Source organism: Sceloporus occidentalis, unplaced genomic scaffold (genome assembly GCF_023333645.1).
Source record: "Sceloporus occidentalis isolate IW3139 unplaced genomic scaffold, rSceOcc1.0.p SCAF_265, whole genome shotgun sequence".
NCBI classification, from domain to species: Eukaryota; Metazoa; Chordata; class Lepidosauria; order Squamata; family Phrynosomatidae; genus Sceloporus; species Sceloporus occidentalis.
Genome location: NW_028317245.1, coordinates 133,902 through 198,221, shown reverse-complemented (window position 1 = coordinate 198,221; position 64,320 = coordinate 133,902). Strand labels below are relative to the sequence as shown.

General features: G+C 57.3%; 7 protein-coding genes across 12 annotated transcripts; 3 read left to right on the top strand and 4 right to left on the bottom strand.

The window, feature by feature from the left end:
• Window positions 1-6,763: 6,763 nt before the first annotated feature.
• On the top strand, window positions 6,764-14,185 carry GAL3ST4 (galactose-3-O-sulfotransferase 4). 2 transcript variants are annotated; one of them, XM_089504309.1, is made up of 4 exons: window positions 6,764-6,958; window positions 9,289-9,420; window positions 9,643-9,913; window positions 12,244-14,185. In XM_089504309.1, exons 2-4 carry the CDS (start codon window positions 9,296-9,298, stop codon window positions 13,063-13,065), a joined length of 1,218 nt encoding a protein of 405 aa, XP_089360435.1. In that variant the 5' UTR covers window positions 6,764-6,958; window positions 9,289-9,295; the 3' UTR covers window positions 13,066-14,185. The 2 variants fall into 2 exon arrangements, with proteins under 2 accessions (XP_089360435.1, XP_089360434.1); XM_089504308.1 differs by lacking the exon at window positions 6,764-6,958 and having other exon boundaries at window positions 8,439-9,420.
• Window positions 14,186-18,202: 4,017 nt separating this feature from the next.
• Window positions 18,203-25,383, top strand: TRAPPC14 (trafficking protein particle complex subunit 14). 2 transcript variants are annotated; one of them, XM_089504273.1, is made up of 11 exons: window positions 18,204-19,103; window positions 19,201-19,296; window positions 19,385-19,514; window positions 19,614-19,700; window positions 19,893-20,013; window positions 20,772-20,922; window positions 21,089-21,171; window positions 21,915-22,078; window positions 23,317-23,471; window positions 24,149-24,342; window positions 24,511-25,383. In XM_089504273.1, exons 1-11 carry the CDS (start codon window positions 18,588-18,590, stop codon window positions 24,662-24,664), a joined length of 1,851 nt encoding a protein of 616 aa, XP_089360399.1. In that variant the 5' UTR covers window positions 18,204-18,587; the 3' UTR covers window positions 24,665-25,383. The 2 variants fall into 2 exon arrangements, with proteins under 2 accessions (XP_089360400.1, XP_089360399.1); XM_089504274.1 differs by lacking the exon at window positions 19,614-19,700 and having other exon boundaries at window positions 18,203-19,103.
• Window positions 25,384-26,592: 1,209 nt separating this feature from the next.
• LAMTOR4 (late endosomal/lysosomal adaptor, MAPK and MTOR activator 4) lies at window positions 26,593-28,971 on the bottom strand. Its single transcript, XM_089504321.1, has 4 exons — window positions 28,884-28,971; window positions 28,682-28,780; window positions 27,655-27,772; window positions 26,593-26,954 (listed from the first exon to the last, which is right to left on the bottom strand). Exons 1-4 carry the CDS (start codon window positions 28,884-28,886, stop codon window positions 26,857-26,859), a joined length of 318 nt encoding a protein of 105 aa, XP_089360447.1. The 5' UTR covers window positions 28,887-28,971; the 3' UTR covers window positions 26,593-26,856.
• Window positions 28,972-32,569: 3,598 nt separating this feature from the next.
• On the bottom strand, window positions 32,570-39,069 carry LOC149275784 (transmembrane protein 272-like). The gene is made up of 5 exons (XM_089504318.1): window positions 38,768-39,069; window positions 36,642-36,902; window positions 36,502-36,552; window positions 35,714-35,905; window positions 32,570-32,856 (listed from the first exon to the last, which is right to left on the bottom strand). Exons 2-5 carry the CDS (start codon window positions 36,802-36,804, stop codon window positions 32,648-32,650), a joined length of 615 nt encoding a protein of 204 aa, XP_089360444.1. The 5' UTR covers window positions 36,805-36,902; window positions 38,768-39,069; the 3' UTR covers window positions 32,570-32,647.
• LOC149275783 (transmembrane 4 L6 family member 5-like) lies at window positions 39,065-44,476 on the bottom strand. 2 transcript variants are annotated; one of them, XM_089504320.1, is made up of 5 exons: window positions 44,405-44,476; window positions 43,039-43,104; window positions 42,608-42,771; window positions 39,598-39,790; window positions 39,065-39,162 (listed from the first exon to the last, which is right to left on the bottom strand). In XM_089504320.1, exons 1-5 carry the CDS (start codon window positions 44,441-44,443, stop codon window positions 39,148-39,150), a joined length of 477 nt encoding a protein of 158 aa, XP_089360446.1. In that variant the 5' UTR covers window positions 44,444-44,476; the 3' UTR covers window positions 39,065-39,147. The 2 variants fall into 2 exon arrangements, with proteins under 2 accessions (XP_089360446.1, XP_089360445.1); XM_089504319.1 differs by lacking the exon at window positions 44,405-44,476 and adding an exon at window positions 43,454-43,636.
• Window positions 44,477-44,533: 57 nt separating this feature from the next.
• On the bottom strand, window positions 44,534-47,094 carry MBLAC1 (metallo-beta-lactamase domain containing 1). Of its 2 annotated transcripts, none has more exons than XM_089504315.1 (2): window positions 46,232-46,339; window positions 44,534-45,333 (listed from the first exon to the last, which is right to left on the bottom strand). In XM_089504315.1, exon 2 carries the CDS (start codon window positions 45,249-45,251, stop codon window positions 44,541-44,543), a length of 711 nt encoding a protein of 236 aa, XP_089360441.1. In that variant the 5' UTR covers window positions 45,252-45,333; window positions 46,232-46,339; the 3' UTR covers window positions 44,534-44,540. The 2 variants fall into 2 exon arrangements, with proteins under 2 accessions (XP_089360441.1, XP_089360443.1); XM_089504317.1 differs by lacking the exon at window positions 46,232-46,339 and adding an exon at window positions 47,010-47,094 and having other exon boundaries at window positions 44,538-45,333.
• TAF6 (TATA-box binding protein associated factor 6) lies at window positions 46,451-53,301 on the top strand. Of its 2 annotated transcripts, none has more exons than XM_089504314.1 (14): window positions 46,451-46,673; window positions 47,091-47,177; window positions 47,326-47,479; window positions 48,127-48,183; window positions 48,302-48,421; window positions 48,942-49,084; window positions 49,398-49,475; window positions 50,828-50,929; window positions 51,051-51,233; window positions 51,310-51,384; window positions 51,495-51,620; window positions 51,872-52,045; window positions 52,200-52,406; window positions 52,514-53,301. In XM_089504314.1, exons 1-14 carry the CDS (start codon window positions 46,509-46,511, stop codon window positions 52,928-52,930), a joined length of 2,088 nt encoding a protein of 695 aa, XP_089360440.1. In that variant the 5' UTR covers window positions 46,451-46,508; the 3' UTR covers window positions 52,931-53,301. The 2 variants fall into 2 exon arrangements, with proteins under 2 accessions (XP_089360440.1, XP_089360439.1); XM_089504313.1 differs by having other exon boundaries at window positions 46,451-46,703.
• Window positions 53,302-64,320: the final 11,019 nt, after the last annotated feature.

The window sequence follows — 64,320 nt, the reverse complement described above, 5'->3', positions numbered from 1 at the left end:
GGGCACCTTGCTCCCGGTCTCCTCCGGGGGACAAAGGAGGAGCCGAGCCCAGAGGCTCCGGAGACCTTCCGACCTCCGGCCAGAGGAACTTCCTCGCCGGCCGGATTCCCCTCCCTTTCTCCTCCCCTCAGGCCTCGAAGGGCCGCCGGCGGGTCGGGTCCAGCTCCGAGGGCGGCTTGAGGCTGCAACGGCGGCCGCCGCTCTGCTCCCGGGGAGTCTCCGGCCGGAAAGTTTGCTGGGAGGAGCGGGAGGCGGCAGCGGAGCCCTTACCGGAGATGAGGCTGGGGGGCACCGAGCCCAGGGCGAAGCCGCGCCCCGCCAGCACCTGCCGGGTCTCCGCGCAGCTCCGCGCCCCGCCGCGCAGCTCCCCGACGCCCGAGGCGGCGCACAGCAGGGCGCCCAGCAGGGCCAGCGGGAGCAGCAGCGCCGGAGGCCGCATCCCGGAGCTCCCAGGGCCAAGGAGCAGGAGGAAGGGCACCGTCCGGCGGAGCGGCGGCGAGACAATGGAGACAAGGGCCGGGAGCAGGGCGAGGCTCGACGGCCCTAGCGCCGCCCGCCCCGCAGACAAGGCAGGCAGGGAAGGAAGGAGGGAGGGAGAGAGGGAGGGAGGGGTCCTAGCGCCCTCCCCTCCCCGGCCGCGCAAGGTTGGCCCGCCTGAAGTTAAGAGTCAGCAGCCACCAAAGCTCTTCAAGGAGCCCTGCAGAGGCAGGCAGGAGCTCGCCGCCTAAGTTTCCCACCTTCAGAAGTTAAGCCATGCAAAAGCAGTATAGGACCAGTTAGAGAAATCACACGGTTCTCCGCCCAGAAGCAGCCAGGCTTCTGTTCCCTTCAGGGTTCTCGCAATGCCAGCCATAACCGGGTCCCGGAAATCCAAATCAAAGCATCCCTGACAGATGGCCATCCAGCCTCTGTTTAAAGACCTCCAAGGAAGGAGACTCCGCTACACTCCCAGGAAGGAGTGGGTTCCACAGTCAAACGGCCCAAACTGTAAGGAAGTCCCTCCTAATGTTGAGGTGGAATCTCTTTTCCTTTAGCTTACACCAATTCCTCCATTGGGTCCTATTCTCTGGAGCAGCAGAAAACAAGCTTGCTCTCTCCTCAATATGACATCCCTTCAAGTATTTAAACAGGGCTCTCATATCACCTCTTAACCTTCTCTTCTTCAGGCTAAACATCCCCAGCATCTCCCTCAGTCGTTCCTCATAGGGATTCATGGTTTCCAGACTCTTCACCATTTTAGTCACCCTTCTTTGGACACATGGCTCCAGTTTCTCAATGTCCTTTTTTAATTGTGGGGCCCAGAACTGGACACAGGATTATTCCAGGTGGAGCCTGACCAGAGAGAGCAGAATAGAATAGTGGCACTATTACTTCCTTTGATCTAGACACTATACACTTGTCCCTCCGTATTCACTAGGGTTAGGGGCACAAGACCCTCATCAATATGGGGAAAATGCATATAACAAAAACATCATGTTTTTACCTGAGAGGATGCCTCTCTAGGGATCTCTAGGTCCTCCAGGGCAACTCTGTGGCCAATGTCCGACAGACACTGACCACAGAACTGCAATGGAGGAGCTACAAAGGCCTCGCAGAGTCTTCTCTCTAGGAATCTCTAGGTCTTTCAGTGCAACTTTTAGTTCAAGTTGACCATAGAGTTGCACTGGAGGACCTAGAGATTCCTAGAGAGAACATCATAATCAAATCTGTGAATAATCAAATCCGCGATATCAAAGCCACAAATATGGAGGGATGAGTGTACTTCTATTAATGCAGCCTAAAATTGCATTGGCCTTGCTAGCTGCCACATTGCCCTGTTGACTCATGTTCAACTTGTGGTCCACTTGGACTCCCAGATCCCTTTCACATGTACTTTCATTCAGCCAGGTGTCCCCTATAATCCTATATCTGTGCATTTCATGTTTCCTCCTGAAGTGCAGTACCTTACATTTCTCCGTGTTGAATTTCATTTTGTTAGCTTTGGCCCAGCTTTCTAGTCTATTCAGGTCATTTTGTTATTATTATTAACCTTTATTTATGAAGCGCTGTAAATTTACACAGCGCTATACATACAATCTTTTTAATTAGACAGTTCCCTGCCCTCAGGCTTACAATCTAAAGACACGACACAAAAGGAGAAGGGAGTGATGGAGGAGAAGGGTAAGAGGTCCAGCAGTTCCTCTCTACCTCCAAGGCCTGGACCAAGGCAGATGGACTGGAGGGAGGGCTTGGCTTCATGATGGATGGCTAATCTTCTTCCAGGGAAAATACATACTCTCAAGTAGGATAATGCATATACAGTACATAGCAATACAGGAAATGGTTTTGAATTTTGATCCTGTCCTCTGGAGTCTTAGCTACTCCTCCTAATTTACGTTAAGAAATTGGCCAGTCAGAGATTTGTAAAAGACCGCAGTCACAAAGTATGCTCTCACAATGAGGGCTGTACACATTGCTTAAAGGCAAAGAGAACTAGGACTCCACACTTGCCAGTCATGGAACGATAAACCACCAAACCATTTCATCTTCTACTTGCTGGTCTCTGTGATCCATTCAGCCTTATGTTTGTGGGTACAAGTTCCTTCTTTATTACCGAAGTTTGAAGATAATAGCTGTGTTACTCTGTAGAATCAGTATGCAGACAGGTCTTGTAGCTCTTTTGAGACTAACTAAAGAAAGAAATTGGCAGACCTAATTACTTCCTCAAATGCATTCAGTCTCCAATCCGAATGCATCTGAGAAAGTAGACTTAAGTCATAAAGGAGCCCTGGTGGCGCAGTGGTTAAATGCCAGCATTGCAGACGCACAGTTGCAAGTTGTGAGTTCGATCCCAGGCAGGGGCTCCAGGGTTAACTCAGCCTTGCATCCTTCTGTAGATCACTAAAATAAGAACCTGGCTTGTTGGGGGCAACTAGCTTGCATGCTGTGAAGCGCTTAGGAAGTGCTTTAGTGCACTGATAAGCAGTAGGGAAATGTACTTGCTATGCTCTTGCTAGTCTCAAAGGTGCTAAATTAAAATTAATCATGTTTCTAACAAACCCCAGAGAGTGCGCACTGTGAATGGCAGAGGATTTGTCAAGGCTGAGTTTGACGATCTTGTTACAAGCATGGCACAGAGCACCAAACAGCATGCAATAGAGCCAAGTGCTGCCTTTGTTTTGCGGGAGCCCTGGGGCCCAGTGCTTAACTGCCTGTACTGCAGCCATTCACAGCCACAAGGTTGTGAGTTCGATCCCAGGCAGGGCTCCAGGGTCATACGTCGCTAAAAGGAGTCCCCAGCTTGTTGGGGCCAATTAGCTTTCACACTGTAAACCACTTAGGGAGTATTGGTATTGCTGTTGTTGATGGAAGACCAAATTCCAAAGCTAATCCAAAGCAAGGTGTTTACCCAGATTTGTCTGCAATGGAAGGAGAGGGCCGTCAGCCACCAGCGCATGGGAGCGCCCCGTCTTCCAGTGTGTTGCCTCCAACTAGCATTCCCAGCAGTCCCTGAGCCCCTGAGCCACAAGGGTCTATGAATGCACAGGGCCTCCCAGAGGAGCAGGGGCCAGGTATCCATGGCCAGGTGATAAGGCCCTAGAACGGCAATAGAGATGCACCACTGACCTGACCAATGGCTTTATCTGGCCACAGGGGAGAGGCTTCCCTTACACTCGTTGGCAAAGATCAAGGGACTACCAGAGTCAGAGGCTGAGACCTGGGTGCAAGCTGATGGTGAAGAAAGGTGCTCTTTGTATAAAAATTAAACAGGACTTTGTCACAATTACGTAGAAGGACCCCCCGCCCTTCTCAAGGAAAGCATAGAGCTATACACAAGCATTGCTGCTGATACTCCAGCCCCTTTTACTGGAAGAGCTGCAAACTGAAATAGAACCATCTGTTTTGGGTCGCGCTTCTAGGTTGATTCTGCTGGCTACCGGACATTCCTTACGGTCCAGACTCCGTCTCCTTAGCAATGCTTTCTGGTAAGGAGCGTTGCTTTGGTGCCTCTCGAGTGTCTGTGTCTGTGTGCCTGCGGCTCCTATGGCCTGCAGAAACCAGCCACTGCTATTTGGGGCCTGGGCACAAGCTCAGCCGTAAACGTGGAGGGCTCCAAGGAGGGATCCTCTGTGGTCCTTCGGGGCTCATCTGGACGGAGCCGCCGGACGGAGCAACCACTCTCGGGACCGGAAGCGGCGGCGGCGGCGGCGGCGAGGCCCCTCGCCTGAACCCGCATCTCGCAGCGGGGCAAAGGGCGGGGGTCGGGGTCGGTCAAGGGACTTCGAGGGGCTGCTTGCGGTCTCCTCTCGCTGCCGTCCTTCCTCCCAGGAGGCAGCTCTCTTAAACGGAGGAAGAGGGCCCCTCGCCCTCTGTTCACCTTTCCTGAACGCTGAGCCTATTCTCCCCCAAAGACACCAGAACCAGGGGGCTCTCCTTCCCTGCCTGGAGCGCCCCAGCTGCCAAGGGCTACGGGTTCAAGTCTCAGCTCTGGGGCAGATGCGGAGCTGGGCTCCAGACGGGGCAGAGGCCGGGGAGGGGAGGGGCGAGGTCAGCCCTCCTTTTTCAGAGCAGGTTACCGCCCCGCCCCCCGCCCGCCCTTCCTGGAGGAATCAGAACAATTAAGAACCTTCCACCTCTCTCTCTCTCTCTCTCTGAGGCTTATGGCGACCCCGTGAATTTCGGAGGGTCTTCTTAGGCAAGGGATGCTTAGAGGAGCCTTTGCGAGCTCCTTCCTTTGAAACAGAGCCTCCAGCGCCTGAGATTTCTTGCAGTCTCCCAGCCAAGGACGGACCAGGGCTGACGCTGCTGAGCTTCCAAGAGACGAGGGGATCCAAGGGGATCCGAGGGTGACTTTGGCGCACTTGGGGCCCAGCCATGCCCTTGAGGAGGGAAATGGGTTTAAATAGAGCTTTCGGCAACACCGTTTATGAGAAACCCCGGGGCTGGTGTCCCCCAGAAGCAGCTCGGAGGAAAGAGAGAGACGGAGGGGTTTCTCCCCCATGAAGAGCCCCTTTGCTCTCCCCTCCCTCTCCCGGCCTGAGCTCTCAGTCTCCTCCTGCCCCAAAGGGATCCCTTTTCCAGGGCAGAGGCAGACAAAGGGCCTTGTGTCTCTGTGCCAGTGGCGCGGGGGGGGGGGGGCCTGGAATAACACGAGAAGGGGCAAAGTAGGGGGGGCAGACACTGCAGCCCTGCAAGAGGAGAGCAACACAGGCGGGGAGGGGGCGAGCAAAACAGGGGCTGCCCCCCAGTGGAGGAAGAAGGGGGCTGAGGCTAGATGGCGGGGGGGGGGTCTTCAGGGGAAGCCAACCCCTCCCCCCTCGCTTCTGGGCCCAGCTCCGGCCTCGTGACGCTCGCCCAGGACCAGGTCCAGGCCAGCAGCCGTGTCCAGGCTCGCCTCCTCCCGCGGCTGGAAAATTGCTGACTGTGGGTCTAGGCGAGCCTCACCCGCCCCCGGCCACTTGCTCTCGCCCTCCCTCCCCTCCCCCCGGATGGCAGCAGACACGCGGCCGGCGCCCCTCCCTCCTTATCTGCCCCCCCCCCCGAATCTTCCGCCTGAGGCAGAAGGCTTTCTCTGTAGCCGGGAGGTCGGCCTTCCTTTCGAATAAGCCCCGGGGCACTCGACAGGGGCCCGGCCCCGACCGCCAGCTCCGCATCCGGCGCACGAGGGGAGGGGCCACGGGGGCGATCCTGCTCCCTCCTCCTCCGGGCCTCCCGGCCGGCTTCTCCCATCGTCTCAACCCTCCCTCCCTTCGGCGGACCTCCGCAATGGCCAGGGCCGAATGCCGCCGGCCAGTCAGGAGCAGCTGCGGAGCACGAGGGACATGCCCCCCTCCCGACGCTCCGGCCCGCCCTCCCCGGTCGCAAACTTTGGCATTTCTTTCGGGCCCTCCTCGGCGGAGGCGCCGCGCTGCAACCTGAAGGGCCAAAGTGGGCCCCGTCGGGCGAGAAGGACCCCTTTGTAAGAGGGCTGTAAAAGAGCCGAAGGCGGGGGGTGGGCTGCTGCGCCAGGTCGGTGGCCCCTCTGTCCCTCCTTCCGCGAAGGGGGCTCCGGCAGGAGAGAGGAAGGTATGTGGGGCGGTGGCTGGAGGCAGGGGCCCAAGGGTTTGTCCCCTGAGCCGATCCCACCGCGCTGACCCAGAAGGTCTCGGCGCAGCCCCACATTGCCCCCCCCCCCAATGTGCAAAGAGGATGCACAGATGGAGGCAGGCAAGAGGAGGACCAGGCGGGGAAGGAGCGCCGCGAGGACAGTGCAGTCCGGCACACTCGCCTCTCGGGGCGCCCTCCTGCGCTGAGTCAGGGATTCTCTCTGGCTTCCAGATGGACAATGGCCACGAAGGGGGGGGGGGGTCAGGGGAGACCCGGTCAGCCCCCTCCCGCCACTGAAGGGGCTGAAGAGGGAGAGCAGTGGAGGGCGAGGGAGGGAGAAAACTGGCTCCTCGCGAAATAATGGAGGCAGCTACAGAAAGCGTGTCCCGGGGCATGGGCAGAGCGCCGTCCTTGCGGAGCCGCCGGAGGCTTCTCTGGGCATAGGGTCGGAAAGAGAGCAGTTTCAGGGGCGCGAGGCGGGCTGGGGGCGGCCGGTCCGGAGTAGACCCTCGCCGCCGCCTCCTTCTCTCCTTCGGGACTCCTTTCCGCTTCGCCTCCCTCTTTCCCTCTTTCCTTCTGGCTGAGGACCGCGGGGGGAGGGGGTCTGGGGAGGGGGCGGGCCGTGGGCCGGCCGAGAGGCAGACAAAAGGCCGCGGAGGGAGGGAGGGAAGGAAGGAAGGAAGGAAGGAGAGACGGAAGGGAAGAGGAGGGGAAGGGAAGCCCTAGCGAGAGAAAGAAAGTCAGCCAAGTAAAGTTGTTCATCCGAGAAAGACGGGCCGGAGAAGGAGGGGGAGAGAGGGGAGGTCGCCCGCCCCCCTTCAGACCCCCCCGGATCACAGCGCCCCTCCCAAGGGAAAGGGCCGCGCCGAGGGGAAGATCTGACCCTTTCTAGGTAAGGCGGGGGGGGAGGGGATAAAGGCGCCCTCGCCTCTTTTGCCGCCATGGGAAGGGGCTCCGGGGACACTGCCCTCCATTGCCTTCCCCTCGCCCCGGTCAGGGCTGGAGGGAGGGAGGGAGGGGAAGGTCGACTAGAGAAGTCCTCTGCGGATCTCGGCTGGGGGGGCTCGCCTCTCTCCGCTCCGGACTGGGGCCGGGTGCTCCGCGCGGACGCTCTGCACATGCCCAGAGGGAGAGCTGCCTTGGCACCGCGGAGCGGTCCAGGGTCGGTTCCGCCCAGGCTCCAGAGGCGCCTCCTCAGTCCTCGCCTGGAAAACAGACGGGAGCGGCTGGGCGTCTGCCTTCTTTCTCGCAGGACAGCTGGCCGGCAGCTGCTCCTCGCGGGCGGGCGGGCGGCCAAAGAGCCTCGAGGCCGGGGGCGGGGAGGTTGCCTGGGCCGGACCAGGGCTCCTCTTCCGGGAAGGGGGCAGGAGGGCAGTGGGTTCAGCCCCGCCCGCGGAGGGCGAAGGAGAGGGGGTCCTCGCCCGGGTCTCCGCCTGGCTCTTCTTCCAGGGAGACGGGAAGAGGGCGCGGAAAGCTCCGTCTGGCCTTCCTTGGCCCCGAAGAGGGCCATGGGCCGCCCATCAGCCCCAGGAGCAGCCTGCCAAACGGGGCCCATCCCCCGGAGCCCCTCCTCGACCCAAGGCGGCCCTCGCCATCTGCCGGGCCTCCTAATCCCCTGGGCGGCTCAGGAGGCCAGGCAGGCAGCGGGGGGCGGGAGGAGGAGGGAGGCAGGGCGAGCTGCGCGGGAGACCTCCCCAGGGCCTCCCTCTTCGGGGACCGGGCTCTGCCTGCCTCTCGGGGCTGGGGCCGGGGGCGGAGGGACGAGGCCAGAGGAATGCCCCCGCCACGGGAAGAGCCCAGGGCACCCCTCCGGCCCCTGAACCTCTCCGGCTGCCCTGCCCTGGCTGCCCTCTCCCTCCGCCGCGCCTTGGGCTCGTCTCCTGCCTTCCTTGCCGCGGGTTATGGCTGGGCTGGGCTGTGTACAGACGGGGAGGGAAGGTCCGGCGTCTCCGGGGAGAGCTCTTTCCTTGGCCGGAGAGGAGGGGAGCCGGTTTGCTCCAGCCCCGCATCCCCAGACCCCCGGCGGGCGGGCGGGCGGGGGGAGAAAAGCCTCCCTCTCACCGAACGGACCAAAAGAAATGACTGGTGTCGTCCATAGGGAAAGCTATTTGTCCCAAGGGAAACCTTGGCGGATGTTTGCTCATAGAGAAACATGAAAGAATACTTGCCCTTGGGCCAAGCATTCTCCAGCGTTTCCTTGGGGACAAGTGTGTTCTCGCTATGTACAAGGACTGTCCCTGGTTTAAGTACACCCCACATCTCCGCAGGGATCAGAGGTGATGCTGGGGGTGGGTCTGAAATACTACTGGGGCATCTACGAAGGGGATGGGGAGGGGAAAGTAGCCTCTTGCTCCCTGGAGCAGTAGGGGGGGGGGGAATTTCAGCCACTCATCGCCCCCAGACCCTTCACACAAGACAGCCTCCTTCTGGGGGGTGGCTGCCCATTTCACCCCCGACTTCTGGGATTCCCAGGGAAGCAACCTGTCAGCCAATGGGGAGGAGTCACAGGATGATGGACCAGAGAGGGCCCCCCCCAATGTGTATATACACTTGTCCCTCCGTATTCACTAGGGTTAGGGGCACAAGACCCTCATCAATATGGAAAAAATGCATATAACAAAAACATCATGTTTTTACCTGAGAGGACGCCTCTCTAGGGATCTCTAGGTCCTCCAGGGCAACTCTGTGGCCAACGTCCGACAGACACTGACCACAGAACTGCAATGGAGGAGCTACAAAGGCCTCGCAGAGTCTTCTCTCTAGGAATCTCTAGGTCTTTCAGTGCAACTTTTAGTTCAAGCTGACCATAGAGTTGCACTGGAGGACCTAGAGATTCCTAGAGAGAACATCGTAATCAAATCCGTGAATAATCAAATCCGCAATATCAAAGCCACAAATATGGAGGTTTGAGTGTATTCTTCTGGTGTATCTAATTTCACTCTGGGGTCTGCCTTGAGATGGAGTGAGAGATTTTACTGGAGCAAAAGTTCTAAGGGCCAAGAGAAGACAGGCACTTGCCTTGCTTGTGCCCCCCCCCCCCCCACTGAGCCCTCCATCTAGGAGTCAGGGAGGGTGAGCACCAAGCCAAGAGTGGTCTGCCACAGGGGACTGAACACAGCAGCCAGCAACCACAGCGGATTCCCAGACAGCTCAACTGGAGAGACTGGGAGGGTGCCAGGGTCCTGCTGACTATATGGTTTCTCCTTCTGCCCCCCCTCCCAGCCAAACGATGAAGCCCCTCCTGGGATGCTGCTGCTGCTGCTGTCGCCACCCACAAGTGCTGTGGGCCGCTCTGGCCACCTCCATGACCATTGGTTTCGCCCTCCAGCTCCTAGGGGTCTCCTTCCAAAAGAGGTAAGCCCTTCCACCCCCTCACATACCCTTTGTGCCTCTGAGTCCAGGGCCGAGGGCCTCCCTGGCAGGGCAAGCCCAGAAATACCACAGGGAGGGAGGGAGGGAGGGAGGTGGGCCAACTGCCCCTCCCCACAGCGTGCCAGCAAAATGCACAAGTGGACAAGTGGAGGGTTTTATGCATTGGAGGGCAGCTGATGCCTTTTCTCCCCCCTCCTCTTCAAGGGTGTCCTTCTCACAGCTGCACCCCAGCCCCAGCCACGGCTGCCAGCCACGGCAGCATCTGGTGTTCCTGAAGACCCACAAGACTGGCAGCAGCACCATTGTTAACATCCTGCACCGCTTTGGGGACACCCGGGGGCTGCACTTCGCCCTCCCCACTCGGTACCAGTTCAGCTACCCCAGCCTTTTCCAGGCGCGGAAGGTCAAGGGCTGGCACCCCCGTGGGCACCCATTCGACATCCTCTGCCATCACATGCGCTTCAACTTAGCCGAGGTGGGTGGCTGGGGATAAGGGGAAGGAGGAGGACTTGGATGAAAGAATAGTGGGCATGCTTATCAAATTTGCAGATGACACCAAATCAGGAGTATCTAACAACCCAGAGGAGAGGAGCAAAAATCAAAATGACCTTAATAACTAACAAAATGAAGTTCAACAGGGAGAAATGTAAAGTACTGCACTTGGGGGGGGGGGGATGAAATGCATAGATACAGGATTATGGGGAACACCTGGCTTAAGGAGATTTATCCTTGTGAAAGGGATCTAGGAGTCCTAGTAGATCACAAGTTGAACATGAGTCAATGGTGTGATGCGGCAGCTAAAAAGGCCAATGCGATTCTAGGCTGCATCAATAGAAGTACAGTGTCTAGATCAGTGGTTCTTAACCTTCCTAATGCCTCAACCCTTTAATACAGTTCCTCATGTTATGGTGACCCCCAACCGATGGTCTCGGTTCCTAAGACCATTGGAAATATGTGTTTTCCGATGGTCTAAGGTGACCCCTGTGAAAGGGTTGTTCAACCCACAAAGGGGTAATGACCCACAGATTAAGAATCGCTGGTCTAGATCAAGGGAAGTAATAGTGCCACTCTATTATGCTTTGATCAAGCCTTACCTGGAATACTGTGTCCAGTTCTGGGCTCCACAATTCAAAAAGGACGTTGTTCAGAGAAGCCTTCCCAGGCATTGCATAATCGTCACTTGCTATTTGATGTTCTTTTGTTGCCTGTTTTATTGAATCATTTCCTGTATTGCTATGTTTTTTATATGTATTATCCTACTAGAGAGGCAGGCTAGCTCCAACAGGCCTCCCTGGAAGATGATTAACCATCCATTATGAAGCCAAGCCCTCCCTCCAGTCCACCTGCCTTGGTCCAGGCCTCGGAGGTAGAGAGGAACTGCTGGACCTCTTACTCTTTCCCTCCACCACTCCCTTCTTCTCCTTTTGTGTCTTTTTAGATTGTAAGCCTGAGGGCAGGGAACCGTCTAATTAAAAAGATTGTATGTATAGCGCTGTGTAAATTTACAGCGCTTCATAAATAAAGGTTAATAATAATAAGAAGAAGCTGGAGCCATGTGTCCAAAGGAGGATGACTAAAATGGTAAAGGGTCTGGAGACCATGTCTGCCTGTGAGGAGAGACTGAGTAGGACCCGTACCAATGTGCTCAAACTATACTCATCCCTCCACATTTACGGCTTTGACTTTTGTGGATTTTATTTTTCATGGATTTTGTTAATATGTTCTCTCTAGGAATATCTAGGTCCTCCAGTGCAACTCTGTGGTCAACTTTAAAATTTGCGCTCAAAGACCTAGAAATTCCTAGAGAGAATACTCCACGAAGCATTTGTAGCTCCTCCAGAGCAATTCTGTGGTCAATGTCTGTCAAATGTTGACCAGAGTTGCACTGGAGGACCTAGAGATTCCTAGAGAGGTGTTCTCTCAGGTAAACCATAGTGGTTTTTCCGTATTCACTGGGTTCCTATGCCCCTAACTCCAGCACATGTGGAGGGATACGTGTAGAGGAAAAGAGATTCCCCCTCAATATTAGGGAAATTACTGACAGTAAGAGCTGTTAGATAGTGGGAGGCACTTCTTCCTCGGAGGATGGTGAAGTGCTTTGGAGGTGCTTTGGAGGTTTGTAAACAGAGTCTGGGGTAGGGGTTGATTCTGTGTTCCTGAATGGCAGAATGGGGTTGGACTGGATGGCTGTTGTGATCTCTGCCTACTCTATGATGCTATGATTGTAGGAGGGGCTGACTGAATACAGAGAGGATTCTGGGACAGGATGGAGGTCCAGAATCTGTGCCTTCAGTGGCTTCTCCCTGGATTTCTCAGTATGTGGCTGGTTGGCATTCACAGGAGTGATTAGTTTTACCCTGAACCTGTTCCAAGTAGAATGGTGATGAATGCAAATGGTTCATCTGACCATGTGCAGAGAACATTTGATTTCATAGAATTGTAGAATCATAGAGTTAGAAGAGACCCGGAGGGCCATCCACTCCAACCCCATTCTGCCATGCATGAATTCTCCCCATTGACAGATGGCCATCCAGCCTCTCTTTAAAGGCCTCCAAGGACGGAGACTCCATCAAAATATCAGAAGAAGAAGTGTGTTCCACTGTTGCACTGTCCACTGTTTCCTCTGTTGTCTCAGAGGAAACGAGATCCCACACTTTTGGGGGAGAGGGTGCAGGATGAAGCTTTCAGTGATTCCCAAAAAAAAAAAAAAAAAAAAAAAAAAATTTGATGGGTTAAAGGTCTCCCTTTTCCATAGATTTGTCTTCTTTCTCAGCATGAACCTTAGGCTCAACTGTCTGTCTCCAGGTCCAGAAAGTGGTGCCCCCGGACAGTTTCTACTTCTCCGTCGTGCGTGACCCAGTCTCCCTGGCAGAGTCGGCCTTCTCCTACTACCGAGGTGTAGTCCCCGCTTTCCGCCGTGCCGCCTCTCTACCTGCATTCCTGGCTTCCCCACTACGCTTCTATCGACCCGGTGAGCGAGGGAACCATTATGCCCGCAACTTGCTCTGGTTTGACTTTGGCCTCGATCCACCGGTGGGTCCAGGGTTGGGCTCGATCAAGGCTGCGCTGGCCAACCTGGATCGGACCTTCCACCTGGTGCTGCTGACCGAGTACATGGATGAGTCGCTGGTTCTGCTGCGCGACGCCCTTTGCTGGAGCCTGGAGGAGGTGGTAGCCTTCCGGCACAACCTCCGCAGCCCCCGGGCTGTGAGCCCCCTGCGGCCCTCTGAAGCAGCCCGGCTCCGGGCCTGGAACCACCTGGACTGGCATCTCTACTCCCACTTCAACCGCACTTTCTGGACCCGCGTGGAGCAGTTTGGGCATGCCCGCATGGCCAGGGAAGTGGCCCTTCTCCAGAAGCGCAGGGCAGAGCTGATGAGGCATTGCCTGCGGGGCGGGGGACCCCTGGAGCCAGTCCATATAGCCGATGAGGGCATCCGCCCCTTCCAGTTTGGCCAGGCCCCTATCCTGGGCTACGCCTTGCAACCCAGCCTGCCCCCTGGCGACCAGGAGGGGTGCAGGCGCCTGGTCACCCCTGAACTGCAGTACAAGGACTTGCTGGATGCCAAGCAATTTCCTCCGCTCCTGCCAGGCAATGGGTCCAAGGCTGCTGCTGGGAACATGTAACGGTCCAAAGCAGGGGCCCTTGGGAGGCAGAGCAGCCTGTGGCACTCTAGAAAGGACCTCTGAAGCCAATGCACAGCTGAGCCACTCTAGAGGCAACCCCCCCCCCCCCAAAAGCCAGCCCTCTTCCTCTCAGATCCTCTCCCAGTCAGGAGCTTTGTGTGTGTGTGTGCGTGCACATGCCTTGAGAACAATGCTGCTCCCATGGTCACTATCTCCCTCCTCCCCCCCCTCCCTGTAGGGACAATTTCAGATGTCAGGTACGCAAAGCCCTATTGACTGAGGCATTAACCCCCAGCACCACATCTGTCCTGTGCTCAGCCCAATGGAACAGGGAGAGAAGGCACAGGGGCATGGAGGATCAGGGCGCATGGGCCTCAAATGACCCATGCATGCTCTCCTTGCCCACAAACCCTCCTCTGCTTGTCTGTAATGGGGGGCTGCCCCACTGGCACAGCTCTTAGGTGAACTATGGAGATCTTTCCAGGAAAGCAGACACAAGGTGGCGAAATTGCAGGAACCCCCACTTCCTGTTTTGGCTGGGGGGGGGGCTGAGGCTGGTCCAGATTTCTCAGAGTGGCAGAACCGCAAGCACCAGGGAATCTGGACTCTTCCTCATCATTAGGGTTGGAAGGGCACTAAGAGATCCCATAGCCCAACCCCTGCCACCCATGAAGGATTTGCTGGTAAGACAGTGTCCATCATCCACTCCTCCAAGACCTCCAAGTGGGGCAGTCAGGAAATGTGTGTGCCTTATAGCAACCCCACAAGTTTCAGAGGGAACTTGGAAAGCAAGGAAAGCACTGTGGGTCCCATGAGGGGATTTTGCCTTCTCCTTCCTCTGAAGGAGAGCCTCCAGCACCTGGGAATCCTACAGTTGCTTTTAAAACCAATGGGAAGCGCAGAAGCAGCCAACCTTCCGCCAGACTTTGCACAGCCGGGTCAGCAGCCCCCGAAAGAGCTGCTCTTGGGCTGGAGGGGGCTCTGTGGCCCCCGGGGCAATGGGGCTGGCCCTGGCCCTCAAACACCAAAAATGGCCCACAAGGATGTCGTTTGGTTTCATGTATCTGATAAAAGTTTATTCTTTTAAAATTAATTTTGTAATAAACAAAGTCTGACAACTGCTTGGGGTCCTTTGCATCTTGCGTCCTGCCTTTGCGGAGGAACGGCGCTTTCTTAAGCGTGTTTTCTTTGTTGTTGATGCTCGGGGGGAGGGCTCGAAAGAAGGTTTGGGTACCATACGAGTAAGTATGTGGGTCCCATAGGGCTTTCTCAGGGAAGGGATGCTGGAGGGTGGGGGGCGCTGTGGGTCCAATGGGGCTCTCTCAAGGAAGGAATGCTAGGGGTGGGGTGCTCTGTGGGTCCCATTGGCCTTTCTCAGGGAAGGAACACTGGGGGCCGGGGGATGCCATGTGGGTTCCAAGGGGCTCTCTCAGGGAAGGAATGCTGGGGGTGGGATGCTCTGTGGGTCCCATGGGGCTTTCTCAGGGAAGAAATGCTGGGGGGTGCTCTGTGGGTCCCATGGGGCACTCTGAGGGAAGGAATGCTGGGGGGGTGCTCTGTGGGTCCCATGGGGCTCTCTCAAGGAAGGAATGCTGGGGGTGGTGGTGCCCTGTGGGTCCCATGGGGCTTTCTCAGGGAAGGAATGCTAGGGGCCGGGGGATGCCCTGTGGGTCCCATGGGGTTCTCTCAGGGAAGGAATGTTGGGGGTGGGGGTGGTCTGTAGGTCGCATGGGACTCTCTCAGGGAAGGAATGCTGGGGGTGAGGGTGCTCTGTGGGTCCCATGGGGCTTTCTCAGGGAAGGAAAGTTGAAGGCAGAGGGTGTTGTGGGTCCCATGGGGCTCTCTCAGGGAAGGAATGTTGGGGGGCAGGGGGCGCTGTGTGTCCCATGGGGCTCTTTCAAGGAAGGAATGCTGGGGGTGGGTGTGCTTTGTGGGTCCCATGGGGCTCTCTCAGGGAATGAAGGTTGGGGGGCGCTGTGGGTGCCATGGGGCTCTCTCTCATGGAAGGAATGCTGGGGGGGGGTGCCCTGTGGGTCCCATGGGGCTCTCTCAGGGAAGGAATGCTGGGGGGGTGCCCTGCGGGTCCCATGGGGCTCTCTCAGGGAAGGAATGCTGGGGGGGGTGCTCTGTGGGTCCCATGGGGCTCTCTCAGGGAAGGAATGCTGGGGGTTGGGGTGCTCTATGGGTCCCCTGGGGCTCTCTCAGGGAAGGAATGTTGGGGGGCAGGGGGCGCTGTGTGTCCCATGGGGCTCTTTCAAGGAAGGAATGCTGGGGGTGGGTGTGCTTTGTGGGTCCCATGGGGCTCTCTCTCAGGAAAGGAATGCTGGGGGTTGGGGTGCCCTGTGGGTCCCATGGGGCTCTCTCAGGGAAGGAATGCTGGGGGCCAGGGGGTGCTCTATGGGTCCCATGGGGCTCTCTCAGGGAAGGAATGCTGGGGGCCAGGGGGTGCTCTATGGGTCCCATGGGGCTCTCTCAGGGAAGGAATGTTGGGGAGGTGCCCTGTGGGTCCCATGGGGCTCTCTCTCTGGGAAGGAATGCTGGGGGTTGGGGTGCCCTGTGGGTCCCATGGGGCTCTCTCTCTGGGAAGAAATGCTGGGGGTTGGGGTGCTCTATGGGTCCCATGGGGCTCTCTCAGGGAAGGAATGCTGGGGGGGGGGGTGCCCTGTGGGTCCCATGGGGCTCTCTCAGGTAAGGAATGCTAGGGGTTGGGATGCCCTGAGGGTCCCATGGGGATCTCTCTGGGAAGGAATGCTGGGGGTTGGGGTGCCCTGTGGGTCCCATGGGGCTCTCTCACAGAAGGAATGCTGGGGGGGTGCCCTGTGGGTCCCATGGGGATCTCTCTGGGAAGGAATGCTGGGGGGGGGGTGCTCTGCGGGTCCCATGGGGCTCTCTCAGGGGAAGAATGCTGGGGGGTGCCCTGTGGGTCCCATGGGGATCTCTCTGGGAAGGAATGCTGGGGGGGTGCCCTGTGGGTCCCATGGGGATCTCTCTGGGAAGGAATGCTGGGGGTTGGGGTGCCCTGTGGGTCCCATGGGGCTCTCTCACAGAAGGAATGCTGGGGGGGGGGGTGCCCTGTGGGTCCCATGGGGCTCTCTCAGGTAAGGAATGCTGGGGGTTGGGATGCCCTGAGGGTCCCATGGGGATCTCTCTGGGAAGGAATGCTGGGGGGGGGGTGCTCTGCGGGTCCCATGGGGCTCTCTCAGGGGAAGAATGCTGGGGGGTGCCCTGTGGGTCCCATGGGGATCTCTCTGGGAAGGAATGCTGGGGGGGTGCCCTGTGGGTCCCATGGGGCTCTCTCTCTGGGAAGGAATGCTGGGGGTTGGGTTGCCCTGAGGGTCCCATGGGGATCTCTCTCTGGGAAGGAATGCTGGGGGGGGGGGTGCCCTGTGGGTCCCATGGGGCTCTCTCTCTGGGAAGGAATGCTGGGGGTTGGGGTGCTCTATGGGTCCCATGGGGCTCTCTCAGGGAAGGAATGCTGGGGGGGTGCCCTGCGGATCCCATGGGGCTCTCTCTCAGGGAAGGAATGCTGGGGGGGTGCCCTGTGGGTCCCATGGGGCTCTCTCTCTGGGAAGGAATGCTGGGGGTTGGGGTGCTCTATGGGTCCCATGGGGCTCTCTCAGGGAAGGAATGCTGGGGGTTGGGGTGCCCTGTGGGTCCCATGGGGATCTCTCTGGGAAGGAATGCTGGGGGGGGGGTGCCCTGTGGGTCCCATGGGGATCTCTCAGGGAAGGAATGCTGGAGGGGGGTGCTCTATGGGTCCCATGGGTCTCTCTCTCTGGGAAGGAATGCTGGGGGTTGGGGTGCTCTATGGGTCCCATGGGGCTCTCTCAGGGAAGGAATGCTGGGGGTTGGGGTGCCCTGTGGGTCCCATGGGGATCTCTCTGGGAAGGAATGCTGGGGGGGGGTGCCCTGTGGGTCCCATGGGGATCTCTCAGGGAAGGAATGCTGGAGGGGGGTGCTCTATGGGTCCCATGGGTCTCTCTCTCTGGGAAGGAATGCTGGGGGTTGGGGTGCTCTATGGGTCCCATGGGGCTCTCTCTCTGGGAAGGAATGCTGGGGGTTGGGGTGCTCTATGGGTCCCATGGGGCTCTCTCTCTGGGAAGGAATGCTGGGGGTTGGGGTGCTCTATGGGTCCCATGGGGCTCTCTCAGGGAAGAAATGCTGGGGGTTGGGGTGCCCTGTGGGTCCCATGGGGATCTCTCTGGGAAGGAATGCTGGAGGGGGGTGCTCTATGGGTCCCATGGGGCTCTCTCTCTGGGAAGGAATGCTGGGGGTTGGGGTGCCCTGTGGGTCCCATGGGGATCTCTCTGGGAAGGAATGCTGGGGGGGGGTGCCCTGTGGGTCCCATGGGGATCTCTCAGGGAAGGAATGCTGGAGGGGGGTGCTCTATGGGTCCCATGGGTCTCTCTCTCTGGGAAGGAATGCTGGGGGTTGGGGTGCTCTATGGGTCCCATGGGGCTCTCTCTCTGGGAAGGAATGCTGGGGGTTGGGGTGCTCTATGGGTCCCATGGGGCTCTCTCTCTGGGAAGGAATGCTGGGGGTTGGGGTGCTCTATGGGTCCCATGGGGCTCTCTCAGGGAAGAAATGCTGGGGGTTGGGGTGCCCTGTGGGTCCCATGGGGATCTCTCTGGGAAGGAATGCTGGAGGGGGGTGCTCTATGGGTCCCATGGGGCTCTCTCTCTGGGAAGGAATGCTGGGGGTTGGGGTGCTCTATGGGTCCCATGGGGCTCTCTCTCTGGGAAGGAATGCTGGGGGTTGGGGTGCTCTATGGGTCCCATGGGGCTCTCTCAGGGAAGAAATGCTGGGGGTTGGGGTGCCCTGTGGGTCCCATGGGGATCTCTCAGGGAAGGAATGCTGGAGGGGGGTGCTCTATGGGTCCCGTGGGGCTCTCTCTCAGGGAAGGAATGCTGGGGGGGCATGTGTTTCGGGATATTGAGGTTGGGGAGGGGGTGGGGCTGGCCTTCCCTTTGTTCTGCTTTTAGGGCCTCGCAGAACTTGGGGGAGGGGCTTGGCCATTTAAGAAAGGGGCGGGGCATAGGTGGTCCCTCCTTCTCTCCTCCAGAGAAAGGCGGGGGTGAACCAGGCAGAGTCCCTCGGCTCCTCCTCAGTCCCCGGCCCCCTGAATCCGCCGAACCGCCCTTGAAGGTTGGGAGAGGGCTGGGCCTGGGGCTGGAGGCTGGAACGGAGGAAGGGCGGCCCTGGAGCCCCAGCTCCCAGGAAAGGCCCTCCTCCTTCTCCGCGCCTGCCTCCCTCCCTCCCTCCCTGGGCTCTTTTTCTCTCCTCCTTCTTCCCTTCTTCCTTCCTTCCGTCCTTCCTTTCCGGCTGCCTCCGCCCTGCAGCGCCGCTAACCCCGGCCGGCCTCCGCTCGCCTCCCTCCCAGGACCCCTCGCCCTTCCCCGGCCCCAGACACACCGAGACCCTCCCCATGCCCCCCGGCCGCCCCTGAGCCACCCTTCTCCGGCTCCGGCTCCGGCTCCGGCTCCGGCTCCTGGCCCTTCTTCCGCAGGCGAGGCCAGGCGGCGATGGAGTCCCAGTGCGAGTACTTCATGTACTTCCCGGCGGTGCCCTTCCCGGCCCGGGAGGTGCTGATGGGCGAACCGGGCCGGTACCGGGCCCTCCCGCGGCGGAACCACCTCTACCTGGGCGAGACGGTCCGCTTCCTGCTGGTCCTGCGCTGCCGCTCCTCCTCCTCCTGCTCCTCGTCTTCGGGGGGCTCCCGGGCGCCTTGGGGGGAGCTGGCCGGCTCCCTCTCGGCCCTGGCCAGCGTCAGTCCGGGAGCCGGGGCGGGGGACGAGGCCGCGGCGGAGCCTCTCCTGCTCGGGGACCCGGAGGAGCCGCAGGAGGAGCAGGGGCCCCGCGGCCAGCCGCCTTTGGGGGCCGCCGAGGGCGAGGGGGCCGCGGTGGGTGGGGGTCCCTCGGCGGCCTCCTCTTCGTCCTCCTCGGCCCCCGCCGCCTCGGGCGCCCGCCGGACCCCCTTCCGCCAATGCCGGGCGCTGCTGACCCACGGCCACGGAGCCTCGGGGAAGCCCCCCGCCGGGGTGAGGAAGGCCGGGGGGACGGAGGGGTGCGGGCGGGGGAGGGCTCGGGGCTGCTGCCACCCCAGAGGACCCCTGACCGGCCCCCTCCGCCCCGCAGGTGCCCCTCGAGGAGCCCATCGTCTCGACGGACGAGGTGATCTTCCCCTTGACCATCTCGCTGGACAAGCTGCCCCCGGCCACCCTCAAGGCCAAGGTGAGAGGGATCCCATCCTCTTTGGGGGGGGTGCAGCCAGGGTCCCGCAGGCGACGCCCCTCCCTCCCTCCCTCCCTCCTCTCCTCAGATCGTGGTGACCGTCTGGAAGCGGGACCAAGAGAAGGCCGAGGTCAGGGAGCGCGGCTACCTGAGCATCCTGCAGGATCGGGCCCCTTCCCAGACCTTCCGCGAGGAGCAAGGCGCCTTCAAGGCCCAAGGTGAGAAGGCCCCGAGGGCGTCTCTGGGGGGGGGGGGGTCGGGCTCGCAGCCTCCCTGGCCCAGACTGGCACCCTCACCCCCTTCTCCCCTCCCCTCAGTGAGCACCATGCTGACGGTCCTGCCGCCCCCGGAGGTCAAATGCCAGCAGCTCAACGTTTCAGGGAAACACTTGACGGTGCTCAAAGGTGGGGAGCCTCGGGGGGGCACCCCCTTTTCCTCTCCGCCCCACGGAGGCTGCCACGCGGGAGCCTCCCTCCCTCCCTCCGTGGGCTCTGGGCCTCTTGCTCCCCCGCCCCTCCAGGTGGGCTTCGCCTCCTTGCCCCCAGGGCGCCTCTTGGGGTCCTGCAGCTTTCCCTTTTGCACCCCCCCCCCCCCAGTTTTGAACTCGGCCTCCCAGGAGGAGATGTCGGTGTGGGACGTCCGGATCCTTCCCAATTTCAACGCCAGTTACCTTCCGATGATGCCGGATGGGTCCGTCTTGCTGGTCGATGATGTTTGGTAAGGAAAAGTGTGTGTGGGGGAGAATGGAGGAGGGGTCACAGGGGGTGCTGGCCTCTCCCAGTCGACCCCCCTCCGAAGCTGTCTCAGGCTGGAATGCGCCAAAGAGCCCCCCCCCCAAATCCAGCACTGCCTCCTCCCTCATTCACCCAGTCCTCCCCCCCCCCATGCTTTTGCCCCTGCCCTTTCTTTCCCAACGCTAAAGTGCCCCAAATGGCCTCCTCTCTTTGGGGGCCCATTTGGCCCTTTTTGCTGCTGCAGAGAGGGCCCTTCCCAGGCCAGGTGTGGGGAGAGCAGAACGGCTCAGGGTTGCATTGTCCGAGGCCAGAGGTCTTCGGAGAAATGGGGGGTGGGTGGGGGGTGGGCTAGACCAGTTTTAATAAAGACTGAGGGGGAAATTCCAGGTGGGTTTCACAGCCCTGATGATTTGAGAGAAGGGCAGCAGTATTTTGGCCCTTTCGCTTTTCTGTCCCATTTCCATTTGCGTGGCACCCCACCCACCCTCAAGTTGCCCCTTCCTTCCAGTTATGGGCCACCACAACCCCACCACAACCTTTCTCCTTCACCCTGCCAGCCCCAGGGTCCCTGCATGGAGCTGGGCACTCTTCCAGGTGCTGCCCCTAGCCCTGCCTGCCCCATCACTCCAGCCAGCCAAGAGATGCCCAGCTTCATGGTGTATGTGTGTGTGGGGGTATCTGAGTGGCTGGGAGAACAGCCAAAGTGCCCCCCACTCACTCCTCTTCTTCTGACCCCCACAGCCACCAGTCGGGAGAAGTCTCCATGGCCTCCTTCTGCCGCGTCTCCTCCTCCGCCACTTCCTGCCCCCCCTGCTCCCTCCGGGCTCTTGAGGAGCAGAACTTCCTCTTCCAGTTAGAGGCCCCGGAGCAGCCCCCCAACAGTGCCAAGGAGGTGACGGCCCTCTCCCCCAGAGAAAGGGCTCAGGCCCTGTCAGGCTTCCTGCATTGCCCACTGAAGGCAGGGAGGGGGCTCTCTACCCCAGAGAGGGGACTGTGGTCAGTGGGGGGCCTCCCACCCCTCCCCATTAAGCCCATGTCCCCACTTTCCTACCTTGCAGGGCCTGGAGGTTCCTCTCATCGCAGTAGTCCAGTGGTCGACCCCCAAGCTCCCCTTCACCACCAGCATCTACACTCACTACAGGTGAGGAGAGACCCCTGTGTTCATCTCCTCCCCCAGCCTCCTCCTGGGGTTGGCCTATCCCTGCAAGTCTCACTGGGCACATCTCTACATTGAAACTCACTGGGCACAGTTGCTGTGTGTGTGTGTGCGCGCGCGTGCGTGCGCGCTGGCTTATCTAGAGACTCTGAGCCCAAGGGCCTTTGGGTGTGTTGGGGCACCTCTCCTACACCTGAAGCCAGAACAGGGGGGTGGATTCAGCCCTAGAGCTAGAGCAAGGGGTGGAGGGCAACAAGCAGCCTCTTGGTCTTGGTCTCCACATACACACACGCATGCATGCATGCACGCACATGAGCCAGAAGAGTGGTCTTGGGCCAAGTGAGTGGAGCCAAATTGGGCAGGCACTGGCCACCTGTGGGGTTTTGTTCTCCTTCTGCAGTTTCCAGGAGGAGGCCAGGCTGCCTGGAGAGGGAGTCCCTCTTTCAGGACCCATTGGTGAAACGCCCTGGGAAACTCCAGGCCTCAGGATGAAGGGGAGAGGGAGGGAAGCTTGCCTTCTGGAGACCTGGGGGAATGTCACAGGAGTCCCGCTTTCTGTTGTTTGAAGAGAAAAGGGACATGTCATCTGCGGCCGGTGCATGTCAGTGTGGCTGGCTGTGTTTGGTGGAATCGTCACCTAACATTTGGGGGGGCGGAGAAAAACGGGGATGGGTTTCTCTACCAGACCCCCCCCCCCGCCAGCACTCAAGGCTCTCACTCTCCTCCAGGCTGCCAAGCATCCGCCTGGCCCGTCCCCGGTTCGTGATGACGGCAGAGTGCCCTTCACCCGTCCCCCTCCATCGCCGCTTCACCGTCACCTACACCCTCATCAACAACCTGCAAGACTTCCTGGCCGTGCGCTTGGTGTGGACGCCAGAAAGCGCCGCTGCCAGTGAGTGATGGGGATGGGGGGGCTTTGGCCTGTTGGGGGGCTTGGTGGGATGGGGGGACTCCTTGCTAGGCAGATGGTGACTGGGGGAGAGAAATACGGATTGGTGCAAGAAAATGTTGGTTGTGGCAATAGGCTGTGTTGGGAAGGGAGAAATAAAACCTTCAGGTTCAGGCACAGTGTAGAGGAGCAGGACACTGTCAAAAAGCAGAAATGGTTAAAAGGCAGAACCTAGAGTGCTCTGACCTCTAACCTGCTGAATAAGTGGCTAAGGCATGTACTCAGCGGCAGCTGGAAAGTTGGGAAGCAGCTTTGAAGGAGGAAGCGGAGCATCTTGGCTCGCCCTGCAGAGGACCATAGAGCTGGTAGGGAGTGGGGTTGAAGAGCTGCAAGGTTCCCATGCTTTGCGCATGAAGCTCTCTAGCCCCCCCCCCCAACATACAAACCAGGCAGCACATTCCTTGGCAAACATGGTGTACCATTTCAAGCCAGGACTGCCTAGAGTGCATCAGGAAAGGCCCCCATTGCAGCTGGGCATGGGGTGGAGGGTAGAGAAGGGGTAGCGGCAGCAGGTGCCCCTTCCTGCAGCCAGTCCTTTCCGCTCACCTCAGTTTTGCCCCACTTTTCTCCTTTTTTCCTCCCTTTCCACACACCTCAGCAGGTCAGTCAAGATGCACCGCTTGCTCCTTTAAAGATGCTTCCAAACTGCTGAGCGCCAAATACCATACCATGACCCCCCACATTGGAAGAGGATGAGAATAAGAAGATGGTCACAGGCATGTCCTACTATACAGTACACAGACTGAATGAAAGAGGGTCAGAAAAAAAAGCAATGTGTGGGTACAAAAGTATCATGCAAAGTGTCATCTCTTAATTCAGTCTGAGTCCAGTCCAATAGAGGAGAAGGTGCAACTGCTCACTTACTCTCTCGACTCTTTTAAATTATGCAAAAGCAGAACCCATTAATTTTACATGTCAAAAGAGCAGACCATGTGTTGAATATATGGCACCAGGCAATAATTTGGAATGGCCAAAAGAGCAGATTATCAGAAAGTGAGACACTGAAACATGTATCAGCCCTTTCTGCGAGCCGAGGGGTGGGCATGGGGGCCTGCTGCTGCTGGGCTTGCTCCCCATGGCATCATTAGCCTGGGCTGCAAGCATGGGGGTACCTAGTGCGTCCTCCCCCAGAACAAGGCTGGTCCCGTTTGCCAGCCCTGACCTCTGGCTATGACTTGCAGGCAAGAAGCTCTCCCATGAGGAGCGGCGTGCCATTCAGGACACCCAGGAGGCTATCGTGTGCCACACGCCCCTGAACAACCTGGGCTTCTCCCGCAAAGGCAGCGCCCGCACTTTCTGTGTCACATTCCAGGCCCTGCGTGCTGGTTTGTATGAGGTAAACACACACACACACACACACACACCCCACATTGTCAGAAAGGAGAGCGCACAGATTAAGGGCAGCCAGGTGGGGGTACTGCCAGAGCCTGGCTTCCTGGTTCGGCTGCAGCTGAGTCCATTGGCAATGTGGGAGCCAGGGCCAAAGAGTGCCCTTTGCAGCCCCCCAGCGCTGGGGAGGACAGGTGGGGGGAGTGGGTCCGGGGGCAGGGCAAGGTAGGCTCTGGCAATGACATGGAAGGGGCCTCATGAACCACCCCCAGGGGTGCTGCTGAGTACTTCCGCTTTGTGGTGGGTGCCACTTTGGGGACCTGGCTCAGTTCCCATAGAGCATCTGTCTTCAGTGTGTCTGCCCTCCCACCTCCCCAGCTATCCCAAGCTTCTCCTGCTGTGAGGAATGGCTTTTTCCAGCCTTAAGAGCTGTTGAGATTCTGTTCCCTGAGAGCTGGGAGGAAGCAGGAGCTCTGCCAAGCCACTGGCTCCCTGACTCGACCTCTCTACAACGCTGGCATCCTGGGAGCTACAGTTTGGGGTGGCACTGGACCTGCTTTCTGGCTGCAAATTCTGCATACTGGATGCCACAGGAAGCACTCTTAGCAGTTCACGTGGGACCGGAGCGCTACCTGTCTATCACTCAGCAATGTGAAAGAGGCTTCTCTCTATCTTCCTCCGCAGCTCTCCCAGCACATGAAGCTGAAGCTCCAGTTCACGGCCAGTGTCTCGAACCCACCCCCAGAGGCCCGGCCCGTCTCCCGCAAGAGCAGCCCGGGCAGCCCCGCTGTCAGAGAGCTGGTTGAACGGCACCAGGCCAGCTTGGGGCGCTCCCAGAGCTTCTCCCACCAGCAGCCGGCGCGGGGTCACCTCATGAGGTGTGTGTTGTTGTAGCAGGCTGCAGGGTCCCTTGGAAGGAGGCCAGTGGAGGGAGCGGGCCGAAGAGCTGGGAATCCCGGGGACAGGTGGGGGGGGGTCTTCCTCTTGCGCCCTGCCGCCCTTCACACACTGAGACGCCTCTCCTTCTTTCCCAATCCTCCCCACAGGTCGGGCAGTGTCATGGAGCGCCGAGCCATCACTCCACCCGTGGGTTCCCCTGTGGGGCGCCCCCTTTACTTGCCCCCCGACAAGGCCGCTCTTTCTCTTGACAAAATTGCCAAACGGGAATGCAAGGTGCTGGTCATCACCCCCGGCACATGATAGCTAGGGCTGAAGAAGCCCAAATCCCCACCCTGGAAAGGAGGGTGCTGCTGCGTCCTGCTACCCTACGGCAGAACATCCCGCTACTGAAATGCTCCTTTGCCGCTCCCATCATGTTGCCCTGCCCCCTGGTATGCTCCCCCCTGCCATGCCACTGTTTACTCAGAAAACCTCTCTGCTGCACCCAGAGCACACAGGGGGCCTCCCTCTGCGCCCCCCCTGTCTTCATGCCAGGGCCCCCGCAAAACCACTCCCAGCTGCCAGCAGACTCTCTTGGCTGTGCCAGTGGTCAGTCCATGGGTGCCAGTGCCACGGCACAAAGGCCACCTGCTACTGCCCTGCAACCATCTCATAGACTGCTGTGCTGCCCCCTGCTGGTGGAGGGGCAGCTGAGCTGGAGGGGCACTCTGCTCTTCCTCCTTTCACACTGGATTGAGCCACTTGGTTCTCAGAAGGGAAGGCAGGATGGACAAGATCCCTTCCTCCAATGGGGCAATGCTCTGGCCCCTGTCTGCTGCTGGGGAGGCTTTCAGCTTCAAGCCCCCACCTCAGACGCCAGGCGGTCTCCCTGCCACCCTTCTGCTCCATCTGCCATCTCAGGCCAAAGCGCCCTCCCATTGCACTTTATTTAATTTTTTGTTATTTATATGTATTTTTAAAGTTTGCCTCAAGCATCTCCAACTGTATGTGTGTGTTTGTGAATAAACGGCACTGGCTGACTGGCTGGAAATGAGACCTGTTTTCTGGAGGCATCTCTGGCTGCATCATGGAGGAATTGGGGGGAGAAAACACATGGAAACCCCCACCTCTTTCCTCTCTGCATAAAGACACTGAGCCCAGTAGGGTTTTTCCATCACTAACAGAGAAGGCCCTAGGATTTCTGGTTCCCCTCCACTCCTCTGCAGGTGAGGCAGATGGAATGGGATCAGGGTCCTATGACCAGGGTGGATGACTGGCCTTAGGGATCGGGAGACGTGAAAGGCAACCATGTAAACTTCCCTTGCCTGGCTGAGAGTTTCATAATGGAAAGACAGTTGTAAAGAAGTCTCTTTATAATCACAGTCAGGCAGAAACTGCAAACCCTTCCTAGTTCCTTCTCCCCTTTCTGTAGTCCTGGAAAGCAGGACATCACTCCACATGCTACCTGGGACCAGAGATATGGCAGCCCACCACTCCAGTGCATTTGTCCAGCAGCCAGGCCAGACCCCTTGCACCTGGGGCAGCCAGAGTGAGCAGACAGAAACCTTAGACACAAAGTTGTCTGGGTCTATGCCTTCAAGTCACCTGTCAACTTATGGCGACCCCATGAAATTTGAGAGGGCTATCTTGGGCAAGGAATCCTCAAGAGGTGGTTTTGATGTTTCTCCCCTCTGAAATAGAGCCTCCAGCACCTGCTGTTCCCTGGCGATCTCCCAAGTACTAACCAGGGCTGACCCTTAACTTCCAAGGTCAGGATCTGGTGCCTTTAGGTCCTTCTGAAGAAAGGAGGGACACAAGGGTGCATATTCCTCCCCTGGCTGCAACACAGTACATATACTTGCGACCAGCACCAAGCAAGTCAATCCAGAGCGCCCCTCTCATTCCTCTCCTGCCCCGGGCTTTAAGGCAACCTGTTCCCCAAGAGTGCAACAGCCCTGCAATGTCCTCCCGCAATGACAGACCAGGAGGCTCCACCTTGGACAAGTTGCTCTTAAGGTTTTGAGGAGCTGCAGACATTCTCCAGTTTAGCTTGCTGGCCGTTAGGGCAGCCTTCTCATCCCATGTTATTCAAAGTGGTGGTCTGTGAATGGCTGACAGGCCACAAAGATCTACCAGAAACAGTTACAGCCATGAGACATAAATACGGTTCGAATCTCAGGCATATTAGCAGGAAAGAACTGCCAGTCCTCCGCATCGGTTAGATTCCAACCATGTTTCTAAAACTATAATTATTCAGCAAAGACATGAGTGCTTTATTTATTTATTCCACATGATACAGCTGCCAGCACTCCACTTTTTTTATACCCCAATCCCCACAATGAGTGCATAGCCCCAGACAGTAACGATCATGAATTTCTTAGTGAACCCTCCAACTGGTGTTCACACGAACAGGGGAGATGCATATGGCAGGCAGGCAGGCAGGAAGAGGCTCTGCTCTCGCTTCCTGCCACCCCAAAATTTCCAGAGTCCCACCAAGAGACACTGATTCTTGCTCAGACGGCCACAGGCTCTCGGATGCTGTTCTGCCTCTTCACCACAAAGAGCTTCTGTCCTGAGATGGTCACAAGGAAGGAGTGCTCCCCAAACACCACTGCGTAAACAGAGAGAGCAAGTTGCACCAACACAGCGGGCTGGCAAGGCTTCTACTAGAACTCCTTCCTAAAATTTAGGTAAAACCTCTTTTTAGCCAAACCCCACCTTACCCCCTTCCATAGCAGGCTGAGACCCTCCGACTGAGGCAGAGCGCTCTCTGCCTCCTCCTACTCCTCTTCCTGGGTCAAAAACAGCAAGCAGAGGACTGAGCCAGCTCTCTGCCGCCTCCTCCTTCTGGGCGGGAGCAGCAGAATACTCAGCCCCACTTGAGCCCATCTTACAATCATAGGTTCATAGAGTTGGAAGAGACCAGAAGGGCCATCCAATCCAACTCCCTGCCATGCAGGAACTCTCAATCAAAGCATCCCTGACAGATGGCCATCCAGCCTCTGCTTTAAAGACCTCCAAGGAAGGAGACTCCACCAAAAGCTCCGAGGAAGGAGTGTGTTCCTCTGTCAAACAGCCCTTACTCTCAGGAAGTTCCTCCTAATGTTGAGGTGGAATCTCTTTTCCTGGAGCTTCCATCAACTGCTCCAGGTCCTGTTCTCTGGAGCAGCAGAAAATAAGCTTGCTCCCTCCTCAGTATGACACCCCTTCAGGTACTTAACGAGGGCTATCATAGCCATCATAACCAGAGCCAGTCCTTGGCCCCAGGCGCCTCAATAGGCCCACCTGGGCATCCTCCTCTTGCTCCTCACCTGAGATGCGGCGGAAGGGCACCTCCGGGCAGCGGGGAAGGCGGAAGGCGCAGGCCGTGCGCACCAGCTCTGAGATTGCCCCTGCCGCTCGCTCATCGTTCTCCAGGTCTCCTGCCGACTGTGGGAGAAAAAGGAAGATGAGGAGGGGAAGAGGAAGGTGAAATTCGAGGAAGATGGAGGAGGAGGAGGAGAATCAAGGGAAGTAATAGTGACACTCTGCTCTGCTTTGGTCAGGCCCCACCTGGAATAACACTGTGTCCAGTTCTGGGCCCCACAATTCAAAATGGATGTGGAGAAACGTCCAAAGGAGGGCAACTAAAATGGTGAAGGGTCCGGAAACCATTAAGCTCTATGAAGAATGACTGAGGGAGATGGGGATATTTAGCCTGGAGAAGAGAAGGTTAAGAGGTGATATGAGAGCCCTGTTTAAATACTTGAAGGGAGGCCATATTCAGGAAGGAGCAAGCTTGTTTTCTGCTGCTCCAGAGAATAGGACCCAATGGGGCAATTGGTGTAAGCTAAAGGAAAAGAGATTGCAGCTCAACATTAGGAGGGACTTCCTGAGAGTCAGGGCTGTTCGACTGTGTAACCCACTCCTTCCTTTCAGAGTGATGGACTCTCCTTCCTTGGAGGCTGTCTTTAAGCAGAGGCTGGATGGCCATCTGTCAATGGGGATGCTTGGACGGAGAGTTCCTGCATGGCAGAAGGGGGTTGCTCTTCCAACTCTAGGATTCTATGAGGAGGAACAAGGGGCAGAAGGAAGAGGAGGAAGGAAAGAGAGGAGGAAGGAGGGAGGGAGAGAAGAAGGAAGGAAGGAACGAAGGAAGGAAGGAAGGACAGAAGAGGCGAGAGCGGGAGGCTCAGCCGCGGGTCCTTGTCCTATCAGGGCCGCTCTTCGCGGGGGAGAGTCGCGTGTCCGGTGGCAGCCCCCGTCCTTTCGTCCGTCGGTGAGTCAGTGAGCCTGCCCCTCCCTCCCTCCCTCCCTCCCTCCCCTCCCTTCCCGCCGAGCGCGGAGGGCCGGACTGACCGCCAGCACGGCGCCGTCGCAGATGACCAGGTACCCGGTCTGGTCCGGGACGCGCTCCAGGCCCTGCGTCAGCGTCGCCGCCGCCACAGCCGCCGTCGCCTGCGGAAGAAAAGAGGAAGAGAGGAAGCGCCGGATGGAGCCCCGCGGGTCCCGCCTCGGCCCTCGCCCCGGCCCCGGCTTCCTTCCCTCCGAAGAGACCCACCATCTTCCCGCCGGACCCCGCCAGGATGAGGCGAGCCGACTTCCGGCAACAACTCTGCAGCCGCTCTGGGATCCTGCGCCTCTATGGCTCCGGCTCCTGACCCGCCCCCGCCCCCACGAACAACCTGAGTACGGTGTCAATCAACTCCCTGCCGAGTCACCATTGGTCCGCGTTTCCTATGAAGGCGTGACCCAAGAGGGGCGCACTCGGACGGCGGCCTGCGAGGAACATTCCTCCCCGATTACTAGTAATAGCGCGGGAGGAAGGAACAGGAGGTGGCCAGGGCCCTCCTGCCATAGAGACAGGGAGGGCAGAGCGGCCCGCCCTTTGGCGCCCCAATGGCTTCCTCCAGCCAGGCCTTTTCTTCCGGGGCCTCCGGAACTCCCTCCCGCCGGAGCTGGCCTGGCGCTCCCGGCCCGGGGCTCTCGCTCGGCTTCGCGCGGGGAACCTGGAATGTGGGCTCCATGGAGGCGCCGCAGCGCTGCTCCCGGGCCGTTCTGCTTTCGCCGCAACTGCCTTTCAAGTGCTGCTTGAAGAGCCTCGTTCCAGCGTTTCCTTCGGAACATTCGGCAACTTTTTGGGTTCCTCCGTTTCGCTTTTTGTTGCTTCATTGATTTCGAACTCCGGCATTTCCTGCATTTGAAGAGTGTCTCTGAAACTGCTGTCAGCCGCCTTGAGTTTCAGTCCGTAAAAGGCGGGATATAAACAGATATAACGAAGGTGATAATGATAATAATGATAATGATCATATTCCTTTGTGTCCAATAAACTCCCAAATGGGAGAAAGAAGAAAACTCAGTAAATGAGGGAAGCAAAAGGGAAGGATACCCACCCAGCCTCCGCCTTTTGCCCTGGCCCTCGCTCTTAGGACCATAGACTTGGAAGAGAGGCACACTCCACCCGCCCTTCTGCCATGCGGGATACATACAACCATGGAGCCATAGAGCAGGAAGATCCTCCTCCAAGGGCCACCCAGTCCACCCGCCCTTCTGCCATTCAGGATACATACAACCATGGAGCCATAGAGCAGGAAGATCCTCCTCCAAGGGCCACCCACCCGCCCTTCTGCCATTCAGGATACATACAACCATGGAGCCATAGAGTTGGAAGCTACTCAAGGGGCACCCAGTCCACCCGCCCTTCTGCCATGCGGGATACATACAACCATGGAGCCATAGAGCAGGAAGATCCTCCTCCAAGGGCCACCCAGTCCACCCGCCCTTCTGCCATTCAGGATACATACAACCATGGAGCCATAGAGCAGGAAGATCCTCCTCCAAGGGCCACCCACCCGCCCTTCTGCCATTCAGGATACATACAACCATGGAGCCATAGAGTTGGAAGCTACTCAAGGGGCACCCAGGCCACCTGCCCTTCTGCCATGCAGGATACATACAACCATGGAGCCATAGAGTTGGAAGCTACTCAAGGGGCACCCAGTCCACCCGCCCTTCTGCCATTCAGGATACATACAACCATGGAGCCATAGAGTTGGAAGCTACTCAAGGGGCACCCAGGCCACCTGCCCTTCTGCCATGCAGGATACATACAACCATGGAGCCATAGAGTTGGAAGCTACTCAAGGGGCACCCAGTCCACCCGCCCTTCTGCCATTCAGGATACATACAACCATGGAGCCATAGAGTTGGAAGCTACTCAAGGGGCACCCAGGCCACCTGCCCTTCTGCCATTCAGGATACATACAACCATGGAGCCATAGAGCAGGAAGATCCTCCTCCAAGGGCCACCCAGTCCACCCGCCCTTCTGCCATTCAGGATACATACAACCATGGAGCCATAGAGTTGGAAGCTACTCAAGGGGCACCCAGGCCACCTGCCCTTCTGCCATTCAGGATACATACAACCATGGAGCCATAGAGTTGGAAGATACTCCTCCAACTGCCACCCAGTGCCCACTCAGGCCAGAGAAGGAGGCCCGCCAGAAGCCTGTGTGAGGGCCAACTCCGCAAAGGGCATTGTGTCGGGTCGAGGGGCCACCAACTTTGGACAGAGGGCACCAGGGGCAGGCAAGCTTCTCTTCCTGGATTCCTCACTGGCTCCTTTTGTAGATTTGTAAACAATGACATGATTGCATACTTCAACATGACATGTCCATATTTGTGACTGTTTTGCACTTTTTGTTAATGCTTATAACCTACTTTTAAATAAACCAATGTATGATATTAAATTGCATCCACGCTGTGTAACGCCATAGGAGACGTGCTCCACGCCCACCTTCAGTACCTTTTGGTAGCTGAGTAGCCCTCTATGATCGTCCTAGTTGTGTGAATGGTAGAGCGTGTCTCCCGCTCTCTCAGGCACACAAACACCCACACAGCCTCCTTGGGCCATGCTGCTCTCTTTGAAGGACCCTAAGCAAGCCCTTATGCGCCCCCAAAGGAGGGAGTCTTGGTGTGGGGCACAGCTCACTGGGGCCCAGAGAGGCCTCACCTGCTCCATCACCCAGGAAGGCCAGCAAAAGACAGTCTGACTGTCAGGACCCATAGGACAGATGCAGTGAGCACAAATGCTTCCTCCAACCCCATCTCTCCCTCTGGGGCCTGTGGGGTCACAGCTGTTGTAGAGAGAGACTGGAGGGGCTGCCAGCACCTGGGTGGCACGAATCAGCCAATTGTACATGCTCAGGGACACATGGACAGGTGGGTGGGTTACAGTTGCCTGACCCACCACCACCCAGGAGCAGGCAGAGGCCCCTTGTTGTAGTGGGTGCTGGGTAGGAGAAGAGGGAACAGCCCCAGGCAGAAACTCCCGAGGCTTTGAGGCAGCCCTGAAAGGCTCTAGGCAGTGGCCAGCCATGCTTAGTCATCTTCAGATACAAATGTGGGCTGAGAAGCCCCTTAGATGAGATGAGCAGAGAGGGCAGGAACTGCTTTAGCACAGAGGAAGGGAAAGGACAGACCCCGATTCCCATTTCACATCCTCCAAATCCCTCAAGTTAAAAAAGAGAGAGAGAGGCAAACAAGTCCCAGGCATCACAAAAGGTAGTTTGGTTAGATTTAGCTCCCCACTCCCACCTTAAAAGAGTCAATTTTCAGCTGAAGCCAGATTCAGAATCACAGAGTTGGAAGAGAATACAAGGGCCATCCAGTCCAATCCCTTGCCATGCAGGAACTCTCAACCAAAGCATCCCTGTCAGATGGCCATCAAGCCTCTGGAATAAACTCTTCTAGAGCATGGCCACAATGCCTGAAAAACCCACAAACAACTATGGATGCCGGCTATAAAAGCCTTCGACTTCACATTGACTTCACATCCAGCCTCTGTTTAAAAACCTACGAAGACTCCACCAAAATCTCTGAGGAAGGAGTGTGTTCCACTGTCAAACAGCCTTTACTGTCAGGATGTTCCTCCTAATGTTGACTGAATTCAGCTTCTCCTACACCAAATATGCATTCTTGTGCCTCTCCCATCCCCAACACACGCTGGGAGGTTGTGGGAGAGAAAATGCCTCCCCCACTTGAGCACCACTCTTCTCACTCAGAAAGCCACAGACCATTTGAAAGGAAGAATGTGTGCATTTGTGGGGTGCAGTGAGAGAGTCCTTTCCTTTCTGCTACCAGGCAGGGAGCCTGTGCTTAATGCCTGGGGCCCTCCCTCCCAACAAGGCACAAAAGGGAAGTCCTGCACAGCAGAGGCAGTCACTTTATTCACAAAATGGTCTAAGAGCACCAACAGTAAAAGAGTCTCGCAACAACCCACCCCAAAATGCAGGTGCAACACTACGGCTGCAGCTATGAGTCCCCTCAGTCTCCATTCCAGTTGTTGGGTAGGGAGACACCAATGATGAAGAAAGTGGCCAGGATGCAGAGGGAAAAGAGGAAGGCCATTCCCAGGACAACATGGAGGGCGGTGGTGACGCCAAAGGCAAAGAGGAAGAGGGTGCGCTGGCAGAAGCTCTGGCTTCCCACTGCTTCGTAGTCTGGAGGATAGATTGAGTAGACCCACACGCTGCCTGCAGAGAACAGAGAAGGAGGAGGAGAGGTTGGCAAAAATGCAGCTGCAGGTGGAAGCCCAGTGCTCAGGTAGTGAGAGCCTTTGGCCCATCCAGCTTCTGCCATGCCTGGAGATGGGCTGGGAGGGGCTCACAGGCCTTGGGTGTGGAGGCACCTTCCCCATGGTGGGAATGGTGATAATAATAATAATAATAATAATAATATTTATTTGTATACCGCCCTCTGGCAAACCAATCCGGGCGGTTAACAACAGTAAAATATAAAATATCACAATTAAAAACACTTTATCCCTCCCCCCCTTAAGACAGTATTAAATAGTATAACATATTAAAAATACAATATCAAGGATAAAAACAGCAATTAAAACTAAAAACCCTGATATCCCTGTTGATCCTCAACCATCACTAAGATGGGGCCACGGGAGGAATGAGGGAATCAGGGAACCTGGGCCGGGATGGTTAATCTGGAAAGGCCTGCCGGAAGAGATCCGTCTTGACTGCTTTTTTAAAGCTGTCTAATGATGTTATCTGACGGATCTCATCTGGCAGGTCGTTCCAGAGTTTGGGGGCGACAGCAGAGAACGCCCTCTGGGAGGTTGCCGCAAGCCTAGATTTTAGAGGCTGCAGTAAGTTCCTCCCAGAGGACCGGAGAGCGCGGGGAGGATTGTACGGGAGGAGGCGGTCTCTAAGATAGTTTGGACCCAAGCCATTTAGGGCTTTAAAGGTGATAACCAACACCTTGTACTGGGCCCGGAAGCTGATAGGCAGCCAGTGGAGGGACCTCAAAACCGGAGTAATGTGGTCCCTCCTAGATGTACCTGACACAAGCCTGGCTGCCATGTTTTGAACCAGCTGTAATTTCCGAGTCAAGCACAGGGGTAGCCCCATGTAGAGTGCATTACAGAAGTCAAGGCGTGAGGTTACCAGCACGTGCACAACAGTCTCGAGATCCCTTACTTCCAGAAAAGGGCGCAGCTGGCGTATCAGCCGAAGCTGATAACAGGCACTCCTGACCGTCGCATTTACCTGATTTGTCATCAGGAGCGACGAGTCAAGGAGCACCCCCAGACTGCGAACACAGTCGCTGGAGGAGAGTGTGACCCCATCCAGGACTGGAGGTTGCAACCCAATTCTTGGTTTCGGGGCCGCTACCATGAGCACCTCCGTCTTGTCTGGATTCAGTTTCAATCTGTTTTTCCTCATCCAGCCCATTACCGCCTGAAGACATTCATTGAGAGAAGAGATGCCATCGGAATTCGAGGCCGACGAACGAGATACGGAGAAATAGATTTGGGTGTCATCAGCGTACTGATAACACCCAGCACCATAACTCCGTATTATCTCACCCAGCGGCTTCATATAGATGTTAAATAACATCGGGGACAAAATAGCCCCCTGAGGAACCCCACAAGTGAGGTACCTCTTACTGGAGCTACAGTCCCCGAGTAGCACCCTCTGAGACCTGCCCGAGAGGAAGGACCGGAACCACTGCAAAGCAGTGCCCCCAATACCTAACCCCTTCAGGCGGTCCAAGAGGATGCCGTGATCTATAGTATCAAAAGCCGCTGAGAGGTCTAAGAGCACCAACAGGGTCACACTCCCCCTGTCAATGCTCAGACGCAGATGATAGTGGTGGTAATGGTGGTGGTGGGAATTTGAACCCAGAGCCAACCAAGGGCTCTAACACTCCTGCCACAGATGCAGGCATTGCTTTGGGACTAGGGTCCCCTGAAGGGCAAAGCCAGCCAGGAGGTTCGGTCTGCAAAAGATAACGTCTGACAGCTCTGGTAATTCCAGGAATTAGCAAAGCATACACAAGGGTGCAGTATAGGCAGTGGGGGATTGCAAGCCAGGGCAGAAGCCCCATCCTTTGCTTGTATCCCAAACTGTTTACTGCAAATCCACCTGTGAAGCCCTCACCCAATCCCACAAATGTGCAGGTGCCTCTGTTCCTCCAAAGGAGGTAGCCAGCCATGCCTCTTGGGGGCATTCATTGCCTTCTCTTCCCCCCTCAAGTTTATGTTGATCCAAGATGGCTACAGCAGGAGTGGGACCTGGGTGGGGGGAGATAATGAGGCACCGGAGAGAGGAAGAGCAATGCGAAAACTGGGAACCCCTGAGGAAGAGCAATGCACAGCGTCCACGCACAGGCCTTTTTTGTGCATGAGGGAAGAGATGCTCTGGAGCATCTGGAAGAGCCCCACTGCAAGAGGGAGAAAAGGAATGCATGCCACCCCAACCTCAGGCAAACATTATTAAAGAGAAATGAAAGACAAGCGAGCTGAGCAGTGAGGGGAAATTCTGCCCTCTTCTTCCTGCTGAGTTAAGGGAGCACAAACAACATCTGCCCTTTCAACTCAGTCTGCAGCAATGGAAGTAAGCTGAGCACAACAAGGAAAGTGGGAGTCAGAAGAAACCAAGAGAATGTAAAAGCAGGTTGAAAAGTGAGGCATAAGTGGATTAAAGGGACTGTCTGAGCCAAATCAGGACAGTTGGAAGGGATGTGGCACCACTGCAGTTTAAGCCTCTGGGTTTGGAAAGATCCCCCTGGGATTCTGGCTGGCAGGAAGAGGTCCCTGGCCTTGGGCTGGTGTTTGTGTTCAACCCATTTAGTGGAGGCAGCTGGGGTCAGGGGGAGAGCGAAGCCAAGGTGTTGGCCAGGATGCTTTGGCCGTGGGAAGTCCTAATGGGAGGGGTACTAACCTTGGGCCTGTGGGATGATGCTGGAAGGAGAAAGCGAGGGGGAGATGGGGGCCAGGGGCCTGATGAGGGACAAAGGCATCCCTCTACCTTGCAGCTAAGCTGTGGCAAGGCAGCTGCGGGCACAAAGGCACTTTGCAAAGGGCCCATCACTCACCCGCAACGAACCAGGCGAAGAAGAAGAGGAAGCAGGTAATCTGCAGAGGGAAGATCAAGATCCTTTGCCACACAGTGCTGGCCCCACAGGGGAGGGAGCCAAGGAGGATTTGGAGGACAGTCAGAGTGCCCAGGATGATCAGGTAGATGGGAAGGAGTGGCTGCCGTGGGCATTGGTCCAAGTAGACTGCTCCTGTGGGGAGAAGAGAACAGGAGGGGATCAGGTGGCTAGAGATCCCTCTTCCCCCAAGTTTTGCACATCTTGCCTGAATCACCCCCAGAGCCTCTGCCATATCCCCCCCCCAAAAAAAAACCTGCCCCTATGGCACTTCAGGGGCCTGTAACCCAGGAGGGAGGCATTGTGGGAGATTTAGGGGGAGCAGTTCTGGGCTACTGGCCTTCAGGCACTTCTCAACTAGGAACAATGGGGCCCGGAACCTGGAAGATAGGGCCATGGAGGCAAGATGGGCAAAGGCATGACACACTGTCACCACTGGGGCTGATGAGCCAATAAAGGAGCTCTGTGTATGTTGGGTCATAGCTCCACCATACCCCCTCCTCCCCCCAAAAAAAGGCCTGCGTAACAGTGGGCAAATGCTTCCCTTCTGCTCCTGATCCCCCCATCCCATTGCATTCCTCCAGTTAGTAGGGAGGGGTCTTCAGCAGCCCAGGCCTGTCCAGTCAATGCCAATGAATGGGGGGCATGTACCCATCCTGAAGAGAGCAAGAGCCAGCCCCCCCCCCCCCCCGATCCCTGGCAGCAGAGAGCTGTGGGTCTGCCTGACTCACCCAGGACGAGGCCAGTGATGGGCAGCACCATCCAGAGGACCTTGCACAGCACTAAAAAGGAAAAGAGAGAGGAGACATTGAGTGGGGTGGGATCCACCCACCACAATGCTTGAGATGACCTGGGAATGACCAGTACTCACCCTGCAAGACAGGGTGGCTGGGGATGTCTTCTATGTCCACCAAGAGGGGTGTGGTGACCATCTCCGGCTGGTGTTCTTCGGACATAGCCGCTGGGTGGAGGGAGGGAATCCAGCGGGGGAAAGGCTGGTGTGGGGAGCAGCCCCGGTCGGCCATCATCATCATCGTCTTCGCTGTCCTCTGCTCTGCCCTCCCTCCAGCAGAGTCTCTGGCTTCAGTGGCCTCTGCTATTTAATAGCCACCTGGGCCCAGCTGGGCCCCACCTGCTCACAGGGGGGAATCATTCAATGGCTGCCACCCCACCTCACTTTGGCTGTGCAGGGTCAGGGCCACGAAACATGGAGAGGAAGGCTGGGGGACAAGTGGGATTTCTTTCCTCCTGGTTCCTCCTGGCTCTCCTGCTCAGAGGGACACGCTCCACCTTCACCCAGGGAGGAGGGCAGGAAGGCTGGGGTGGAGGGCTTTTCTGGGGCAGGAGCTGAGAGAGAAATCAGGCTGGCTTTGTGCCTAACCTGGAGGGGTCTCGGGGAATTTCTTGGGGGGATGCTTGCTCTTCTCTGGCATGGTGCTTCTCTGGGGTGGGGGTTCCTCAATGGCAAGGGTGATGTACTCTGCACATGCTCAGGTGTCTACCCTTGGCCTTCTCATTTCTGCTTCAGCTGCAGCTGTGCAGAACCTGGCTTCTGAGTAAGTCCAGTGCTTTAAGGGCACCAGCTGCTGCGTTGCTTGGGGCCTAGATCCAGGCCTTTCCACTACAGTACTCTGCACTTCTAGGCTCTTGTGGTGGGGTGCAGCCCCTTCTCTTTTGCAGACCTATGAGATGGAAAAGCAGCCCCAGGGAACCCAAATGCTGCCCCACATGAGCTGAGAGAGCCACTTGGAGAGGGGATGGGGGCCAGCACACTCTGCCTACAAGGAAGCTTGAGGGCTTTTGGCCATCTCCACATGCACTGGGTCTGGAAATGCTTCCCCCACCCACCTGAGCAGAAGGATGACTGCAATGGGGGACAACAGCAGTGCCTGCAGGGGCTGCCCCCCACCCTTTGCAGGTGTTCTAGTGTGTATCTGGAGATTTTGGTAAGGTTGCAATGAGAGAATGTAATGGAATTGCACCAGAAAAATTCACATAAAAGCACGATGAAAACAAAAGGAGGCTGAGAAAGAGCCCCCGAGGCACCCCTGAACAGGCCACCCAGGGCCTGACCCTGCACTGCCCACCACCTGAGCCAGGGAAGGCTGGTCCTGCTCAAAGGGCAGGGGGTCTGGTGGGCCAAAGGGGTCAGCAGAAGCATCCAGAGACCCCATGGCTATGGGGCCAGACTCAGTTCTGCCAAGAGGCAGGACAGCCCTGACCATGCCTTGGAGCTCTGCCCCCCTCCTGTAGGCGATGGCACTCTGGCTGCACTGGGGCCACGGTCACTATTCGGTTCCTGCCAGGGTGATTTGGCAACCTGCGCATCACATGTTGGATCTGAGCTGGCTCTCGTGTGGCAGTGTGCAACAACTGTGACAAGATGACACTCTTTGTGTGCTCATAAGCTCTCATGCTCTCTCATATGCATTGGTTGACACCCTTGCCCCAACTTAGCCAGACCCTCCTCTGTTGCTTGGCAAATCGACACCCTTCTTGCTCCAAAGAGGCACCCCATGGTAGAAGAATATCCTGGGTGGAGTACAGGCATTTCAGTGGTGCCCAGGAAATGCCCTCTTTGGGTCCGGCAGCAAGAGATGACCTTCGGCCACCCAGCAGGAGAGAGATGGCACTTCTGGGGTGGCAGAAGCAGGAAATGGTGGAGTTTGCTGGGGCGGGGGAGGCTCTAGGTAAGGGCCTGGCTCTGGGCTGACCGAGACGGAGGGAGGGGTCAGTGGATCCAACTCTGCATCCCCTTATGTTGAGGTGGCAGGACCTCCCCCCTCCCCTCCCAAGGGGCTCCAGGAACAGGGTCGCACCCCAAGGGGAACCCACTGATCCCAGGAAGCAAGCCAAGGCCCACACTGCAGGGACTGCATGAAGTGGAGGGTTTGCAGAAGGAGAGACCCCCAAAACAGAGCCTAGGGATTTGTCCCCAGGGAAGCCATTTGACTACCGCTAGCACACCACCCCGGCCCCAATCCACCTCCAACCCACCAAGGAGGAGAGGCCTCCTCACTTCCGTCCCGCTGGTGTCATCCAGTCCTGCCAGGGCTGAAGGAGCCAAAAAGATCTCTGCAGTCCAGGCAGCCCTTGCCAACAGTTGCTCAGTTTGGGTCTCTTATCATCAGGCGTGGCGGAAGCATGAATCATGGCCAAGAGCACTCAGAGAAGGAAAAAGAAGCCACACTCAGGGTTGGGGAGATATTTTATTGCCAGCAGGGCTTCCGTGCTGATATGCAGCTGGAAGGGAGCAGTGGCAATGGGGGTCAGGCATAGGAACCCATGGAGAGTAGGGGTCCTCTCAGCTGCAAAGGGCAGAGGGATCTCCTGCAAGGGCGGCAGGTATCAGAGGAGGAAGTAGTCTTTCACAAGTCTTAGTTGTAGGTTTCCTGGAGGAAAGACAGAAACCAAAGATGACACAGGAGTTGGGGAGAAAGGGGTGAAGGGGCCCAGCCCATGAAGGTTGCCAGTGTGGGGAGGGGGCACCTCTCTCCCCCTCTTCGGAGGCCTGGCACAGATGATGGGGGAGGGGTCCTCCCTGCCCTCTGAACATGCTCAGAGGCACCACCCACTCCAGTAATGCACAGGCTCAAAGGTCCAGCTCCTTCTGCCCACCAGGACCCAGATGCTCTGTGGCGATCTGCATGGAATCACAGTCCAAGCCCTCCCTGTGGCAGATGGTTATCCAGCCTGTGTTTAAAGACCTCCAAAGGAGGAGACGCCACCACTCTCCAAGGAAGGAGTGTTTTCCAAGGCCACAACCCCCTCAGGCTGTCCTGCAGCAGGCAAGGGCACTTGTACTTGGGTCTGTTTGGGGGTCTCACCAGGGTCTTCTCCTCGCGGCAGGTCCCACAGACACAGCCAAAGAGGCCATTGAAGATTTGGACAAGGCAGAGGCCCAGCTCTGCCAGCCCAGCGCCCAGGATGAGAGAGAAGAGGACCACGTTGAACAAGATGACCCTTGGGGGGTCCTTGCAGATGTCCCACATTTCCGCATTGAAGAGGTAGCTCTCCTTGCTGGCACAGAGGAGAGAGAAAATGGTTGGGGGGCAGGATGGGACCACGAGGGGCCATCTAGCACTCATCCGCTCTGCCCCCCTTGCCCTCAGCATCCACTGAGCTGGCATAGACGTCTGGCAAAGGGGTGTGTTTGCAAGGGGAGAGGAGCCCCCTATCTTGGGACCCCCAGGCCACCCCCCTCCATGTCAAGTACAGCCTTGGCAGCAGGCACATTACAAGTATTTCTCTGAAGGACCCCAGTGCCCCCAAGCCATGCTGAGTCGGTTATTGGGACTGAAGGACTTGCTGTTGTGTGGGATGGGCCCAGATCCCAGGGAGGCCTGAGCTGCTGGCAAGGCTTACTAATGGACCATTCTGGTGGGTTTCTCCCTTTGCTTTCAAGGAACATTTGCCACTCTGCATGTGCATCTGTGAACTGCCTTCTCATGGCAGAGTAGCAGAGTGAAGCAAACCCTTAAATGAAAACACATATGTCCCTCTGAAGGGAAACACAAGGGAGAAGAGTACCCCCAAGTGACCCAGGGCAAATGCTAGGTAAGCCCCTCTTGGGGGACTGTAACTCAGGGTCCATCCACCTGCAAGTCCAGACTACCTCTAGAAACCCACTGGGTGGTCTATGGCCCTGCTGCTTTTCCTCCCATCCTATCTCCCTGGGAGATACAACGGGGCTCTTTCTTAGCCACGAAGACGTGATCCAAAACAGCACTGGCAATCATATTTCTGGAGGGTGGGCAACCCCTTTGTGGCTAGATTGTTGGCTAATAGCCCAGGGTAAAGGGTTGATGGTATATCTATATGACAGGAGACAGCATGACCCAGGAGGAAGCAGAGGAAGAACGTGCGGCCATCAGATGATTGTTCTGCTCAAAAACTGGCAGATCAGCTGATCTTTTGCCTCTCTGGCCACTGGGTCTCTTCTTGGTCCCCAGCAATACTCAGCTGACTTGTAAATCATAGAATCATAGAGTTGGAAGAGACCAGAAGGGCCATCCAATCCAACTCCCTGCCATGCAGGAACTCTCAATCAAAGCATCCCTGACAGATGGCCATCCAGCCTCTGCTTTAAAGACCTCCAAGGAAGGAGACTCCACCAAAAGCTCCGAGGAAGGAGTGTGTTCCTCTGTCAAACAGCCCTTACTCTCAGGAAGTTCCTCCTAATGTTGAGCTGGAATCTCTTTTCCTGGAGCTTGCATCCATTGCTCCATTGGGTCCTATTCTCTGGAGCAGCAGAAAACAAGCTTGCTCTCTCCTCAATATGACATCCCTTCAAGTATTTAAACAGGGCTCTCATATTACCTCTTGACCTTCTCTTCTCCAGGCTAAATATCCTCAGCTCCCTGAGTCTCTCCTATAGTGCTTCATGGTTTCCAGGCCCTTCACCATTTTAGTTGGCCTCCTTTGGACACGCTCCAGTTTCTCCACATCCTTTTTAAACGGTGGTGCCCAGAACTGGACACAGGATTATTCCAGGTGAGACTTGACCAAAGGAGAATACAGTGGCACTATTACTTCCCTCGATCGTGACACTATATTTCTATTAATGCAGTCTAGGATCACATTGGCCTTTTTAGCTGTCACATCACACTGTTGACTCATGTTCAACTTGTGGTCTACTTGGACTCCTACATACCTTTTACATGTAGTTTCATTCAGTCATGTGTCCCCCATCATCCTATATCTGTGCATTTCATTTTTCTACCTAAGTGCAGGACCTTACATTTCTCCGTGTTGAAGTTCATTTTGTTAGTTTTGACTGTTTTCTCATCTATTCAGGTCATTTTGAATGTTGACCCTGTCCTCTGGGGTGTTAGCTACTCCTCCTAATTTGGTGTCATCTGTAAATTTGACGAGTATGCCCCAGTTCTGTCATCCAAGTCATTCATAGCCCTGTTTAAATACTTGAAGGGAAGTCATATTGAGGAGGGAGCAAGCTTGTTTTCTGCTGCCCCAAAGACTAGGACCTGAATGGATGCAAGCTCCAGGAAAAGAGATTCCAGCTCAACATTAGGAGCGACTTCCTGAGAGTAAGGGCTGTTCGACAGTGGAACCCACTCCTTCCTTGGAGTGTAGTGGAGTCTCCTTCCTTGGAGGTCTTTAAGCAGAGGCTAGATAGCCATCTGTCAATGGGGATGCTTTGATGGAGAGTTCCTGCATGGCAGGATGGGGTTGGACTGGATGGCCCCTGCAGTCTGTTCCAACTGTATAATTCTATGATAAAGATGTGGAATAGCACTGGGCCCAGGACAGATCCCTGTGGGACCCCACTGGTCACTTCTCCCCAGGTTGAAAAGAGGCCATTGTTGACTAAAGAGATGAAGCAGCCACCTCCTGCATGCTCTCCTCCCAGGGAAACCGGCCACATTGCTCCCCAGCTACATACTGACCAATGAGGGAAAGGTCTTGCTGCCCTGCTGCAGAGCCCTGAAGTGTGGCTCTGAGGGCCACAGAAGCCACCCGCTCAGGCTTCCCAAATTGACCCCTTAATTTGGAGAAGGGGGTCTGAAGATCTGGATTCAACTATTTCACTGAACACACTTGTCACCCGTGGCTTGCAATTTCCTTCTCATTATGTTTTTTTAAAATTCATTCTCTGTGCACTCTTCATTGTTAAGAATAGAAAACTGATTCTGAAATGGGTGACTCCAACAAACCCACACCAAGCTCCCCACGTGGCAGTGCCCCAGAACTCCTTGCAGAGGTTGCCCCCCACTTGTTGCTCCGCACACCTCAAAACAGGCCTAACAGTGACCCCCCCCACAAGAGCCCAGCAAGGTCCTCTTCTGCCCAACCAACCCAGGCAGATGCCTTGCTCACCTCAAAGGCTCCTCGCTGTGCTCAAAGGGGCGGCCCCAATCCAAGTGGGTCCCATTTTGCAGATACTGGCAGCGGGGGCCATGGGCCAGGCCCAGCATGGAGACAACGATGGCGTAAGTGGCCCCCACAGCCCCCACAGCAGCCAAAAGCACTGAGAGAAACATCTGGAAGCAGGCAGGAAGGAGCAAGGGTGAGGAAGGGGATGTGGCCAGATCACACCCCAAGGGAACTGGGGGCACCTTCAGCTCTTCCCCCTGCCAGCGCTATGTCCTCCTGGCAGCACCGCTGGAGCAAGAGGGACAGAGGAGGCTTGGGCCCCTTGAAAGTCAGGACTTTGACACTGGTGACACACTTCCTCCCACTGCCCCCCCCCCCCCCGGCCAGGTGAATAATAGCAGATATGTCAGTTCTCCAAGGCAGCCCAAGCTCACCCCACAGCGGTTTCCACAACATCCATGGCTCCCAGTGGCCTGGATGTGGATGGCTGGGATCAGCACCTGGGGGGACAAAGAACCCATTAGTCCACACTGGAAGGGTTCTCCATGCTCACCCCACCCCACAGCATATCCCAGGCCTACCACTACCATTGCCCAGTTCTTCCTCTCTGTGAGGAGTGTGTGAGTGGCCCACCTCACAGAGCTCTTGTGCAGGCAGATGGGAACGCTCCTCCAGCCAGGCCTTAGAAGAAAAGGGTGCAGATCCTTCCGACTGCCTCAACAGTAAGGCCAATGCCAGTCCTCATCCTCCTTTTCCCCACCTAAAGGCATCGAGTGCCAATGGTTGCAACCAGGAGAGGCTGAATCCCCCCACCGGATCCAGCAGCTGTGCAAGACATGGACTCCTTACCATGACACCCCCTCCAACCAGGCCCCCCAGGTAGAGGACCTCAGGAGTCAGGTGCTGGCCAAAGTCATGGACGTACTCAGTCTTCCAGTCTGGGAAGGCCAGGAGCACATTGGCCACAATGGCAAGCAGGGCAAAAGGCCACAGCGCGGCCCCCACCACCCTGGAGCAGGCCCCTGTGCACATGGTGCGGCAGCAGCGACGGAAGGGACTGGGCTTCTGTGGAGCCAGAGCCAATTTATGGGCAAAGCCTGGTGGGGAGGGTGTGCGTGTGATGTGGGAGAGGAAGCCACAGAGGGGGAGGGGGCCCTTTCCCACCCATCAAAGTGACACCATCACTCTCCTGAGCCTCATAAATGCCACCTTTGCCCGTGCCAATGGGCAATTCAGCTGAACCGATAATGGCTGCAGGGGCAAGGAGCGGCTGGGTATCAGGAGTGTGTGTGTTGCACACTTTAGCCACGGGGGCAAAGAACACCCCTCCATGGGACTCCTTCTGTGTCATGTCTTCTCCTTCTCCTTCTGTGTCATGTCTGTTTAGATTGTAAGCCCGAGGGCAGGGAACCGTCTAACTAAAAAGATTGCATGTACAGCGCTGTGTAAATTTACAGCGCTTCATAAATAAAGGTTAATAATAATAATAATAATAATAATAATAATAAAGGGGTGGGTTCGTTCTGCTGGGGCCAGCTTCCAAAACCTGAGAGGGCTAAAAGATCCACCAAGGCCCCCCACAAAATGCTGCCCAGAGCTGGATCAGAAAGGGGGATCCCAGCCAACCCCTGGGAGGGAGGGAGTCATTTCCTGGCCACTAGAAAGGGTCTCCCCCTCCCTGGTCCCTGTGGGCTCCATTTGAGCTGCAGCCTCCTGGGTGCAGAGCCTCCAGGGGCTGCCAATCTCTTCCCCATGTGAGCTGCCCTTTTCTGCAGAACACAGCCTTCCTTATTTCTGTACCTGGATCTCCAAAACAATTCTCTGTTCTCTTTGCTCCATACCATTTTTAATTGGGACTCTTACTTCAATGGGAACACACAGGAACAAGAGGAAGTCCAGAGCGGCTTCTTTCTCCTCATGGAGACCTCAAAATGAGTCATCTGGAAGGGTCCCCTGCCATGCCTCCTCTGCCTGGCTCCTTCCTGGAGACCCAGAAGGGTGGCCCGTGCCCAGGCACAATGATGTTGGCGATGGCAAGAGCCTGGGTCCGGCTCTGTGCCTGGCGCACAGGGTCTTCGCTGAGGGCCTGCCAGAGCCCCTCATCCCCCTGACACTCAAAAAGGTCCCCGGCCACTAGGACGTCCCCCAGGGCCGTGCCCCTGACCAGCAGGCTGACGTCAGCCTGCGTGTGGCCTGGGGTGGGCAGGACCTCCAGGAGCCCCGCATGGAGAGGATAGGAGTCCCCCTGGCGCAGCCCCGTGCGCAGGTAGCGCCCGTCTGGGAGGCAGACATCCGTCCCCACAATCAGCTCTGCCTGGGGAAAGAGATTGAGGTTGCCTGCGTGGTCCGAGTGGCCGTGAGTGCAGACCAGGTGCCGGACATCCCCAGGGGAGATGCCCCTCTCGGCCAGCCCCGCCAGCAGCCGCTCCCGGCCCCACGGGCCCCCCGTGTCCACCAGGGTCAGGTGTGGCCCCAGGACAAGAGTCACGGTCCCGTCTGCCCGGCTGGATCCGTCCGGCAGCTCCTCCGAGTAGCCCTCCTGCAGCACCAGCACCGCGTAAGGGGAGCCGGGGATCAGCGGCGGCGGCGATGGCCATAGCGAGGCAGGGAGGGGGGCTGCCTCGGAGGGAGGGGGGCCGAGGGCCATCACATCCGTGGCAGAAGCAGGTTGGGGGGCTGGCAGGCCGGACCCTTGGCTGAAGCCGATGGACTGGAGCGCAACGTGGGCCCTGGAAGAGAAAGAAAGGTTGAGATGGATGGGTTTTCAATATTAACGTTCCTACTACAGATTTATATTAATGGCTGCACTGTGGATGCAGAAAGTGGCCTTCTGGGGTCAGGGCTCTGTGTGCGAGAGAATGAGGAAATGGGAGGAACAGCCTCGGAGGGGGAGAAGAGGGAAGGAAGGTTCCAATGAGGCACAAATGTGCTTTAACGTATCTGTTTTGTGCGATGCACTTTGAACCAGCCAATAGAAGACATTGCTAGGGACCTCACTGTTGGAGCTGCCTGTTTGGACATGAGGTGATAGGAGAGCCCTGTTTAAGTATTTGAAGGGATGCCATCTTGAGGAGGGAGCAAGCTTGTTTTCTGCTGCTCCAGAGACTAGGACCCAATGGAGCCATGGATGCAAAAGAGATTGCAGCTCAACATTAGGAAGGACTTCCTGAGAGTCAGGGCTGTTCGACAGAGGAACCAATCCTTCCTCAGAGTGGAGTCTCCCTCCTGGGAGGTCTTCAAAGGGAGGCTGGATGGCCATCTTTCAATGGGGATGCTTTCCTTGGGAGTCCCTGCATGGCAGAAGGGGATCAGGGCCCTTGCTCTAGGACACTAGGACTGCCATCCCTTTGGCCTCGGGGCCTCGGCATTTGGGGCTGGGTTTCCACTGAGGACTTTCGCCGCAGTCCATCTTCTGGGTCCCTTCTTCTCTCTGCACTTAGCGAGAGCGAGGCCAGGCTTGAAGAGCCCTATTTCAAGGCCAGGCGGAGGAGGGGCCCCAGAGGCCCAGGGAGGGCGAATGGCCGGAGAGCCAGGGACTTCGGGGGCCCTGCGTCCGCCACCCGCAGCAGGCCCCAGCCAGGCCTCCCCCGCTTCCCAGCCCAGCGGAGCCCAATGCGGCGGGGCTACCTCTTTCTGGGGGGCGCCGCCGGGGCCCCGAGCCCCTCTCCTTCCCGCTCTCTCTGGGGGCGAGAGAGGGAGACCCGCCTGTCCCAGCCGGACCTCTGCGCAGGCGCAGAAATGGGCCCGTTGTTCCCCGCCGGGACCGGAAGTCCTGCGCAGCGCCTCCGCTCTAGGACCGCCCTCTCGCACTCTCTGGAGGGCCGCGCGCATGCGTAGCAGGGAAGAGAGCTTCCGGGGTGGCGGCCGGCGCTCTGCACATGCTCGGGGGAACCCCTCGCGCGCCATGGCCGAGGAGAGGCGGGCCAAGGCGGCGGGCCAAGGCGGCGGGTCCTCGGGCCCCTTGAGCCTCCTGACGACGCAGCTGCCCGGCGAGTCCATGAAGGCGGTGGCCGAGACGGTGGGCGTCGCGCAGCTGCCCGAGGAGACCTGCCAGCTCCTGGCCGACGAGGTCAGCTACCGCCTCAAGGAGGTCGCCCAGGTCAGCGAAGGGACGGAGGGAGCGGCGGCCCACCTCGCAGGGCGGGCGGGTTGGCAAGGCAGGGGGCAGCGGGGGGCTTTGCGGGGAGAAGGACGGCTGCTTCGCCCTCTCCGCCTGAAGGAGGTCGCCCAGGTGAGCAAAGGGCAGGAGCGGGAGGGAAGGGAGGCCCACCTCGCAGGGAACGCAGGGGACAGCCTGCCTCGCGGGGAGGGAAGGTTGTCAAGGGAGGGCGCCACAGGAGTGGCCCACTTCGCAGGGGGGCAGGGAGGAGGAGGAGGAGGAGGAGGAGGGCTGCTTCGCACTCACCCCTCAAGTGGGTCGCCAGGTCAGCCAAACGGAGGGAGGGGCAGCCCACCTGGCAGGGAATCAGCCTCTGCTGCCCCACAGGACGCGCTGAAGTTCATGCGGATGGGGAAGCGGAGGAACCTGAGCACCGCTGACTTTGACTTCGCCCTCAAGCTGAAGAACGTGGAGGTGAGCTGAAGGCGCGCCTCCTGCCCGCCTCGGGGCTGGCCCTTTGGGCTGCAGGCAGATGGGGGTCAGAGGCCCCGGGGCCGCCTGGCTCTCTGGCCACAAAGCCTTGACCGGGTTCTCTCTCTTCCTCCCTCTGTCCCTCCGGCAGCCACTGTACGGGTTCCATGCCCAGGAGTTCATCCCCTTCCGCTACGCCAGCGGCGGGGGGCGCGAGCTCTACTTCTACGAGGAGAAGGAGGTGGACCTGAGCGACATCATCAACACGCCTCTCCCCCGCGTGCCCCTGGACGTCTGCCTCAAGGGTGAGGCCTGCCTCCCGTCCCCTGTGGGCTCCAAGTACAGCTGGGGCTGGGAGAGGAGTCCCCAGGGGTTGCCCAACACATCGTCCCTGCCCCACTGCCCCCCCGCCCCCCGTGTGCATCCTGACAGCTGTGGCCTGGATCCAGCCAAACAGATCCCTCTGAGCAAAAGGACCCAAACAGACTGGATCTGACACTAGGCTGGTAAATGTCTCCAGAGAGAGAGGCTTGTCTCAGAGCCTTTTGTGGATCCAGGCAAAGCAAGGCCAGTAGCAGGAGAAGAAAAGGGAGCCACAGAGTAAGGCCCATCCTGCGCAGTCCCAACAGGTCTGGCATGCCTTGCAGAGGCAACAGCCCCCTCTTCCTGATGCCCAAGTTGGCAGGGCAGTTGACCAGGTGAGCGAGTGGTTATGATGGAGCACCCATCCTCAGATGGAGAGGGATGCCACAAAGATGCCCTTCTCCCCTGAGCGATTGGGGGTTTGCCTTGACATTCCTAGCTCATCTCCATTGCAGCAATGAGGACTAGCTATCCGTATACTCCAAAAGCGTTTTAACTGTCAAGGCAGCGGTGTATCAGTCACCTGGGCATGGAGGGAGGGCGTTCTGATGGGTATTTCTCTGAGGCACTTGCTCTTTTTTTTTGGTAGCACACTGGCTGAGCATTGAGGGTGTCCAACCTGCCATCCCAGAAAACCCACCACCAGGTGAGTGGCAAGACCCAGTCTCTGTCCAGCTGCCAAGGGTCCTCAAGGTCCTGTGGGTGCCTTTCTTTCTCAGCCAACTCTTCTTGACCATACTCTGCCCCTTTCCCCCCACCAACAGCCCCCAAGGAGCAACAGAAAGTAGAGGCCACGGAGCCCCTGAAAGCCACTAAGCCTGGCCAGGAGGAGGACGGCACCCTCAAGGGCAAAGGGCAGAACGTCGCATCAGCTGATAGCAAAGGTTAGGCACATGGTAGGGATGGATTGGGGTCAGAAGAAGCCAAGACCTCTAATGTTTCTGGCAAAAGTTGGGTGCTGGTGCCTCATTCCACTTGTGTGAGGGAGAGGGAGTGTCTTCCGGATATCAATCTACTTGGGGCGGCTGTGGCATCTTAAAGTCTATCACAAAGAGAGCATGACTTTTTTAAATTGATGGCTGAGCAATGCCTGCTCGGTTCTGGAGCAAGAGACATGTGCGGTGTTTCCGGAGGAAAACTTTTCTTTCCTGTGTTTAGTCTTCTGCGCGCTGCAGCCCTGCACCATGGGAGCCAACTAAACCTTTGCTGGTGTGAGGCAGTGCTTTTCTGCCAAAGTCCCCAGCTCCCTATTTTGCTGTAATTTAATTTGTCACAAGCTACTCTACATTACTGTGGAGCCATATTTTGTACAAGAGAGGCATCGGCCCTGTGGTGCTGGGTGGGGTGCTTCAGGAAGGGTTAGGGTTGCGCCTCCATCTTTCTGCTTGTCTTCTCCCCACCCAGGCAAAGAGAAAAAGGGCCCCCTTTTGGAGGGCGCACCCCTGAAATTGAAGCCACGCAGTATCCATGAGCTCTCAGTGGAGCAGCAGCTGTACTACAAAGAGATCACGGAGGCCTGCGTGGGGTCCTGTGAAGCCAAGCGTGCGGTGAGGGCCCTAGCCTGACCCAAGAGAAGCAGGCATTCCAGAGAGACCCAGCTCTGAGCCCCATGGGGTTATTTGGCTTTGCCTTCAGGGGAGCCTCATGGAGCCCTGTTGACTCTCTGTTTGCATGCCGCCTGTCACAGGAACGTATGGCTGGCCTGCGTTGCCCCCACACTGGGAGGGGAGCACCCCCACTTATCTCTGGGCCTGCCCCATCTCCTTCCCTGGCTGAGACTGGCCCCTGAGCTCAGCCAGCAGGTGGTCCCTTTCACCTCTTTGGCTGGTGTGGAGACTGACACACAAACACCCTTTGCAGGAGGCCCTTCAGAGCATCGCCACTGACCCTGGCCTGTACCAGATGCTGCCACGCTTCAGCACCTTCATCTCAGAAGGGGTAAGGAAGGGACATTTCCAGGAGGCCTGACACACACACACACCCCACTCTTATCTTGTCTCTGAATGCACCAGACATGGAGCCTTTTCTCTGTGAGTGGTTGGAGGGCTGTGGGTCTCCTAAGTGGCTCTGCCCCCAATTCTGAAACCAGTGGGATTCCTGGGTTTGGTTCACCAGTGCGCAATTCAGGACAGAAAAAGTAAGGAACCCAAAAGGTGACGTATGTGTACATCTACCTACTTGGGCATCAGGAGGATGTCTCCTATGATGTCTTTTTCCTGGTCCAAGTGTGGGTGCCAGATTTGCTGGTATACCCAACACCATCGACTGAGGTGGGATGAGGTGAACAGCTGCTGGAAGTGGGGTTCCCTGGCTATGGTGGGTTTGGCCTCCTTGCTAGGTCAGCTCCCAGTGGTGGTGGTGGGGAGTCCTCCAGCCAGCCCTTCTCTAGTTGTCTTGCCCCAAGTCCTGTGGAGAAGGCACTGGTAGAGGTTTGGAAAAGCATTAGCTTTTCCAGTTCTCATGCCAGCTGAGCAGGGAAGCCAAATGAGATAGCCTTTGTGCTGGCCTGCTCCCCCCACCTTCCCCCCAACCTGATTATAGAGAAATGACCAGGAGAGACGTATTCAGCTCTTGGTATTCAGAACAGACATAAGCATTTTAGGCAGGAGCCAGGTGCTTTGCTTGAGGAGTATGAAGCAAACCTCCTCTGTGAACTGTTTGGGGAGTAAGATTGAACAAATGCAGCCAGTAGTTTGTTTCCAGCTTCGTGATCCACATACTTCCAGTTGTATTCCTACTGGCAGGATCCAGAGAATATTGTCCAGGAGGCTGCTATGGTTCAGGGTCTTTGCCACACTAGAGAAATCAGGATGGCAGGGCACTTGCAAGAGCAAACTTCCCAGTGAGATCCTGGCCTCTCAACCAGCAACTATTCCCCTGACTTGGCAGAGTAAGGCCTCCCGATTGCCTTTCCATGAATCCCCCAGGGAGCTGCCATGGCCAAAGGGCATGCCTGTGGTACCCTCATTTCTACACTGTCCTGGCAGAGGCTTGTGATGAAACTGTTTCTGCATGGAAAACAAAGCCAACCCCAGGAAGGCTTCTGCATCCTGGTGAACCTTCTAGTGGACTCCCTCCCTGCCTTCACTTGGTCCCCTTCATGTTGTGTCCTTTCCCCTTACTCCCACAGCACAGCTGGGGGGGGGACTGAGTGAACTGGTGAAGGTCAGAAGGGAAAGGGCAAAATGGAGCAGGGCACCCCTTCACCAGGGCAGAGTGAGACCGGGAAGGGCGAAGGGAGCCACACGGCTGATATGTTGGCTCCATCTCTCTCCTTCCCCACAATCCAGGTGCGTGTCAACGTTGTCCAGAACAACCTCGCTCTCTTGATTTACCTCATGCGGATGGTGAAAGCGCTGATGGACAATCCCACTCTCTACTTGGAGAAATATGTAAGTGAATGGGCGGGTGGGGTCTGTCTTGGGGACGGAGGGAAGGTGCTGCCATGGAGCTTTGCCATAACTGACTGGTTTTACTGTGGGGATCTCCCTCTCTCCTGCTCCCCGGCTGCAGCTCCATGAACTCATCCCAGCAGTCATGACCTGCATCGTCAGCCGCCAGCTCTGCCTGAGGCCCGACGTGGACAACCACTGGGCGCTGCGGGATTTTGCCGCCCGCCTCATTGCCCAGATCTGCAAGAACTTCAGCACCACCACCAACAACATCCAGTCTCGAATCACCAAAACCTTCACCAAGGTGAGGGCCATGGGCCCCGGGCAGGGACTAGTGTGGGAGCCCCCCTCTTACCTTCTTTCCCCTTTCCTTCCCTCAGAGCTGGGTGGATGAGAAGACACCATGGACCACGCGCTACGGATCCATTGCAGGGCTGGCTGAGCTTGGACATGATGTGAGTATTGGAAGAAGGCTCTGTGGCATGCTGGGAAGCCCTGAGGGAGCAGCCTGAGTCTCTGTCCCCCCTTCACCTGCCGCCACCTGAGGTCTCTTCCCACCTTCCAGGTGATCAAGACACTGATTCTGCCACGGCTGCAGGTGGAAGGGGAGCGTGTCCGTTCTGTGCTGGAGGGCCCCGTGGTCAGCAACATTGACAAGATTGGGGCTGACCACGTCCAGAGTCTCCTTCTGGTGAGGGAGATGCTTGTCTTTCTTTAGGGAGAGGTCAGAAGGGGGAGCCTGGGTAAATCACTCACCTTTGTGACACAGCTGAGGTGTGTAAGTATTCCAGGATTTGTCAAGAAAGGCATCAGAGTCCTGTTTTCTTCTGCAGGAGTAGAAAAAAAATGGATTGCAGCAAATTGCCAATTGGGGAGTCTTCTGCCCACCCATTTGCTCTCTGACACTCACTGGTCTGCCCCCTTTTCTCCGTTTCCCCATAGAAACACTGTGCTCCTGTCTTGGCAAAGCTGCGCCCACCACCCGACAACCAGGAAGCCTATCGCTCAGAGTATGGGGCGCTGGGCACTCTTCTCTGTACCCATGTGGTTAAGGCCAGGGCTCAGGCTGCCATGCAGGCCCAGCAGGTCAACCGCACCACCCTGACCATCACCCAGGTAAGGTCAGATCAAGGGAGGACCCACCCAGTGTATGATTTCCCTCGGGACTGAGCGCTCTTCCGGTCCATTCTTCCCTCTTGTGGAGAGCACCCTTTCCTCCTCCTGGTCCTCTGGGTCTCACTCACCCTTGGCCCTCTTTCTCTTGTGCCAGCCGCGTCCGACGCTGACGCTCTCCCAGGCTCCCCAGGGGGGCAGTAATGCCTCGCGTGCTCCCAGCATCCTCAAGATGCCCAGCTCCATCACGCTGCCTGTGCAGACTCTTGTCACAGCCCGGCCGGCCACCCCTACTCAGCCCTCTCCGCCGCCGACCAAGTTCATCGTCATGTCCTCTGCCTCGGGCTCCTCCACCTCCCAGCAGGTAGGTATCTTGGGGGGGGGATCATGGGGGTGGGTGGGTGCTGCTCAAAGGGGCGCCCCTTCAGACAGTTCTGTGACAGTGCCCTGTGTATTGCGCTCCTTCCACAGGTGATCACACTCAGCGGGGGGCCCGCCAGCACCTCCACCTCCCCCGTCACCACCACCGTCCCCAGCACACAGCCCCTGGTGAAGCTGGTCTCAGGGGGGCAGGTGGCCCCCAGCCCCCCCGTCTCAGGAAGTGTCCAGAAGTACATTGTGGTCTCTCTGCCTCCGGCTGCGGAGGGCAAAGGGGCTGGGGGCAGTGGTGGCGGCGGCGCCCAGCTCTCCCCTTCTTCTTCTTCCTCCTCGGCTTCCACTCCACCCAGCCTGGGCTTCTCTGGGGGGGCCGTCAAGCAAGAGCAGAGTGACAGCCCCCAGCCCCCCGGGAGCAGCAGCAGCACCGCCTTGGCCACGGCCTTCCTCACCAAAGCCAATGGGGGGGCACAGGGGGGGGCAGTGCCTGAGTCCCCGCAGCCCTCCCTGTGAGCCCCCTGGGACTCAGCTGCATAACTGAATTGGGGGAGTGGGGCACAGCCAGCTGACCCCCCCCCCAGCAGAGGCACTCTGTTGCCATATGCCTCCTCCCCTCCTGTGGGCTGCCTGCTCTTTCCCCTCCTTGGGGGAGGGGGGCACCCTCCAAAGATGAAGGTGCAGTTCCTAAGTTTTACCTATCTGTCTGTTTCCTTGGGGGGGGCATTGCTACCTGAGGCAACATCCAACAACTGTGAGGAAGTGGGATGGGGAGGGGAGAAGGGGCTGCTGGGGTTGTGCAGAAGAGATGCTTGGACCCCCCCCCCCATGCAGGGTACAGCTGTAAATAAGGGGCCCTGTGGGATCCAATAAAGTTGGCTTGACCACCCTTCTTCTGTTTCTGTGTTTGTATAAAAGTGGCTTCTTCTTCGTGGTCTCTGCGAATCATAGAAATGGGTTTCACTGCGCCTGCGCAGTGCTGTTCGGAAACTTCTGGAATCACTAGGCAAAGTTTACTTTGCAACATATAGAAACTTTTTAGCGGTAACCGCCCACCCGTTATAAGGCCCCTGCGTTCCCGCTCTTTCCCCAGTTCCTTTTTTCCACCGCGCTAGCTGCTTCAGGGAATTTCGCTCGCTTTAGCTTGCAATCGGAATCACTTTCACTTTTGACCTCGGACTGTTCTTGACCATTCTCTTTCTCCTGCCCCTGGTAACTTCGGACTTTCGGCTTGTTGACCTTGTTTTTGGACTCTCCCTTTCACTTTGTCGACTTCGGAAGGATGCCTGCACCCTTCAAGAAGTGTGATGTTTGCAGAGGCAAGGTGCCCATTCAAGATCCGCACTCCTCCTGCCTCCTGTGCCTAGGAAAGGACCACGACCCGAAGGCTTGTCCACTTTGCAAGTCCCTCTCTTCCCAGGCTCGGAAGAATCGTGAGTCCCAGCTGACTTCGGCCATCGCTCAGGGAAAAGTCCAAGAGGGGGGCCCGCATCCATCCTCGGCTGCACCGGCCGCTGCCTCCCCGGGCCAGCGTGTCCAGTGTGGTGTCTGCCCCGCCGATGGCAGAGTCGTCCACCACCACCGATGTAGCCCGTGGTTCGCAAAAACCCAGTGCCACCGACAAGCCCTCCAAGCGCCTCCACAAAACGTTGGGGACTGAGGGTTCCGAGCCCAGGGCGAAGTCCGGGAGGAAGCCGTCCCCGGAGGGCTCGCGTTCGAAGGATCGAGTGGAGGCGGAGGTCCTGACCGTACCGGTCCAATCTTCCAAGGCGTCGTCGAAGGCATCTCGACACGCCTCCAAGCTGCCCGAGACGGGGGCATCCTCGGTGACATCGAGGAAGGCTGCACCGGAGGACAGGGGCAAGACATCTAAGCCTCAGTCCGTGGGAGCCGTTGTCCTGCCTGACAACCCCTTCTTTCCCCCCAAGGATCGGGTTGAGACGCTGCAATCATCAAAGAGGAGGCACTCCAAGGAAGCGGCTGAGGACTCCGCGCCCAAGAAGTTCAAGTCCAGCCGGGACCAGAGTGGGTCGGCGATGTCCTCCAAGGGGAAGGAGCGCGCTTCCCATAAGCCGCGCTCCCCATCCAAGAAGGTTCGCACGCCAGCCTCCTCACATCCAGAGGACTCCTCCGCCTTGCATGCGGCTCCCGTCCTGGACACACCGCTGCCTTCGATGGTGGACTTCGCCCGTGCCGATGCAGGGACAGTCGACCGGAGGCAGTCTCCTCCTCTCTCTCTCCACTCGGATGACGACGATCCGATGGATGAGGACACTGACATGTTCTTCGACTCGGAGACGGGGAGATACTACATGGCAGTGCCGAGGGAGACCGCCTTCCGAGAGTTCACCAGGCTGAACCTGCGTCCTGTGGCCTCTCAGGGAGAGAAGCCCCCGTCGTCGCATGCGACGGCTTCAACATCTGCCCCACAGTGCCCCGCGACAGAGCCGCTAGCCTTGCAGATCCCAACGCGTCCCGCTTCTCGAGTCCGGGTCCTGGATATCCCACTGACGTCAGACACCGACTCGGACGGGGAGCCCTTGCCACCGTCGGGGGACCTTTCGGAGGACGACACCTCCGTCCAGGCGTCCCTGCAGCGGATGCACCATCCTGAGCTGTCTTCTCCAACCAATGATGTGCGTTCGTTCAACGAGCACATCATCAAGATGGCAAGGGCCCTGGACATTGAGCTCTCCTTCCCCGAGGAGGAGGCTCGGGACCCAGTGGAATGTCGGGTGCATGGCCGGGTGCCCACACCACCCTCCATCCCGCTGCTGCCATCCTTGGAGTCCATCGTCTGGAGGTCATGGGATGCGCCAGCCTCCTTGGTAGGATCGTCCCGGAGGATCGAGTCCCTCTACCGCATCTCCCCGTCGAGTTGCTCTTGGTTGGCCGACCACCCTGCGCAGAAGCCATCCACCCAGCGGTCCTATGCCCTGAAGTGGAGGAGGTTTAGCCTCTTCCTTGATCGGAAGGGCTTGTCTCCTGCTCAAGTCTCCACTCCAGTGGTACTGGAGTTCCTGATGGCGCTTTTGGATGAGGGGTTGTGCCTTACATCCATCAAGTGCTATTTGTCTGCAATTTGTTCCAGGTACCAGTTTGAGAGTAGGGCTTCCTTCTTTAGGGACCCCTTGGTGAAGGGGTTCCTGAAGGGTTGTGCCAAGCTGCACCCTCCTGTGTCGGTACCAGCGCCGGCTTGGAGCTTGGAGGCAGTGCTGGCCGCCCTCCAATCCAAGCCCTTTGAACCGATGGCCACAGCGGACTTGAGACTACTGACTTGGAAAACCACTTTTCTTGTGGCCATCACCTTTGCCCGCCGTGTGGGCGAACTCTGTGCCTTGCGGAGGGACCAGCCCTTCCTGAGGTTTCACAAGGACAAGGTGGTCCTCCGGACAGACATTACTTTCTTGCCTAAGGTTGTGTCTGCTTTCCACATGTACCAGGACATTGTGTTGCCTACTCTCGCTTCCAATCCGACTCCGGATGCGGAGCGAAGCCTGCACTCTCTTGATGCTGGCGTTTTACCTGGACAGAACTGCTGCCTCCAGTCGGTCCGAGAGACTTTTCCAATGTTACTCGGAACCGAAGAAGGGGTTGCCTGTGTCTCCGCAGAGGTTCTCCAAATGGGTGGCTGGTACCATCCACCTCTGCTATGAGCTTTTGGGTAAACCTCTCCCTGACAGGGTTCGGTCCCATTCCACAAGGGCAGTTTCAACATCCTCTGCATTCCTGTCGGGGATCCCCTTGAAGGATGTCTGTAAGGCTGCTGTCTGGTCCCAGCCTCTGGCTTTCATAAAGCATTATAGGCTGGACACCAGGGCCATCCGAGACGCAGCTTTCGGGAGGGCTGTGTTGGTCTCAGGGTTGCATTGATTGCACTACTGGTGCTTATTGTTTACAAGGGTTATGTAAATAATGCCACTGTTTTTACATTCTGTTGAATGTTGGTTTGCACAATTCCGATGGGATTGGCCTTGCATGACCTTACATTCCCTTCTCAGGTTTTGCAATGTTATTGCTGTGTTGAGTTTTTGTGTCGGAGCAGCGCGGGGGCCGGCGGTGTGGCCCTGGGGTTGCGGGCTTGGCTCGCCGTCCACCAGGGAAACCGTCCGCAGCCGCCGCCACTGCTCGTCCGGTGGCTTCCCAGTGGCCGCCGCTGCTCCAGTTCCGCAGCTGGCGCTGGAGGGGCACTGCAGGGCCACCCGGCTCCTGGAGGGAGAGAGCAGGGGAGCTGAGGAAGGGCCCCTCGGGTCCAGTGCAGCCTCCGGAGGCCCCCCCGGCCCTGGATGAGTGAGCAGCCGCCCCCACCCAGCCACCCGCGACGCCGGCGGACCTTGGTTGGAGGGCACCCCCCCCCCGGAGATCCTCCAGGGCCTGTGACCAGGAAGGGCCCCCCCCCGCCGCCACCGCCTCGGCTCCGAACTCTTCCGAATGGAAGGCAGACCTGGGGAGAGAGAGGGGGGGGGGGTCCCGGTCGGTGCGCCGTAGTCTCGGAGGCATCAGGCCCGGCTCGTCCTGTGCGCTCGCCGGGGCTCACCAGGGCCACGCAGAGGAAGACCATGGCGCCCAGTTTGAAAGAGAGAGGGGAGTTTGCACTAGGAAATGCCTATCTCTCTAAAGAGGGGGGAAGGGAAGGCAAAGCTTCCCCAGCACTGGCTCAGAACAAGGTGCAGGGGTTTGGGTTGGGGGTGCTTCTGCCTGTGCCATGGCCATGTCCCCCAGAGACGTCCCTCCCTGGGCCCAAGGAGGCCTTTAGGCTGACCTCTGCTGCTGCCAGGGCGCCTGGCTCCAGGGCTTCCTCGGGCGGAACGAAGGCCATCCCTCCCCTGGGTGCCCCCCTGGCCCTGCCAGCCGCTCTCCCCAGGCCCCCCTCCGCCACAGAGGCCCTGATCCTGGCACTGAGGCCTCTCCCGTGTCCTTCCTCACTTTGGATCCACAGCGGATGCACGAAACATCAGTTCTGACTGTTAGAAAAGTTGGGTTATCTAGTGAGATTTGGTATTTCTGCGTTAATCGCAGCAGCAGCAGCAGCAGCTCAATAAACAGGATGCAAAAGTAATGGAGAAGTAAGATTTAGTGTATTTTATTATTATTACAAAGTTTTAATCTAGGAGGTTCTACAAAAATAAGTACTCAGTAGAGAAAACTGCACTGTGGTACATGGACCTTGTTCTCCGCTGGGTTTGGTTCCAAGATCTCCCTTGTAACAAAATCCGTGGCTGCTCAAGTCCCATTAAATATAATGAGAGAACAAAATGGTGTCCCTTCTGAAAATGGAAAATCAATGTTTGATATCTGAAATTTATACTTTTTTTGAACATTTTCAAACTGTGGATGCATGAATCCGTGCATAAGAAATCCGTGCATAAGAAATCCATGCATAAGAGATCCGTGCATAAGAGATCCGTGCATAAGAAATCCGTGCATAAGAAACCCGTGCATAAGAGATCCGTGCATAAGAGATCCGTGCATAAGAGACCCGTGCATAAGAGACCCGTGCATAAGACATCCGTGCATAAGAGACCCGTGCATAAGACATCCGTGCATAAGAGATCCGTGCATAAGAAGGGCCGACTGTACTAGAGCTGATCTCCATGCATGCAAGTAAGAAGGAAAAACATCCTCAGACAACAGCCTAGTAGCTGCCTCCATCTTAGAAGCAGAGAGAAGAGAGTAGAACTTAAGCGGCCATAAATCTCAACTTCTCTTAAAGTGGGAAGAGATAGGAAGTGACCTCTTCAGACACACTGACCAAATGGCCAGAGAGATCATCAACACAGGTATGAGGAAGACAACCCCCGCCCCTTTCTCCCAATTCCATACACAAGTATTGATGCTATACTCCAACAGACTGGACAATTGGGGGGGGGCAGCTTAAGGGGGGGTCTGCAGCCATCCCCCATTTCCTGAGGGGCTTTCAGATTCCCTTCCCAGCCACATGGGAAAGCATCCTTGCACTCTAGCAGGGCAAGGGGGGAGGGGGTTGCCATCCTGGCAAAGGGTGCCTTGGGCTGGGCTGGGCTTTGCCAGTGATGATGTCTTGGGGCTGGGGGTTTGTTTCGCACCCCTCCCCAGCCACACCTTCCGCCCTTCGGGTGCAGCCAAACCATTGGTAGCGCCTGCATGGCATCCCACCTGCCTGGCTGGCCCCACTGATGTCGACCCTTGCAGCAGTCTTGCTCCCACCCTCCTGTGGAGTCTGCTGTTGGAATCCAATCTGGTAAGAATCCATAGAATCATAGAGTTGGAAGAGACCGCAAGGGCCATCCAGTCCAACCCCATTCTGCCATGCAGGAAATCCAAATCAAAGCATCCCCGACAGATGGCCATCCAGCCTCCGTTTGAAGACCTCCAAGGAGGGAGACTCCACTACATTCCGAGGAAGGAGTGTGTTCCTCTGTCGAACAGCCCTTACCGTCAGGAAATTCCTCCTAATGTTGAGGTGGAATCTCTTTTCCTGCAGCTTGCATCCATTGCTCCGGGTCCTAGTCTCTGGAGCAACAGAAAACAAGCTTGCTCCCTCCTCAATATGACATCCTTTCAAATATTTAAACAGAGCTATCATATCACCTCTTAACCTTCTTTTCTCCAGGCTAAACATCCCCAGCTCCCTCAGTCCTTCCTCATAGGGCTTCATGGTTTCCAGACCCTTCACCATTTTAGTCGCCCTCCTTTGGACATGCTCCAGTTTCTCCACATCCACTTTGAATTGTGGTGCCCAGAACTGGACACAATATTCCAGGTGGGGCCTGACCAGAGCAGAATATAGTGGCACTATTACTTCCCTTGATCTAGACACTATACTTCTATTGATGCAACCTAAAATCGCATTTGCCTTGTTAGCTGCCGCATCGCACTGTTGACTCATGTTCAACTTGTGGTCTACTTGGACTCCTAGATCCCTTTCACATGTTGTCTCCTTAAGCCAGGTGTCCCCCTATCTGTGCATTTCATTTTATCTTCATGTAAAAGTGATAATTTTATTCATCCTTGAGCTGAGGAGTCCCAGGAGAGTGAGAGGAGGAAGAGAGACCCCCCAATCCCTCTCCAACCCTCTTAATAGTATAAATATACTGCAGCTGATATCACTAAGGGCTGTGTCTTAAAGGTACCTTACATCACATCCTGCCTGTGACTTTTGACCCTGGTCAGAGTGGCACCTTCCTTCTGCGGATCTACAGCCAGCGCCCAACCCACCTCCCCCCTTGAGCCCCCTCCCCACCTTGCTCTGAAGGCCACATCCTGACAAGCCAAGGCCACATTATGCTGGGCATTGCAGTGCTGGACCAGAGGAAATTAGGGGAGAGGGTACTCAGGCCTCCGGGAGTCTTCAGCACACATTTGCCTTTCTTGACTGGCTCTCAAGCCCAGAGGCAGCATTTATTCAGATGGCAAGGCTGAAATAAGGATTCCTCTGAGCATGGGCAGAGTAGTAGGGACTGGGGCAAGCAAGGATGGCCTCTGACTCCCCCCCCCCCACCAAAGGCATCTCTGGGCTCCCTCTTCCCTGTTCAAGTGTCCCTGAGCCCCGACCCAGATCAAGGAGCCATGATGCCCCACCGAGACCCTGCTGGAGTTGCTATAGGGGCCCTTCCAACTCATCACCTCGGTCTGTGGCACTCCCCAATTTCAGCAAGGGTGAGTTTGGACCCCATAGCCTTAGCAGGAGCCCTCTCCAAGTCAAGAAGCACAAGAGCTGGCCTTTTGGCTGAGAGGCTCCCCTATGCTGCCTGGCCTTCCAGCCTCGAGGGATGTGCTTAGACAGCAGAGAATTGGGGTACAGAGCTCGCTGCTGCTGCTGCTGAGGAACATAAGCAGAGGGGAGCCACATGGGTTGGGAGATGGCGAAGTGGGGCCTCCAGCCCCAGAGGTAGTACTACCATAAATGCCAGATCTTGGGCCTCCCATGTCCTCCTGCTGCCCTGCCCTTTCTTGCCCTTGTAGACTGAACTTCCTCCTCCAGGCTTGTTGGGGGAATGGCCCCATAAGAAGGCGGGGGTCACCTGCCTCTGGTGCGCATGATCTTCCTCTGATCCATTCCTGCCTGCCCCACCTGCAGCCCCTAACTTTCAGGAAGGTCTCCTGGCGAAGGTCTCCTGCCAGGGGGAAGTGGTCAGCCTCCACAAGGCCGCCTCCAGCCCAGGCTTCAACCTCAGGGCCATTTTCTGCCATGGACACCCAACAGACCCACCTCCGGGACCAGGCTGCAGGGCAGAGGGCCCAAGGAGAGGAGGCAGGAGGGAGGCTCCGGGAATGGGGAGGGGGCACTGGTTCCAGGGCCTCCCTCTGGACACAGTCCATTGGATCCATGCAGGAGCAGCAGCCGCCAGAGTTAAGGCTGCTGGGGGTGCATGGCAGGGTTGGAGGTTTGCGCCACTGTTGTGTAGATCCACATTGGAGTTTACTCCAGCGATTCGGGACATGGGGCGGATGGGGGGTGGGATTCTCTGCTGGCCTTGTTGCCTTCCCTCCAAAAGTACCTCACTTGGCTTGGCTTCTGGTGGAGCACAGCTGTGGCTCCTCTCAAGATGCAACCCTCCTCATGTCAGGTCAACGGCCCACGAGACCCTTCCAACTCCATGATTCTGTAACCACTGAGCCTCCCCTTCAGCTCTGGCTACCCCTCGGAAGGTGGAAGGGGCTCCCAGAATCACTCATCCATAGTGACCACTTTCCAAACCCAAGAGCACAGGAAGGGGAGGAAAGCCCCTTGGCCCTTGGCTGAAGGGGAGGCTCAGAGGGAGTGCCAGAGATGGGGGTCCCAGGAGGGCTGTGCCTCCCACCAGAAGCAGTTCTTGGCCCCCACCCCTCCCTCTCCCTCTCCCTCCCTGAAGGCTTTCTGCCCCCCTCCATGACCCACATCTGTGCAGACTGCTGGCTGCCTTTCCTCTCTGCCCCAGGGCTGGGCCAGGCTCCCTCAAAGTGGCTGCCCTCCCTCCTCTCTCTGGTGGAGACCTGGGCCAGCCCTGACCTCTTGCCCTGTGAGCCCTCCTTGCCTGGCAGGAAGTGACGTCACTCTGGGGGTTTCTGCTGTTCAGGGGGCCCTCACTTCCTCCAGCCCCACTGTCTCCACTGCCACCCATCCCTCTTTCCCAATTTCCTACAAGGCAGCTGTTTTGCAAGATGGCTTCCCTTTTACTCTGTTTTGTGTCAGTCGGAAGAATCAATATGCAGAGAGATCTTGCAGCCCCTTTGAGACTCACCAACGAAAGGCATTGGCAGCATGAGCCAAATGAAGCCCAGGGAAGCTTCCAGTTCGTCTCAAAGGTGCTGCAAGATCTGGTTTGAGATTTGTCCAGCCTGATGAAGGTGCTATGAATCAGCCCAGCTCAGCCTGAGGTTCAGCTCAGTCGGGGGAGCAGCCCGGCGTCTTTCCCGTCATCTCAAATTGCAACATATATTTTTTTAAATGTGCTGCTTTAAAATGACAGATATTTAGGCATCCTGTTCTCTTTATTCTCTTTACAACAATAAGAGCACCAGGTGTGTATTGAAATCTGCCAGCCACGCTGCCTAGAGGACCCTGGGAGCTGGCTGTAGCTCTGCATTGTTTTGTTTTTAAAATGAGTTACTTATTTTTAATCAGCTCTAGTGTTAAATATGCCAACAAATATGGGAAATAAAATGGTGGCCAACAGACAGGGAATGTATAAAATACATCCCTGTTGCAAGAAGGCAACATAAACTATAGGACCGACCGTAGCACTACTCTCCCATGCAAGCAAAAACATGCACAAAGTTCTGCAACATATATACTCCAATGATCCACGGAGGGACAGATCCCAGAGGCCCCACCTGGAATATTGCGTCCAGTCCTGGGCCCCACAATTCAAAAAGGACATTGAGAAACTGGAGCCATGTGTCCAGAGGAGGGCGACTAAAATGGTGAAGGGTCTGGAAACCATGAAATCCTATGAGGAACGACTCAGGGAGCTGGGGATGTTCAGCCTGGAGAAAAGAAGGTTAAGAGGTGACATGAGAGCCCTGTTTAAATACTTGAAGGGATGCCATATTGAGGAGGGAGTAAGATTGTTTTCTGCTGCTCCAGAGACTAGGACACAATGGAGCAATGGATGCAAGCTGCAGGAAAAGAGATTCCAGCTCAACATTAAGAATCACTTCCTGAGAGTAAGGGCTGTTCGACAGTGGAACACACTCCTTCCTCGGATATTGTGGTGGAGTCTCCTTCCTTGGAGGTTTTTAAACAGAGGCTGGGCGGCCATCGGTCAATGGGGATGCAGAGTTCCTGCATGGCAGGGAGTTTGCGGCCCTTGCGGTCTCTTCCGACTCTTATGATTCTATGATTCTCTAAATCCAATAGATTCTCCATACTGTGCCTTGGGAAAAACGCTGATCAAAATGGAGAGTGCAGTCAAGAAAACAGAAGAAGACCTGAAATAGGAAGGATAGCTATGAAAGAACTGGACAAGAGGCTAAAGTGCAAATACATATATCGCTGGACGCTAAAGTGAGGATCATCGGTCCACTGTCTTCCCATCGGAGAAGAGTGCGGAGGAGGTCCAGAGAGACGAACAAATGGCCTTTGGACAGAGCAAGCCAGGAGCCAAGGTGGCTAAGCTGAGGCATCTCGAAAAGGCAGGACTCCAGTCGAGCTGGAGAAGGAGGAGGCAGAGAGGGAGGCAGCCAGGGAGGCCGGGGCTTGGATTCGCAGGGCCTGGGCTGCAGAGGGCAGGGGCTGGCCAGGGGTCCCGGGCCGAGGGCAGCGCCACCTGCAGTGCCGCCTGGGCCAACTTCCTGGGGAACCGGAGGCGTCGGCCGCGGAGTCGCCCGAGGAAGCCTCGCCCCGAGTCCCAGACGCCCAGGAGGCTTCCGTCCGCGCAGCCCAGGAGAGGGCCTTCTGCCGGGAAGAGTGTGGGGAAGGCCCCCCGGGGATCAGGGCGGAGTGTGAAGGAAGCAAGCGCCGCCACTTGGGCACTCGTGAGCCGCCTTGGGCCCCTTTCGGGGAGAAAGGCGGAGTAATAAACAAATGAATAACCCCCTCCCTCCCCCCTCCGGTTGCACCGGGACGCCGGGTGAAGAAGCCCCCCCCTTCCTCTCTGCTGGGAAGGATGCGCCATCATCGCTGGGCGAGACTTCCCCCTTTGCCGCCGCGGGGAGGGAGGGCCTGGTCCGGCAGAAGAAGAACAAGAACAAGAAGGCGGCAGCCAAAGGGAGCCCCCCAGAAAGCCCCCTTTTTTCCTGCCCAGCCCCAGAAATGCTGACCCCAGGGCTGCCCGCCCTCCTGCTCCTGGCTCAGCTCCTGCAAACGCGTAAGTGCTCCGCGAGTCTCCTGGACGCATCGGAAGATGGCCGGCGGCTCCGGGGGGGGGGGGGGCGATGGAGAGCCCCGGTGGCTTCGGCATGGCTCCCAGTTCCCCCGGCGGCTGAGGGCGAGCGGGGCCAGTCTGGACTTCGGGGTCGCCAGTCTGCCCCTTCCCGGCCTCCCCCTTCCAAACAGCTGAATCCGTGGGTCAGAGGAAGGCCCCTGCCCCCCCTCCGCGGAGGGGCGGGGGTCCTCGCTGCCAAGTGGCCGGCAGTTCCTGCGGCGGTTTCGCCTCTGTCGCCTTCCCCCGTTCCTTCCCAACCCTCTCTAGGCGCCTGAGGAAAGGAAGGTGCCCTGGGACCGAGTGAGGAGGCGCTGCCCCCCGCCGCCCCCCAACCGGGAGCCCCTTCCAGGGAGGGTTAAGGTTAGGGTCATTGGGGAGCAGAGTTTTGCGGGGCACCGGCTCTTCCGCTGCTTAGAAGACCTCCCCCCCCCCGCAGAAGAGGGCCCCAGCCCAGCTGGAGCGGATCTCGCCGAAGCCCCTCCGGCGTCTGACGGGAGCAAACCGGCCTCCGCAGCGTGCACGACCCCGGACTCAAAAGGTCAGAAGCTGCCCTCCTGGGGGGGGGGGGGGGAAGGTAGG

What these genes read in the sequence shown, in the direction of transcription:
- LOC149275784 (XM_089504318.1), bottom strand. Translation starts at nt 36,804, where the DNA reads ATGATGATGATGGCCGACCGGGGCTGCTCCCCACACCAGCCTTTCCCC. An exon ending in CATCACTGGCCTCGTCCTGG is followed by an intron (nt 35,906 to 36,501) that starts GTGAGTCAGGCA and finishes TTCTCCCCACAG; the next exon opens with GAGCAGTCTACTTGGACCAA. An exon ending in CTTCGCCTGGTTCGTTGCGG is followed by an intron (nt 32,857 to 35,713) that starts GTGAGTGATGGG and finishes TGTTCTCTGCAG; the next exon opens with GCAGCGTGTGGGTCTACTCA.
- LOC149275783 (XM_089504319.1), bottom strand. Translation starts at nt 43,636, where the DNA reads ATGTGCACAGGGGCCTGCTCCAGGGTGGTGGGGGCCGCGCTGTGGCCT. An exon ending in GTTGTGGAAACCGCTGTGGG is followed by an intron (nt 42,772 to 43,038) that starts GTGAGCTTGGGC and finishes GCCTGCTTCCAG; the next exon opens with ATGTTTCTCTCAGTGCTTTT. An exon ending in CACAGCGAGGAGCCTTTGAG is followed by an intron (nt 39,791 to 42,607) that starts GTGAGCAAGGCA and finishes CCTCTGTGCCAG; the next exon opens with CAAGGAGAGCTACCTCTTCA.
- LAMTOR4 (XM_089504321.1), bottom strand. An exon ending in GCGACGGCGCCGTGCTGGCG is followed by an intron (nt 27,773 to 28,681) that starts GTCAGTCCGGCC and finishes TTTCTCCCACAG; the next exon opens with TCGGCAGGAGACCTGGAGAA. An exon ending in GCCCTTCCGCCGCATCTCAG is followed by an intron (nt 26,955 to 27,654) that starts GTGAGGAGCAAG and finishes CTGTTTACGCAG; the next exon opens with TGGTGTTTGGGGAGCACTCC.
- GAL3ST4 (XM_089504308.1), top strand. Translation starts at nt 9,260, where the DNA reads ATGGTTTCTCCTTCTGCCCCCCCTCCCAGCCAAACGATGAAGCCCCTC. An exon ending in GGGGTCTCCTTCCAAAAGAG is followed by an intron (nt 9,421 to 9,642) that starts GTAAGCCCTTCC and finishes CTCCTCTTCAAG; the next exon opens with GGTGTCCTTCTCACAGCTGC. An exon ending in TGCGCTTCAACTTAGCCGAG is followed by an intron (nt 9,914 to 12,243) that starts GTGGGTGGCTGG and finishes GTCTGTCTCCAG; the next exon opens with GTCCAGAAAGTGGTGCCCCC.
- TAF6 (XM_089504313.1), top strand. Translation starts at nt 46,509, where the DNA reads ATGGCCGAGGAGAGGCGGGCCAAGGCGGCGGGCCAAGGCGGCGGGTCC. An exon ending in GCCTCAAGGAGGTCGCCCAG is followed by an intron (nt 46,704 to 47,090) that starts GTCAGCGAAGGG and finishes GCTGCCCCACAG; the next exon opens with GACGCGCTGAAGTTCATGCG. An exon ending in TCACCAAAACCTTCACCAAG is followed by an intron (nt 51,234 to 51,309) that starts GTGAGGGCCATG and finishes TCCTTCCCTCAG; the next exon opens with AGCTGGGTGGATGAGAAGAC.
- TRAPPC14 (XM_089504273.1), top strand. Translation starts at nt 18,588, where the DNA reads ATGGAGTCCCAGTGCGAGTACTTCATGTACTTCCCGGCGGTGCCCTTC. An exon ending in AGGCGCCTTCAAGGCCCAAG is followed by an intron (nt 19,515 to 19,613) that starts GTGAGAAGGCCC and finishes CCCTCCCCTCAG; the next exon opens with TGAGCACCATGCTGACGGTC. An exon ending in AGCATCTACACTCACTACAG is followed by an intron (nt 21,172 to 21,914) that starts GTGAGGAGAGAC and finishes ACTCTCCTCCAG; the next exon opens with GCTGCCAAGCATCCGCCTGG.
- MBLAC1 (XM_089504317.1), bottom strand. Translation starts at nt 45,251, where the DNA reads ATGGCCCTCGGCCCCCCTCCCTCCGAGGCAGCCCCCCTCCCTGCCTCG.